Source organism: Nelumbo lutea, chromosome 4, assembly GCF_056320005.1.
Source record: "Nelumbo lutea isolate HS-2025 chromosome 4, American lotus-T2T, whole genome shotgun sequence".
Lineage (NCBI taxonomy): Eukaryota > Viridiplantae > Streptophyta > Magnoliopsida > Proteales > Nelumbonaceae > Nelumbo > Nelumbo lutea.
Genome location: NC_142687.1, coordinates 85,814,643 through 85,875,904, shown reverse-complemented (window position 1 = coordinate 85,875,904; position 61,262 = coordinate 85,814,643). Strand labels below are relative to the sequence as shown.

The 61,262-nt window shown below is 38.6% G+C and overlaps 3 protein-coding genes and 1 long non-coding RNA gene across 4 annotated transcripts; 1 reads left to right on the top strand and 3 right to left on the bottom strand.

Moving 5' to 3' along the window:
* Positions 1-1,311: 1,311 nt before the first annotated feature.
* On the top strand, positions 1,312-2,883 carry LOC148861496 (extracellular ribonuclease LE-like). The gene is made up of 4 exons (XM_088985855.1): positions 1,312-1,531; positions 1,663-1,817; positions 2,187-2,388; positions 2,477-2,883. The coding sequence occupies exons 3-4, from the start codon at positions 2,208-2,210 to the stop codon at positions 2,746-2,748; spliced, it is 453 nt and encodes a 150-aa protein (XP_088841981.1). The 5' UTR covers positions 1,312-1,531; positions 1,663-1,817; positions 2,187-2,207; the 3' UTR covers positions 2,749-2,883.
* Positions 2,884-6,075: 3,192 nt separating this feature from the next.
* On the bottom strand, positions 6,076-28,927 carry LOC148861495 (kinesin-like protein KIN-13A). Its single transcript, XM_088982639.1, has 15 exons — positions 28,777-28,927; positions 28,457-28,690; positions 28,208-28,292; positions 27,824-28,092; positions 27,259-27,474; positions 20,792-20,977; positions 14,873-14,977; positions 14,674-14,751; positions 14,293-14,374; positions 13,563-13,725; positions 12,307-12,636; positions 11,502-11,720; positions 10,807-11,392; positions 10,616-10,681; positions 6,076-6,526 (listed from the first exon to the last, which is right to left on the bottom strand). The coding sequence occupies exons 4-15, from the start codon at positions 28,037-28,039 to the stop codon at positions 6,344-6,346; spliced, it is 2,430 nt and encodes an 809-aa protein (XP_088838765.1). The 5' UTR covers positions 28,040-28,092; positions 28,208-28,292; positions 28,457-28,690; positions 28,777-28,927; the 3' UTR covers positions 6,076-6,343.
* A 6,125-nt stretch (positions 28,928-35,052) lies between these two features.
* LOC148861494 (uncharacterized) lies at positions 35,053-36,716 on the bottom strand. Its single transcript, XR_016112219.1, has 2 exons — positions 36,599-36,716; positions 35,053-35,616 (listed from the first exon to the last, which is right to left on the bottom strand). It is a non-coding gene; the product is annotated as an uncharacterized LOC148861494 (long non-coding RNA).
* A 17,624-nt stretch (positions 36,717-54,340) lies between these two features.
* Positions 54,341-59,097, bottom strand: LOC148861493 (putative E3 ubiquitin-protein ligase BAH1-like 2). The gene is made up of 6 exons (XM_088942001.1): positions 58,444-59,097; positions 57,037-57,281; positions 56,415-56,669; positions 55,574-55,711; positions 54,890-54,948; positions 54,341-54,671 (listed from the first exon to the last, which is right to left on the bottom strand). The coding sequence occupies exons 1-6, from the start codon at positions 58,613-58,615 to the stop codon at positions 54,566-54,568; spliced, it is 975 nt and encodes a 324-aa protein (XP_088798127.1). The 5' UTR covers positions 58,616-59,097; the 3' UTR covers positions 54,341-54,565.
* Positions 59,098-61,262: the final 2,165 nt, after the last annotated feature.

Genomic DNA, 61,262 nt, shown 5'->3' with positions numbered 1-61,262 from the left:
CTCTAACTCGCCATTCAAGGGTAATTTGGTCATAAAATTTATTCTTTATGCTGACATGAACACCTCTGTTAAGAAGCATTAGCAGTGCACTAAAAGAATGTAAGTTTTGGAAAATAAAACTTACATTAAGATGGTGAATTTTAGACATTTTGAAAAGTTGTGATGAGTTTAAGGAAAATATTAAAAAATGATGATGAGTTTTAGACAAATTTTCCTCGACGCCTATATTGTGAAATCCACACATAATTGGACAGTTTGGCCTGGCATGTCAAGAGGGTTCTCGCCACGTGTAAAGTTAGTCTAATATTGGTGTTGGATGCTTTACTGGGTGAACTCATGAGATGCAGGGAGAACTTGTTCAAAGCCCAGGCCCCCAGGCTGTCCAATATGAACAACCAAGGTTCTCTCCACAAAGTGGGGAAAGTTCTAAAAGCAAAACAAAAAGCTTCTGTTTGAACAAAATATTGGTTCTTAAAGTAAAAATACAAAAACAGGTTTTTGGTTATATGTATAATTTATTTTTGTTTTATTTATTTTTAGATAAACCTATGATGTTTTTTTTTTTTTAGTACAGACATGGACTTTTGTAAAACAAGTTTTGTAGGCTAAAATGTAATGAACCCTTTTAATTTAGACAACTGGTGGCACTATGATTTCAAATGCAATGCGGGAATAAAATGAAATTATTTGATAATGGAATGACACTATAATTTTATTAAAATTCCTCCTAGTGAATCCATTGGAGATAACTCTTTTGAGTGAGGTTGGTTCTTCTTCCTAGGAAATTAAGCACACGACAGCTACCCCCTCTGTAAAATGAATAACCATTTGTCTGAAATGAATTTCATCATCTTCATCTTTTCCAATTAACCACTGACCAATTTCCCACTTCAAATCAACTCAGTTCAGAAAAATCTTGTGGCCTTTTCACTCTTTCAAGGACGATATCACTTTTTTCAAAGGGTCCAACACATGGTTTTCAAAACCAGACCGGACCGGAAAAACTGGGAACCCACTTGATTGGTTCCGTTTTTTTTCAAAATCGTTGATTTTGGTCAATGAACCGTTGAGCCGGCTGGTTAATCGTTCGAACTATTCAAACGATTTTGACCGTTTTTCAAGTTTTTTAATTTTTTTATCAAAATAAACCAACCGTTCGGGTTGAATGGTCCGACCTGATAACTGGACCCTGATCGGTTCAGTTTTAAAAACCATGGTCCAACATTCCACCCACCCCCTTTGCTCACCAAAAAATATCAACCAACGAATACATACTCACATCCAATCCAATACTTTGTAGAATACTCTTCCAAGTGATATGGTTTATGCCTATAAATAGGGGCTATGCTATCCTAACACCCTGCACATCACCAAACCAGAAAGAGAAATCAAAAGGGTGGCCTAAGTGAGGGAGAGAAGGGAAGGAGTAATGGCTTCCACATTTTCAATCCTCCTTAGCATTCTTGCCATACAGTATTTAGCAGCTTTTGGTGTTTCACATGCTTTTTCATTATAGTTTTATGGGCTAGTGGTGAGTATTCTTGCTAGTTATCAATGATACAAGGCTTCTGTTCTATCATCAACTGTGTTCCATTCTATCTTTGCTTTGGTCTTTCTAACCATGGAAGTTCTTTCTCATTTTGTTCTGTTATTTTCATCTAGTGGGAAGGTTCCTTCTGCGCTTCGCCGAAAGGTTGTTGCCTGCCAACAACTGGAAAGACTGCATATGATTTTACCATTCATGGGCTTTTCGCAGTTTATTAAAATGGGACACTGATGCAGAACTGTGACCCAACAGCAATTTCAATCCTCAGGAGGTTCTATTTTCCCTTTCCTTACTAAGGGTCCGTTTGGTTCGTGAGAATGGGTCCGGATTCTGGAATCAGAAAATCGGAATGATTCTTTTCAATTCCAACTGTTTGATTGAACAGAATCAGAATCCCATTCTCAATCTTGGTAAAATGGCATTTTCCCATTTGAGGGAATGGCCATTCCCTCCCACTCCCCTGGGCGTCTGAACCAAACAAGTGGAAGGAATAGATCATTCTGATTCCAAATTTGATTTCAATGGATTTCCATTTCGATTCCAACTATAAACCAAATGGACCCAAATACCTAGCTAGAGTAAATTTATAAACTTATTAACTTGTCCAATTCCATATGTGGTGTGGTTTTATATGGTGTAGTTGAAGCCTATACTTGGAGAAATGCTACGTAACTGGCCATCCTATTCCTGCCCAAGCAGCAACAGCAAGTCATTGTGGGCATACCAGTGGGAGAAATATGGAACCTGTTCACTTTCTGTTTTCAATGACCAGCGTGAGTACTTTGAAGCAGGTCTCAACCTAAAGAGTAAAGTGAATGTACTCCAAATACTTGAGGAAGCAGGTAACAAACTAAATAGAAATCAGAATGAGGAGTTATCTTCTCATCTGTTAATTGTTTCTAATAATCAATGGAATTAATTTGGTTGTAGGAATCAAACCCATTGGGGAGTTTTACAGTTTGAACGAAATCAAAGGAGCTATTGAAATGGCGACTGGATATACTCCTGCAGTCAGCTGCTCTACTGACAAGGAAGGCTATAGTCAGCTCAAGGAGGTTTCTTCTGCGTGGATGCTTCTGGGTCTAACTTCATTCAGTGCCCGTTCTTCGCTGTGCCGGACACTTGTTCTGAGATCATCAAATTTAATCCTTTTGCAGAAGCCACTGACGAGGGATCTACCTCTGTTCCTAAACTGCTTCTGAAGACTAGTAAATGATTTTCACCTTCTCCGGTGAAAAGTAGAATTAATGTAAAACAAAATGGCACTGATCTGATGATCAATGTTCCTGTGTTAATGGAGTAAATGAACTCAATGGCTCATGTAGCTTCTGGATTTATTCTCTTCCTCTATTTTTCCAGCAATTAAATCTAAGGTTGTGTTTGGAAACAATGCAAATGGAGTGTAAATCCCAGTTCAGGGTAAATTTACACATTGGTTCACTTTTGCTTGCATTTGGCAACACTACATTTATGCATTGACAAATGACAGATGAATGCATATTTACATTGATAATAAGATGTAAATGTACATCAATAAAAAAGAAGTAAATTTGCATTCACTTGGGCTTTTGATAAAAAAAAGTATATGTTTTATTGAAATTTATGTTTAAATCTATTACAGCTAAAAGTCTGTTTGGTAAGAAGTAAATTTGTCAGTTCAAAACTAATCCAACTTTATAATTGATATGAACTGTTTTATACTCTACATATTTGCATCATTTCCAAACGCAGCCTAAAGAACTATATATAGGAAGAGTCCCTGAGATGAAGCATAGCAAAAGTAACAAATCCACAATCAAATCCCCATTTTCTGTTTGTGATGGCTGCTGCAAGTAAAGGAGAGAGAGAGAGAGAGAGAGAGAGAGAGAATGGTTGGGACAATCATTAGTTAAGGTTTGGGATGAAGGAGCAAAAAATCAAGAGAAATGTGACAAGAGCGGCATGGGTCTCAAGCAATGTTTTAAAAACCGACCTCGAATGAAACCATTTTGACCACCTATGTGAGTAAGGTTTAACTGAATGCTTTAGCTGTTCAGTAGGCTGTGGAACCAATGACAAAATTCCATGTCAGTATTTAAATGCACGGGCCCACATCTTTTATAGTGGGACCATGAATTTATTACTGCCATGGAACTTCATCATTGGTTCCACAGCCTGCTAAACACCTAAAACATTCAGCTAATCTGAATTCGTGTTATATAATATGTATATATGATCCCACCATTTGTGTATAAAATTTATACCCTGTTTGGGTTAATTTCATTACAAAAATCTTAAAAATTAAAAACATTAACAAATAAATGAACGTAGAATTTGCTCTTTTTTGATGTGAGGCGAAACCTATGATAACACACCTTGTAAGCTGAATCACTTGGTATTTTTTAATATCCATTAATGAAACTATTACATAGCAACCAACTTAATTGATAAATGAGATGTAAGTTCAAGTACATCAAATTTTGTTTTTATTTTCTCTTAATCCGACAGAAATTATTGGAGGTAGGGGAAGAGAGCCAAGCCCCTTTCCTTGTCGACACAAGTCATGCACCACACATCACCATAATTGATGGTGAAGTATGAAACGTGGTTTCAAAAGTGGATTGGACTGGAAAATCGGGAACCAGTCACCTGACCAGTTCCGTATTTTCCCAAAATCGTAGTCAGCAAATCGCTGAACCGGCTGATTAATCGTTCGAACCGTTTAAACGATTTAAACCATTTTTTTATTTTTTGTTAGAGCGGGCTGACCGTTCGAACCGATAATTGGACCCCTGACCGGTTGGTTCATTGGGTCAGTTTTAAAAACCATGGTATGAAATTGTGATTCTCTTTCAATTTTTTTTTCATGAACCATGTAATGTGATGAAGTATGAAATTGTGGTTTTCTCTCTCTCTCTCTCTCTCACACACACAGGAATTGCTAGGGATGCAAGTAGGGAGGATGGACCAGGTTTAACCCAGGCCTGCCCCGAATTGAAATTTGATGCATTCGGGTTGGCTCAAGCCTCAGGTTTGCTCAAATTGGTCAAATCAACTGATATATATCCATGCATGCATACATATTTGTATGATTTATAAAAAAAAATGCATATATGTATTTACATAGGTAGATCAGAGTATCGGACTTACGATAAGGTAGGACGGAGATTGGATAAGGCTTGAGCTAAGGGCTGGGCCAGGTTCTTTCCCAAAAAATAGAAATAAAAAACAGAATTTTGAGATGGAATCAAATGCATTCTTATCAAAGCAAATGAATTCTCTATTGTTTCTGCTTTTGCCTCTTATCTCTTTTTTGTCGGGATCTCAGGATCTGCAAGGAATACAACCATGTGTGGGTTGGGATCGTCTGTTCTCTCCCTCTGCCCATCTCAATGTCCTCTCATACATGGAACGGCACTTGTTTCACTACACGAGCAAAATCCCTCGGCGTATGAAAGGCATAGACAGAGAGCTAACCATTTCTATCTTAATTTTTCATCATTCTCATCCATGCCTTATCTAACTATATGGGGTCGGCTATATGAATCCTGTTTTGTCAATTGGTTCCATCTTCATTTTTCATATTTAATAAAAATATTTAAATAAAATAAAAATTAAACCAAAGTTGAACAACCAAATATTGCAGTTAATCTTTATGTTTTTCTTACATTTGATGTGGAAATATCTTGGAGGTAACATGACCGGAGGTCTACTTAGGAATAGGGGTCTGAAATTAGAATGCGAATAGGCCATTTCAATTCCAACTGTTTGATGGAATGGGAGTGACATTCCCCCATTACCATTTAAATCCCATTCAACTGATTCCAATTTTCATTCACATTCTATCTGACAAAACAGGTTACAGGAATAGACCATTTCAATTCGGATTCCCTAATGGGACAAAGAGAGGGCTACATGCCTCCCCTCTGCTGTACAGCCTTATCTTTCTAGTTTCTACCTAGGTAAATATAATGCTTTTACATGTAATTGATAATTTCAGATACGAATTAGTAACGATTCTGACAATAAGATATGAATGATAGTAATTTCAAGACATTGTGAAGTACAACCCCAAACTCGCAGACTGATAACCAATAGGCTGATATTTATCAAAATTCATCCAGGGAAAGTCAGATTGATCAAAGTTCTTCTAGTTTCATACCCTTCCGGCCTCTCATAAAAATTGCTGTCATAAAAAAAAAATTGCAACCCTTGAAAATCAATGCTTCCTAAATCCTAATCCCTAAAAACAAGGGTGTCTTGCGAATAGTGGAAGTAACGGATTGAAATAAAGTGTGATATATCTTGTAAATTCTATTTCATTCGTCTACAAACTAAACTGACTAGGAATTGGTCCTGTTCCGCTAAAGTCCCAGTTTCTAACTACCAAACTCTCAACGGAAACAAAACATTTGATTACATAATGATCTCCTTGGACAACAAATTCCAAAATCAACCATGATTCTCCCAAGGTAGAAAGTTGCAAATTGATTAGCGTCATGAGCTCAAAGACACATGCACTCCCTGGCACCTCCATGTAACGCAGCTCCTTGCTTGAAATTTATGTTTAAGAATAGAAGGGGCAAGGAGAACAGAAATTCAGATAAATCTATATCTCCCCCAGGAAGAAAAAAGGAAGGTGGGGAGGGGGCAGCCAATGTACAAATATAATGAAATGTTCTAACAATTGACCACAATGATATGGTAACAAGTTAAAGAAACCACAAGGGATTACCAACACAAAATGGTGCCATTTTTGAGATGCAAGATTCACAAAGGAGGCCTTGGGTTGAAATGGAGGGGGAACCTTTAACTGACTTAATGAGGAACCTTCTTGCGGCTCAGTATCTCTTGCTCTTTCAGGCGATGCTGGAATCTTGCCAAACGAGCTTGAAGGCTAACCAGACTTGCTGCCTTGCGTGAAAGAACAAAACTCAACTGGGTAACGTAGTTGTCAATGAGACTACCAGGCTGATCTACTTCTGCTAACAGTTTCATCTCCTGATGCAGCAAAACCGTAGAAGATGAAGATCACAACATTTTATACTTGTAATAACAAGTATTGCATAGTCCAGCAATTACAATGCAAAGAAAAAGTGAAGTGAGAAAACATTTCTGCCATAATAAAAAAAGTGGGTAAAAATATTAAGAACAAAAGAAAAAACCACAGAGAAAACTTATATGGATTAATAGAACTTAAAAGAACATCATAATTAGTTATTACAACTTAAAATTAATTGGTTGATGAGTTTGATTTGGATAAGATCTGAGAATAACCAAATTTGATCCAGTCACATTTTCATTTATTGTGTACACAAATCTGATTAGTTGATAAAATGATATTCAAATTTGAATGGGAGTTTGAACCTACAATATTTTAATCGAAAGCTAACACTTAAATTAAATATGCCAAGAAATAATTAGTTATTATAAAAAATTAAATATCATCATCATCTAAGCCTTGTCCCAGCTATATGAAGTCAGCTGCATGAATCCTGTTTTGCCATTCCATTCTATTTAGTGTCATACGATTGATAAATTATGAGCACTTAAATCATTTCTTACTACTTCAGTGCATTCCTTTTTGGTCTGCCCCTAGCTCCTTCCAGTCCCTTCAACTTACAACAGATTGCTTCTTACGGTTGTTGTTGTAGATGTTCTATGCCTTATTTTAATCACCTATTGGAGTTGCTCCTAGGTTCATTTCTGACCATATTCTAAATCAAATGACCAAATCAGCCATTTCCTGATTTCTGAATTCCTATTTAAGACATTTATTTCTCCTAAATTATGTATTATGTTTTGGTCCTCTTAAATGCATAGAACATTAAGTTCTGTTACTATCCCGTTCAATAAGATGACACCAGATATTTGATTTATTTAGTCATCAAAAAGTAAATGTTACATCAAGGGATGGTGATCAATCAAAACCTTCCATCAAACAATGGCCTCCTACATTTTCTATGTACTCATTTCTTTGGTCTATATTGAGTTTAAATGCACCATATGCTGAACCCCAATTGACAGTAGCCATTTTTTTTGAAAGTAAATGAAATGTTTTATTAGAAGGAAAAAGAAATTACAAAGGAAGGTGATGCAGAACCCCAATTGACAATAGATTTTGCATCCACCTAACCACACGCATCTTATACCCTTTAACCCTATTATCCTTTCAGTTCATATAAACATGAAAACACCATAATTATAGTCCTTCACGCCCCCAGAAACCCCAAATAAACGACATGAGCAACCCCCAATAACAATCTGACCCACAACCCAACCAAGTGATGTTTCTGTCTTAATTCGATTCTTTAGCTCCCTGGATGAGATTCACTTTTCTTCTCATCCACTGTGATCCTAGCTCTGATTCCAGTGATGTTTCTGTCTTAATTCGATTCTTTAGCTCCCTGGATGAGATTCACTTTTCTTCTCATCCACTGTGATCCTAGCTCTGATTCCAGTGCCCCATCCATTGTACTCCAGCCCATGTATACTTGCCACTATTTTAGCTCATAGCTTCTCCTTCTCCATAGGGAACCTCCACAACCACTTTCCCAAAAGAGTCATATTCCTTCTCCTAATACTCCCAAGCCCTAAACCACCACAAGTCTTACTCCTACACACTATCTCCCAGCTAACTCTATGATCCCTCTTCTCCTCTCCTGGCTCCCACAGGAAATCTCTCATTAGCTTCTCCAATCTGTTAGCAACCTTCATTGGGATTTTAAACACCGACAGGAAAAAGATGGGTAAGTTAGCAAGTGTGGCCTTAATTAGTGTAATTCTCCTACCAAGAGAGAGGTAGTTCTTTTTCCAAGATACCAGTCTTTTTTCAAACCTTTCCACCACCGGGTTCCAAAAGCTCTCTCTCATAGGATTATCACCTAATGGCAACCCTAAGTAGTTCAAAGGCCACCCCGAGACTGACTTCACACCCCAGCACTTCAGCACTCTCCCTGATCTCTCCCTCCTCCAAATTCACCCCCAATACACAACTTTTCCCAAGCTTAGTATTTTTCTAACTTCCAGTACTGTGCTTACTATTTTGTTCATATTGTAGGACTCCCCCTGTTGAGAAAAACCCAGAGACAGATTCGAATGGCACAATAAAATAAAGAGAAAATAGAGATAAAGAGAAATACAGAACAGAGAACACACAGATTTGCGTGGTTCGACTTATAGCCTATGTCCATGGCTGAAGGAGAAGTAATCCACTATAGAATCAACAATGTACAAGACAAAACCCCCAAACTACATAACTCTCCGTATTCAGGTCAGACCCATTAGCTGAATATGGACTGGGTCTGTACCACAAATTTTGCCTTTGGGTTTTTAGTCAACTTGACTCAGAGCCTGTCATGAAGCAGGTTGCAATAAAGGATTCAAGGCACAAACATAACACCCCCTTCCCCACTGGATGAGTCTCATCAACAACTACCTCAACCTAGTGTTTTAAAAGCGCAAGGGCCAATTTGTGCCTGAGGTGCAAGGCAAGGCACACGCCTTTTTGAAGCAAGTCACAAAAATACAAAAAATTCTAAGAAAATAAAAAACTGTTAGAAAAATAAAAAAATAAAAAATATTAAACATAATATTAATAAAAAATATAAACATAATTTTAAAATAAATGTTTTAAAAAACCTATTGTCTAAAATTAAAATACATAAACATAACATGTAAAGTATATTCAAATGAGAATTTAATAATGAAATCAAACATATAAAGTATTTTCAAGCATGTAAAACCCACAATCTCTTTTTTTCTTAATTTCATTACTTCAAGTTGATAATGTGATGTAAAACATATTGCATTCTTGATTCTACAAGTCGCCTTTGTACCATGCCCCACAAGTCAAGCCCGAACAAGTCATGTTAGGACCTTAAATTCTTAATTTTCAACATAAAAAATAATGAATGAACAACAAGGCACGTCAGGCGTGCGCCTTTTGAAAGGGCTGCACATAGGACCTGGGTGAGGTGCATACCCTAAAATCCACCTAGGTGCGCCTTTTAAATGTTCTACATATTTGGTTAACATGGCCTAAAGGTAAGAATAATTGTCCTTCACATAGGTGTTCGAGGGGAATCTAGGCCCTTAAAGGGTAGGAGTTTTAAGAAACAAAGGAAGAAAAATTAGAGCTTTGTATTCGGAAGCATTTTAAAAGGCGTGGGAGGCGTATGCAAGAGGCATTGACGCCTCTGAGGCATACACCTACGCTTTTTTCATGAGGCATACTAGAGGCATACGCCTACGCTTTTTTCATGAGGCATACTAGAGGCATACGCCTCATGCGCCTCACACACACCTCATATAAAAAGACGTAAAAAAAAAAAGAAAAAAAGCAAAGGAAAGGAAAGGAAAAAAAGAAAGGGAACGAAAATAAAGAGAAGGAAAATAAAGAAAAATAAAAGTAAAAGAAAGGGAAGAAAAAAAGAAAATAAATTTTTATTAAACATAAAGAAAAATGGGATCCTCCTTCCTCTTCTTCCTCCCCTTCCTCCTCCTCCCTCCTCCTCCCCCTCCTCTTAAGGAGGCTTACGCCTCATGCCTCCACATTTTAAAACATTGGTATTCGGAGCCTATTGGTGAAGGAGACTCTATAAGGTGACTCCAAGGTGATTATAAGCTCGTTAAGAAATGGGTATAGAGAATTATGAACTTTATTGGCTAATCTATGTCTGTGTATGTTAGGCTTGAAGTACCACATTTGGTAGTACATAGGAGCTGTTAAGCTAATCTTTTCCTTGAGAGATTCTAGAGGCACCACATGTTAGGCCTTCTAGTATATTTAGGATTGGAATTCGCTTAATTGTATTAGATTTGGATCAGATCAAGATCATGGTCCCATCCACTGAATGCCTTCAAAAAGTACCTGGGTATAGAATTATAGACTGTATTCTAAAAAATGATTTAATAATAATAAGTGATTGAAGCTGAATGGATAACATAACCAATTGTGCGTAACAATTGTTCTGTCGCCAGAAAAATAAAAAGAAAAAAATGGAGTAGTTCACATGTGAAACGATAAATATCATTAACAAAATATGGGCATAAACTTCTTGAAAGAGAGGGCGAAAAATCAAGACTTACTTCGCGGACAATTTCCATTGTATCTTCAATTTCTTTTCTATGAGCTGAAATTAGAGCTTCTTCTTCCTACAGAAGCGGATGCAGGAAAGAATATCAACATTAAAAAAAAAAAAACCTTTGACATGCCTTATTATAACATAACAAAATAGAGAAAAGAAAATTTTATAGTGGGATTTGTGTAAACATCCTACCTCAAGTATTGCATTGATCTCTCCATCATGGCAAGGAGGCTCAGGTTCATATTGTTTGGTTCCAACGTTGTTTACTGTAGAATCATATGAATTTTGTTGCTTGTAGCTTGTTGACAAGTCAGATCCAGAACCATCTCTTTTTGCCCAGTTTCCCTGCTTCTCTGATTTTTCTTCTTTGATCTTTCTACGAGGGGGAGACACCTTTTGCACTTTCTCCTCCTCTAGAGCATTATTTGTGTTTTGAATAGAGGACACTTTATGACTAGTACTACCACCAAATGTGTTTCTCAAGTCAACCCTCTCCCGATCCAAAGAACCAGAAACCATTCCACCATCCTCCCTGACATTGAAGTGATAATTTGAAGGCAAGCTAGACGGCTGTCTGTCAAAATCAGCAGTAGAATTGTAGTTCTCTTTTTCTACAACCCTTCTGCCCATATCTGTCGCTTTCATTTCTTGGTTTTGGTCATAACCATCCTCTGGCTCAACAGAGACTGGCAAAGATGGTACCGATGAAGATTCCTTACTAGCAGGACCTGGGCCCTGATCCTTTTTAGCATTCCCACTCTTTGAGAGACTCTTAACCCTGTTCAATCAGCAGTTTCTTTTATGAATCAATTCAAAATATAAACAGGAAGAATGGAAGCACCATTTCTATTGATGCATATTTTCATTCACATTCAAACTGGTCCTACCTGTCGGCATATCTCAAAGTATTGAGTGTGTGTTCACAGGACCCTGCATTTGGAGAAATGCAAGAGATCATCACAGTTCTTGAGTTGCCAACAAAGGAATCACGGAGTACCTCTGTGAGTTTGCTTCCACGAAATGGGATATGAATCTGATCATTGTCAAGAGCACGAATGCACTCCTTGAGGGCCAAAAGACTTTTATTAATTTCTGCTCCTTCAATCCTGCAAATAGTATAAGCAAGTGGAAGTGGATAAGATTGAAGCATAAAAATTTGCAGTATAGTCTAAAAAGAGTGATACCACAGATATACTCAAAAAGTCAGTGCAATCTCCACCACTTAAGTGGTTCCCCTTGAAGATCTCCTACATTACAAGAATATATGCTAGTTCCAAACAATGACTATTGTTAATTGAACTGCATATCATGTTCCCTTTTGCTGACTAAAGAATGTGATAGGCTGGGTGGCTGAATTTATTTCATTTTGGACCCATCTAATAGTTAAACCCCCCATCTGATGTGCATTGAATGGACTGGCATGCCATTGCCAAAGCTTATTTGTGGTCTACCTAACAACTAAACAATGTGTTCAGAGGATATGGCTAGCTAAATGTAGATTGAACTCAAACAAGGTATAGAGCATTTGACAAATGATCAATAAGACCTGTGTACATACAAGTTCACACTGCAGATCATAATTCACAAATAAAGGGTAAATAAGTATAAAAAACATGAGTTGTTATAAATGTTACAATGACTTGATGCAAATAACTTGGAATAGGGAAAGGAAAAGAACATAGTAAAACATACCTTGTTTGTCGATCATTGTCAGTAGTGTCAGCACCTCGTTCACTACCAGCAAGATCAATAAAAGAGATCTTCCCAATAACCTTCGCACCTTTGGATTCATTTCCATCATTGTGTCTTTTGGATTCCTTTATCTCACTATGCTTCTTAATGGCAAGTTGTAAAATAGCATGTGATCTTGAAGATTCTTCATTGGCACCAGTAGAGCCTGTACTTCGTGCTGCATTTCCCCTCTCAATGTATTCCTTAACAATCTGTACATCTGAGACCTCAAACTCCTGCAGTCCAACAATGCAAACTTGCTGTCGTCCATCTTCCCTCATGCAGAGTTTCCTAGTTAAGAACATTTACATGGAAAAATAAACACTATAAAATGTAAATATGCTACTAACACAAGAACAAGATATCCCTGTAAAATATACCAAGTATAATAGTCCTAAGGCTTTGTGTTTGCTAGCTGTTATCCACAAGCACATCCCATAGTTATTTTGTGTGACCTCCTAGACCTGTACAAACTGCACAGAAGCTCTCTTCCCTAGATGGGGCGACTCACATCTATTGGGTCACTTGGGCCAGTCTATTTTCAATACCACTTTCCTTCTTTTGGTTACTCATAATAATAATAATAATAATAATAATAATAATAATAATAATAATAATAATAATAATAATAATAACAACAACAATAACAATAACAATAACAATAACAATAACAATAATAATAATAATAATAATAATAACTCACAAAAAGAAAAGCCTGAAGCCCTGGATGCAAGTGTTTAACCATTCTATAATCTCAATTAATTGCTCAACACTGCCCAGAATCTTTGCTTTGTTTTTGGGGCCAAACAGTTGGGGTTACATCAAATTGAAATAGAAGGAGACTCTAAATTGTTAATTGATTGGTTGCAAGCAGGTAGTTTGGGAGCCTGGATTTATAGACAACCTATAAGGGAAATATTCAACATAACAAGGAAGATTGGTGCTTGCTTCAAGTGGACAAGAAGATCAGCTAATGGACTAGCTGATACCTTAGCCAAACAAGGGACTGTTAGCGAGAGTTTGTTCTGGGTAGTGTTGTGATAAATATTACCTTGGACTCAACACCCTATTGTAGGGGTTGACAGTTGTATCGTAATATTTTGTTAATGAAGTAAGTTACTGTTTCCAATGAAAAAATAATTGCTCAATGGAAATTTGTGTCTGAATTCCCAAGATACAGGGATGGAACAAAAACAAAAGCAGAGAAATAGACTGACCTTCTATCACTGAGCAGATCAAAGAGCTTTCCACCATATATCTCAAAATAGCTAAGCCACAACCTAAATCTCTGATTACGGTAGGTGGGCTGATTTAATAGTCTGACAAGGTCCTCTGCTGCTCTAAGTGGTAGTGGTTGCATTGTGAATGTCTTACCACTCCCTGAAAATAATTATGAAGTACACAGTTTTGATCATTGCTACCTTGCCAAAGCTTCAAAAACACTTACTATAATTAATTATTTTTCTTTTTGTCATTCTTTTATTATTATTATTATTATTTCTTTGGTTGGGAGGTATGCTCAAAAAACAAATTTCAGAAAAATCAAACTAGGTATTGAGTGAGTTGCATGGGGGAAAAGCAGTACAATGCATCAGAAATTTGTAACTTCTACAGTCCTACCTGCAATTGTTGGTCACAAGTGAGAACTTGTTTATTAGTTTGTTCATTTCTTCATTTAAAATTAAGCGATGATGATAAGAGAAATTTGTACTTAATAAGACTAACTGATAGAAAAATGAATATAATAAGGCAATCATTTATACTTCTGATAAGGAAAAGAAAAATAGAATCTTGGATATTAGTGATGTTTAACATTTTTAGCTTTGAGAAAAATATGGTTATTGCAGAAAAAAAAATCAGTGGAACAATCAATTGCTTTAGCGATAAAATAGTCAGTGGCTTTCATGGGATGCAATCTGAGGAAGGGAACAGCAAGGCTCTACGCACCTGTCTGGCCATATGCAAAGCATGTAGCTTTTGTTCGCTGGAAAATGGTAGGAATTATTGGCTGTACTGTGACACGATATACCTGTTACAATGAGCAGGTTAGAGAAAATAAAATAAAATAAAAAATCTTCTAATACAAATGAAAGCATGGGTGAGAAGGTTAGAGACAAAAAAAATCTACCAAACAGAAAACAAAGATTGAGAGGGCCTATGGTTAAATAAGGCTGGTATTAATAGCTTCAAAGACGAAGCAAAAAATGGCTATTGTAGGTAAGTCTTGAGGAAGATAAAATGAAAAAGCAACCAAGAAAAATGTAACGTCCAAATTACATGGAAAAGAGCAGCATAGGAAATTAGAATCTCTGACAATATTAGTATTACCTCATCATTGGTGACATGTTCATCTAGAACAGCATCAAAACAAAATTCATGCTTCTCCACGTATGCGGTCAAATCCACCTGTCAGCAGAAATTTAATTCAACTCCAAGTCAACATAAATCCAACATCATAGCATGCATTAGGAAGACAAGTCCGGCTGATCAAGTAAGCTATTCTGATGCAGCAGACAAGTATCCAAACCTTTAACTTTGGCTCATGGACAGTTAGGTATGCATTATCATATACTGTTACAATATCATCCTCTTTCCGGGACAGTTCCTTCTTATTTAAAGGCCTTTTACGCACCTGAGACAGAACATTAAAACATTAGAGAATCTCATATTACAAATATGTTAAGAATTCAGTTTCATATTTCTTTGATTGTGATTCATATAGTAATTCAATCTTGTAACAGAGCTGCAGACCAGGAGGAAGAGAGAGATGGGGGAGAGAAGAGAAAGAGAGATTTGGGCTAAGAGAAACCAGCCGAACCTCTCTTAGAAGAGAACATTAGAGAATAAGTGCAAGTACAATAATGCCCCTGTTTTCTTTTGGTTTACTAGATTACCCTGCCTCCCAAGACTTAACATAAAACAGCTCTTGAAGAGTATTCAGTCTTGTGGATCATAAAAACTAATTCAATCTTGAAACTCTAATAGACATAACAGATAGACTAAAAGCAAGATCAGATTACATTTCATATTCTCTCTATCAAAAAAAAAAAAAAAGTTACTAGTATGTTTTATCAGTAAAAAATTCAATGCAACTTTTTTTTCTATCAGAAAGAAAACAAAAGGTTGCAAGACTAGTCACTTGACTACCCCTCCCCCCAACACTAGTGGGGTGGGACAGCTTCCAAGCACAAATGATCCCCATTAACTCCTCTAGCTGGCATCTCTGCTATGGAGTTCACACTTCACAGACCTTTGGACCCATCTAAATGAGGTGTCCATGCTGATTGCCATGGAATGTTGTTGACAGAGCCTCAACCTTAATGGATTTTTTTTTTTTATCAGCAACTAAGAAAATGAATTCATTAAGCAAATAAAGAAGCACAACAAGACGTTGTGAAGGATATAAATAGACACCCTGTTTAGCTAGACCATCCGCCAAACAGTTGGCAGATCTTCTAACCCATTGGACTTGAATAATCATGTTCCAAGAAAGCCATTTGAACAACTTAAGGTTTCTTAGATGCCAAGAGATTCCTACCCCTTTCCTTAACCAGTCCACTACTAATTTGGAATCACCTTCAATGATTAGCCTTTGAAAACCCAACTCCTTCTCCTTGCTCAACTGGACTTGAGAAGAAGGCACAAATATTGCCCTCCTCATCCTTGATCATCCCACCAATTCCAGAGGGGCCTGGATTCCCACACAACTCCCATAAAAATTTCGTTTCAACCAGCCACAAGGCAGGGGTGACTAGTCCACTGCTGCAATCTGTCTTCTAGAAGATGAGGCAGCTATAACCCCCCAAGCTCGGAAAAAGAAAACATCTACCTTAAAGTCTGAGAAAAGAACCAAGGTCTTGGCCCACTGTGTCACTCTTAGGGTTATGACCTCAATCAATGCGTCCTTATTCCTTTCCTTTCCCTAAATATTCAAGTGTTTTCCTCCCAAACTGTCCAGACCACTCCCTTGTACATTTCCACATCAATCTCCCCCTCCCAGTAGAACAGCTACAAACAGAATGGCCAAACAACTCTCCCAAATTAACAGGAGTAAGCCAACTGCAACTAAAAAGCAAAGCGGACCAGTCCCAGATAAAGCCAACAAAGGGACAGGAGATAAGGAGATGAACTGCAGTCTCACCGTTAAGCTTGCATAAGCAGCACCAATTGGGGGACAAGCAAAGTATGGCATCTTCTTTTGAAGTTTATCACAAGTATTAATGCAACCGTGGTACACTTCCCAACAAAGCAATGACTCTAGGAGGTATGTGGGAACACCAAATTTCCTTAGCAGTGAAAGCATGAGAAAGGGAAGGTAAGGATGTTACAAGGGAGTTAAAACAAAGACTTACAAGTGAAGGTCCTGACCGAATTGAGGGTTCACATCCTACTATCCACACCCCCTCCCCAAGAACCACAGGATTTAGCAAGGTAAGCAAAGCAGACACAAGAGGAATTTCAGACTCTAAGATTCCTTGTGAGTTCCAAATTCCAGTTTAAACCAAAAGGAGGGGAACAAATGAACTCAGACACAAGTCTACCTTTGAGATTGGAAATGGGACTCCCCAATCCATATATCTTCCCAAAACCTAATATTCTGATCTGAAACCAAGTCATACCTGATGTGTCTAAGGAAGATAGGAAGACAGTCGTGGATGACTTTCCGAGGGTAGCCAAAATAGCCCAGTGAGTCAACCAGCATCCCATCCATTACTTGACAACCCATGAATACTTGCTACCACTTTGTGCCAAAGCCTTTTAGTTTCCAATGGGAATCTCCATAGCCATTTGCTCAACAAAGCCCAATTTTTCACTCTAATATTCTAAATTCCAAAGTCCAAACCCCCTTTTGCCTTAAGCTTCATCACTTTCTCCCAACTCAGCAAACGATCTTTCTTCCCTTCCTTGGGTTCCCACAAAAAATCTCTCATGATCTTTTCCAATTTTCTCACAACAACTTAGGGCATTTTAAAAACCAACATGTAGTAGACAGGAAGATTAGCTAGGGTTGTCACCAAGGGATAACCCTAGATACTTGATCAGCCAGTTTCCTTTCTCAAACCCCAAATAGCCTGCCAAATCCCCCAAAACATCTTCCTATACATTAATGCCAACCAATAAACTTTTACCCCAATTAATCTTCAAATTGGAGACCCTCTCAAAGAGATTCACTACCAACTTTAGATTCTCCACCCCCCCTATAATCCCCATAACAAAAAACTAAGATATCATCTGCAAATTGTAGATGAGTTACCTAGATTTCATCCCTCCCAACCGACCAACCATTAATCAACCGTAGACCATTGGTGCTCTAATGATCAACTTGGAGACCCTCTCAAAGAGATTCACTACCAACTTCAAATTCTCCACCCCATCTCTACAATCCCCATCGCAAAAAACTAAGATATCATCTGCAAATTGTAGATGAGTTACCTAGATTCCATCCCTCCCAACTGACCAACCATTAATCAACCGCAGACCATTGGCTCTAATGATCAACTTGCTAAGAACCTCGGCTATCAAAGTGGATAGGAAGGGTAAAATTGGATCACCTTGTCTTAGACCACAAAACCCTTCAAAAAAATCAACCACCGAATCATTGACAAGAATTGAGTAGTGGATAGATTGTAAGCAACCTCTAATCCATTTACACCATAGCTCCCCAAAGCCACAACTTCTCATGATATTAATTAAGAACTCCCAATCCACAAGATCATAGGCTTTCTCCACATCCAATTTAACCACCACCCCTTTCTTCCTTAATCTCTTCTAGGCCTCAAGACACTCGTCAGTAATTAATATTTGACCCACAATTTACCTATCCTGAACAAAAGCCCTTTGAAACTAATAGATAAGGGAGGGAATGACCTTCTTCACTCTAAGAGACAAAACCTTGGCAATTGTCTTGTAAATTCTTGTAACTAAACTGACAGGTCGGAAATCCTTAGGATTAGCAGCACCAATTTTCTTATGAACCAAAGCTATGAAAGTTGAGTTCATTCCTAGACTGACAATACCTTATATGAAATTCTCTGAACACTCTAACCAAATCAGCTTTGATGATCTCCCAGAAATCCTGATAAAAGGCCATTGTGAAACCATCAGGGCCTAACGCTTTCAACCTTAATGGAATTCCCATCAAACAAGATAATGCAGTTGAAATAGAAGGGAAAGAAAGACTCACTTCACCACTAATCTAAGGAGATTATATTGAGGTTGTAACTTCGTGTTGGATTAAAAACAAACTGTATCAGGTATGAATCTTTTACTAGAAATAATTTTAAATTCTAGAAGCATGAATGGGTAGGGCAATCCTCTTTGAAAGACCAGTTTCCTTCTCTGTATGCTCTGTCCAATTTTAAAAAAAGAGATTGTCTCAAAGTTTGTGTCCCCCTCTGCCTCCAGTAACAGTTTTAACATATTAGGGACTAGCAAGGAGAGTTAGGGATTCAGAGTTACCCTATGCCTTGAGCCTATTAAAATTCTTGATGGGGTTTACTTGGATCCCAATAAGCCTAATAGTCAGATTTGGACTCCTCTCTTTGGTTCTTTCACTTGTGCCTTCTTCTTTAGAGTCTTGTCTGCCCTTTGTTACATCCTTTTCCTACAAAGGAGGTTTGGTGCCAACACATCCTGCGGAGATTTCAGTTTGGAGGTTTTTCAGTACAAAAAAACTTGCTGCTTGTAGAAAAAAGGATGCCTTTGTGTTGCTTATCTCTTTGTTGATGTGTATACTTTGCAAAGCTAATGATAAAACTTGCTATCACTTGCTAGTCTCTTGCCAATTTGTTGCTTGTATTTGGGAATGGTCTTTCTCTTTGCTCAGACGCAAGTGGAGTCTTTCTTCCAATATGCCAAGCTTATTTGCCTCGACAACATTTTCTTGGCCAAAAAAAGGGGGTAGACTCTGTTGTAATCTAGGTCACTACAATGCTAAAACTCTAAACTCTTGTACTTCAATGAGCAATTGATGAGTTAATAAATGTTTTATTTACTGATAAAAAAAGAGTAGAATCATGTGGATATGTACAAGGGCAGAAATCATTTGGATAGTTTGGGAAGAAAGGAATGCAAGAATCTTCAAGGAAAAGGAGAGAAGTTTGGAAGAAATGGTTGAATGCATCACCATTAAGGTGGCATATTGGGTGAAAAGTTTAGATAATTTCTCTTCATTTACAATAGACAATATATCCAAAAATTGGACAGAAGCAACAAAGACTTCAACAAGAAAGTCATCCATAAGCAGAGAGTCAAATCCACCTTAAGAGGATTTTCTAAAGCTTAATTTTGATGGTAGCAGTATTGCAAATCCAGGCCCTTCAGGAACAGGAGGTAGCTTCAAAAATAAAGAAGGCCATACAGTCGCACCATTCTCAAGTCCAATTGGTATAGGGTCACAGGTCAACAGTTCAACCCGTAGTTATGTTATAGCCTTTAAATCAGGATCTTGAATATACACCCTTAGATCATATACTCCCTTAGATCTAGGTTTACTGGGGTAGATGGAAAAATAAGAGGAAAAGAAAGAGATGGGAGAAAGATTAAGATTGGATATTTGTAGGTGTCAAAGATTGAGAAAGTCAGAGAGTGAGGAGAAAGGTCGAGTAGCCACGTCAGAGAGTGAGAAGAAAGGTCGAGTAGCCACAGCCGGTAGGCTGACAGTGGCTCTCCCGCAGCTGCAATAGAAGTGGAGGAAGGAGCACAGGAGCAATGTAGATCCATCTTCTCAGAAGGAGAGAGAGAACAATGGAGAGACCCACTTTTTTATCTGGTTGATGGTTTGAACGGTCCAACCAGGTGAATCAACAATGGTTTAAAAACATTGCTTAAGGGTGGAGATTATGGTTAAAGGGCAAAGAGGAATATCACCAACTTAATTATTGGAGGTGATCCAAGGCTAGTAATTGGATGGTTGCAAGATGTTGAGGCTGCCCTTTGGTTGTATCAGATTGAACTTAAAAAGTTTAAACGGCTGACTAGAGGAATGGATGTGAGATTTTAGTGGGTAAAAAGGGAAGCAAATAGCATGGCTGATGCTTTAGCTAAGCAAGGAGTGAGAAGAGATCAATTATTTTGGGCATAGCTGAAAGCAAGTAAAAAGAAAGAGAGGTAAGAATCTCTCCAGAGCATGAATGTATATTTGTACATTATTATTACAATTAATAAAATTTCTGGTTATTGATAAAAAAAAAATGTATCCTGAGAAAGACTATATTATTTGTACAATAGAGTGAAAAATTATCAACAAGTGAACCAACATACCTTAACTTCAAGAAAAACGTAAAGAGGTAAGAATCCTTATCTCTCCAAAGGGCAAATGTATGCTTGTAGATTATTATTACACTTAAAATTTCAGGTTATTGATAAAAAAAAAAAAGAAACTGTACCCTGAGAAAGATTATTTGTACAATAGAGTGAAAAGTTATCAGCAAGTGAACCAACATACCACAACTTTAATCTTAGCCAAATTGCTCTCCTTTGCACTACTCTCTTTTTCAGTAGTTGGCAATCTAATTGAGGCATCTGTTTGGCTTTTTGGTTGCCTGCTAGTAATTCCATCGAAGTCATCATCAAACCCCCTCGTAACAGATGGCATGAAAGGTGATGGCTCAAAGGGTTCTGACATAACATGCTGCCAACAGGATAAAACAATATTGTCAACAAAAGCAAAGGAAGAAATGCAAATATGCACTCCAAAGTTATATACCAACAGGAGATAACCAATCGCATGCATTTTCATCACAAAAAGATAAAAGCCTTACTGACCAAATTTAAAATGAATGTCCAGAAAGGTTTTAATATAAAATGCAATTGCCATCAATATGACATATAAAGTAGTAAGCATTTTAGGGGATAAAAAAAATAAGGAAAACTTGCAGTGTTCTTTCTTATCCTCTTAGAGGTTATCAGTCTACATCTAAAAACGACAACACTCACACCCCCACCCATTACTTAGTCCCATGACCAATCCAATAGTGGATTCACTGCATTTATCCATTGTACTAACAATAAAGTCACATTTATGCAACTTCTTCTCTCTCATAGAAGTAATCCTATAAAGAAAAGTGGACAAAACTAAGAAAATATAGAATCATATAAAGACTTGCAACTTAGTGCAAAGACATGTTTAAATGGTAAGTACTTAACATTGCAACCTTAGCTAACTTGTATATAGGGGTGCAAGTCGGGTACCTAATCTGAAGAATGTACACTGCACCGGGCCCGAGCTCCCAGGCCAGGACCATTGAAATTTTGATAAAATCCCAACCTGAGCCCACCCAAATTGCACCTCTACTTGTGTACCCAATTTTTGACAAATTGGAAAAAAGATGATCCTTGGAGACTAATAATAAATGACAAGCACAGAACTAATTCAACCTTCAGTAACCAGAGCTTTCACATAAGTGCACATTCTATGTGTAAACTGCCAATTGTACCTTTCTTAATGGAACCACAGTAGGACTCTCCTAAAAAGTAAGAAGCATAGTGGCAGTGGTAGACCTTTTGGAGGGCGGGGGGTGGTAAGGCAGCCAGTCTGCAACTAGGAAGCTATGGCCTGCCAAGGCAATTCTATTCCTAGGAAACAACAAAGTTTAACCTATGAAACCGAGACAAATAAATGCATATACATATTTAATAATGTATAAATAATATGTATTTGTCATCATTGTCATCATCAAAGACTCATCCCAATTATATGGGGCAGTGATTTAAAAGGCGCACCTGAGGCATGCCTAGGCGCACAACTGAGGTGCATTTTAGGGTAGGCACCTCGCCCAGGTCCTAGGCGCAGCACTTTCAAAAGGTGCATGCCTGGTGTGCTTAGGTGCACCTGATACACCTTGCGCCTTGGCCAGGCGTGCGCCTTTTGAAAATTGTACGCTTTTTTGCCTTTTTAGAACCTAACGGCTGGGCCAAGGTGCTATTTGCGAGAACCCCCCTATTTGCTAATGTTGTTCATTCATTCATCTTAATAGAATATCTTCTTAAAAGGCAATTAAAATTATAAAATCATTATTTTTTGTGAGAATTAAGAATTTAAGACACTAACATGGACTTATTTGGGCTTGCCTCGAGGGGTGTGGCACAAAGGTAACTTGTGGAATCAAGAATGCAATATGTTTTACATCACATTAGCTACTTGAAGTAATGCAATTGAGGAAAAAAAGAGATTGTGGGCTTTACATGCTTGAAAATGTTTTATATGTTTGATTTTATTTTTAAATTTTCATTTGAATATGCTTTACATGTTATGTGTATGTATTTTAATTTTAGATAATAGGTTTTTTAAACCACTAATTTTAAAATTTAAGTTTATATTTCTTATTAATATTATGTTTAATATTTTATATTTTGCATTTTTTGGCATTTTTTTGAATTTTCTGACTTTTTTTTTTTATATTTTTGCGCCTTGTTTCAAAAAGACGTGTGCCTTGCTTTGCACCTTGAGCGCAAATTGGCCCCTGTGCCTACGCTTTTAAAACACTGATATGGGGTTAGCTACATGAATCCTGTTTCACCATTCCATTCTGTTTTACATTTGTACATAAGCAATATTTTTTTTATCATCATTTGTACATAAGCAATATTATTAAACTCAATGTGGTTCACAATTCAAATAATAAGATTCATTAAAAATATCATAATTGAATCAAATTGGACTCCTACATATTCAGATCTCTCCCCTTAATTCCATTTTGGCCAAAACCATGATTGCACCTCAATGATCTCTTCCCTATATGGTTGGGACAAGGCTTAGATGATACTGATGATCAAAGAATTCATCATAGGATTCATGAGAATTTGGCAAAAGTTTCTATGCCAGCTTCCAACCTGACACAACCATCCTCCTTATCCAGGCTTGGGACAAGGTGGTGTAAGATAATCTCAGGCAACAGTATCAGCAAGATGAAGCCAAAAAAGAAAAAAAAAAATGTAATTCTCCTCTCCAACAATTCAGCAATTACCCAACTCCTCTAATTACAACCCACAAACCAACAAAAACAAATGATCCTCGATAACAAAGACTCCTACAGTCCTACCCATCTACATTCATAAAAAAAGACTCCTATCCACCTACAATATCCACTATGAAAACCAGAACCCTCACAAAAATTACTAAATCATCCCAAAATGCCAAATTTGCCCTTAACTATTTGCCAATATAAAATTAGCCCTCGACCTGCAATCATTTTGTACATATCACTCAAAACTCTCCATAACACCTCCAAAAATACCTCCTAATAACTTCAATAAATTCTGCTTGTTCTCCTTTCCACCTACAGAAGAAAGAGCTCGCCTATATACTAGTTGGGTTCTATTTCAGACCTTGTAGAATCTGGATTAAAACTTTTCTTTCTCACCTCTTCTAATTCCATAAACACTTCTGGCATGATCTCTTCACTGCCCAAGATAAACAACCCTAATTTCTTTCCAACTTATATTTCTTTATCAATCACTTTATCAAGGTCTTCTTGTTAATAGGGGTGTAAACGGATTGAATTTGAATCGAAGCAGGCAATATCCAAATTCGAATCTGATTAGAAAATCTAATATTCAAATTCGACTAATTAATTATTTTAGGTAATTAATAAATATATAAATTATTATATAATTTAATTATTATATATATAAATTATATAAAACACTTAAATATTTTATATATTATATATAAGAATTAAATAATCGGTTGAATTCAAATATTTATCGAATCGAATCAAGTCATATCCGAATTCGAATCCGATTAACTATTCGATATAAATAGGATATCTGAATTCGATCAACTAGATATTCAAGTATCCGAATTCGTTTCGATTATGTTGAATCTCGACTTCGAAATCGGATTTTCAAATACCATTGACACCCCTACTTGTTACTTCCAACACTTGGTTAAAATGCCAAATACTACTAAATCATCTTTAGCCTCCTCCACTGGCACCTCCATTACTTTATCCTACATCTCTTTTATGCATTCTTTACCCAACATGTCTATCAGACCATCAACCAACCATGTCCTTAAGTGCATCCCCCAACAGGCATCTTCAAAGAATTCTCCTCCAAAGCTTTTGCAATGCCTTGTTTATTACCGCAAGTCTCTCCATCATCGACAAATTTATAAAGACTAAATTATCCCATCAAACTTGATGGTCAAATGGATACAAGGAAGAGAAAAAATGTGATCGTTGTATAGGTCCATAGCACCTTTAGCCAATTGATTGTTCTCCTTCACTACCTTTCTTTTGTAAACCCTCTTAAAACTTCTTACAAGGATCAATTCCATAGAGAGTTAGAGACCACCTCTCAAACAAGAAAAAGCTTTTGTAGTATGTACCAAACTATGATTCTTATGCCCCTTAATTCCCCTCCCAACTCCAGAATTCTAATTCATCCCCATTGCTTCCTTTGTAGTTGAAATATGTAGTCTGCAATTGTCAAGCTCTGAGCCATCTCCTTGTGCAACAACATCTTTATGCCTCAACTCAAACCCTAGTCTTCCAAGTAAGACCTAATAGCATACCTCTACTCTAGGCTTCCCCCCAGCATTTCCTTTTTTGATGAATAACAGTAAATTTCAATATTTCATTAATAACCACCATACTACACAAAAAAGTGCAGTAGGCCATTGGGAACAAATCGTCTCACCCCATAGGGGCCTAATACACCAAAAGAAAAGAAAAAAACATTGACAGAATCAGCATTCAACTTTCTCTAATACCCTCTATATCTTTCCCCTATCATTATTGTTTTTAGATCCACTATCTTTAACATATCAATTCTAACTCTCAGATGAATCATGCAACAGAGGACCAGCATTTCCCTTTTCCTGATTAACATCCATACTGCCTTGACTAAAGGAACAGCTCTTCTCCACATCTTTGTTATTGATTTGAGGCTCACTAGATTCCTAAACAAACTCATAGCTGTAACTCATATCACCAAATTGCAATGCATTGCTTATTTAAGTCCTCTGCACTTCACAAGCTATATCCCCCGTCCCAAAAATCACATCCTCATCTCCCTCATTGAAATCCATATATTTATCTCTACGCCTCTACCATCAGATTCACCTTTCTCCACAACCCTATAAGAAGCAGTGTTTTGAAAAGTGCTGGAGGTGCACCTCCTGGCAAGGTGCTAAGAAAATGCCTGGAGGAACAGCCAAGAGGTGCGCAGACCCTTGAAGCGAGAAGCGTACAACTTTAGCATAGAGGCATATGAGGCATCAACCTCTATTGTGCTTTATACTAGAGGCTTACACCTCATATACTTTTATACTTAAGCCAATTTTACTTCTCATAAAATTTGTATTGACCAACCTAAAACATTGCAAGTAGAAGTGGTAATGATATCAAACACAACCTAAATCACTAAATAACTGCTGACTAAACAATAACTATGGAATACCTGGTTTCTAGGGAAATTTTGATTTATCTTTAGTAAGTTCTTTGGTTCAAAGTAATATGCACAGATATATAAGGATTAAATCCCTCATTTCTAAGCCTACAAGCACTTGAATCAACCCAAATAGTTCAAATATAAGTGCTCATTTGTTTCCACTAAAATGCTTATAGTTATAACCCACTTAGAAGGTAACCCATGTGATATGCTTCCAGAAAACCCAGGCAGTTGATTAGTCAACGCCTAGGTAATGCTTTTAAATACACTGATGAGCATGTAATAGAGTGGTATTTGTTTTCCTCTATAAAGAGGGTTGATGGATTAGCTTCCCTTCCATATGAAAATGCCTCAGGATTGTATCTCATATTTTTTTCTCTGAGTTCATAAAATTCTATCAGTTACTGAAATATATATATATATATATATATATATATATATATATATATATATATTTCTTGTATCACTTAAAGGCTAAAGCATATACACATTTTCATTTTATTTAGCAGTGTGCAAATGCTTGGAAAAGCATGACATTTATACACACTAAGTTAGGTTGGATTTCTTTTCCATTCAATGCGGGACATCCATCTATACCACCTTCTTTCATGCACCTTTTCCCCCTCAAATTTGTAGAAAAAATCCATGATCTTTTACAAAAATGTGCATCTCTCCCCTGACTTCAGGAGTTTCCTAAATTTGGCACTCCCATGAACCCATTCCCACATCCACTCCACACTTGGTTTCTTAGATATAAACTCATTTTTGCTACATTTTCCACTATGTCATTTTTTTCTGAGAAAGTAAGGAATTGCAAATCCAACTAGTAATTTTTCAAGTATTATGTAACTAAGTTAAAGCTGAAGTGCATATGCAAAAGCTTTACCTAAAAACAAGTTGCTGCATTTTTCTTCATAAGTAATTCTTTCTTTTATAAGTTTTTATATTAAGTAATTCTTTTTTATAAGTTTTTATCATAAGTAATTCTTATAAATGCCAGTTTTGTAGAAAATAAACAGAATGCAATTTCTCCATGAACTGCTGTCATGCATAAATTATCAAGATGAGTCTTTATTCCTTCAAAATCATTAGCATAAAATAAAATGGACACAGCAAGTATTGTTTGAAAAATTATATTTTGCTAGATATTATTTGAAAAAAAATTAATATATACTAATTCCTCTTTCTATCAATAAAAACAAACAAAATGAAGTTATTAATGATGAAGTGTAACAAAGTAAGAAGCCCCTACACTTGTATAAAATTGAAGTATGGGGGACAATATACAGCATATAGCTCAACCAAGCTGCAATATGATGTAGAGAAAAATACAGAGCCCTGTATACGTAAAAATACACTAATTACTTTTCACAAACCAATTGGTTGGAAGTTCCTCTGCGGTTCAATTTAAGAACAAAAAGTAAGCATAATTTTCCAATGCAAGAGAAAATAGTTAGACCAGATAAGAAATGTGTCCTTTCATAGAGTAAAATATACCACAAACATTTGGCAACATACCTCAGAAAGAAGTTCTGTGTCATCCATAGCATGAAGATCCAAAAGCCCAGCTCCAAATTCTCCTCTGAGTTCAGGGGAATAGAAACCATCTGTTGCAGTACCTGAACTTTGAGCAGGTGGTGTGTATGGTTCAGAACCAGACTCCCCATTGAAGTTGATGTTCCTCAATAATTTAAAAAGTTTTTGCTTTTCTTCTGCAGATTGTGCTCCATAACCCTTTCCATAACATCAAGACGTGATTGCTTTATTATCTCAAAATCAAAAGCCTTATAGAAAATGCATATTAAATTAAAATACGCTACAATATAATAAATAAATAAATAAAAGAAGTTCCGAGTAATAAGGAACAAACAGGAAACATATATACTTGATCATCCTGATAGTGATAATCAAACCAACCACTCATAGTAAGAGTAGAAGTAAACCTAAGTTTTAATCCTGTGTGAATCCAATCTCAGCATTCTGTTACCATAGGGAACAGAAATGAGGATGCTTTTCCCAATCACAAATTATTCTAAAATAAAATGAAAACATGACATGAAATGAAGGGGAAACGTTTTTGTACCTGCATGAGGAGGTTTGGGAGGAGGCGTTGATCGATGCCGGTTGAAGCCAAAGGAGAGGCCAGATGCTGCAACCCTGCGGACTGGAGCCACCGTGCCATGACTGCATCGCCGGCATCGCTGGCGGGGCCTGCGTTGTGCAGGGATGTACCGCTTGGGTGATCATACAGAGCAGCCGCAGCAGCAGCGGCATTGCTCTGTTGCATCTGGCCACCCATGTGGCGTTGTGCGCGACGTTGCGGAGCCAATTTTCACTTTTAATGAAAGACCACTTCAAAAGAAAAAAAATTATGGTTAACAAATAGAAGATAAGTTTCACTGGCCAAGAAACAAGTAAATGGCAATGGAAAACCCTAAATCTACGCGTCTCAGCGATCTATACTCACAATGAGGCGAAAATTCGAAGATCACGCAAAACATTAACGTTTTTCTCCTCAAAATTTCAAAAATCGAGATCTAGAGCCTCTGAATCTGCAATCGAAAAGAATTTGATATATGTGACCCTAATCCAAACAATTAGGAAATAAATCTAGCCCTAGTAGTCATACAAAAGAGATGAAACTGTGAATCTATTCCAAATCAGAACATTGAAATAACTCCTGGAGAAAGAAACAGAAAATAAAACCTACAATTACCAGGATAAAGTCCGGAACAAAATGTATATTGGTGGCTGATCACGGTGGAGATTTGTTGTCCAAACGCTTAAAAACGTAAATTAGATCCAGGCTCTAGCAAAACTAAGAGAAACAAAGGCCTAATTACGCTGCAATGGCTATCGCGAGCGCTCTGAACCTTCTCTCTGTGTCTGCAATAGCTATCACGAGTTTCATATAATACGATGCTCTTATGAGGAACAAGAAATATTTCATCTGCAGCAAAGAAAAAATAAATAGATATGTTTCATCTTCAGACTTCGATACACCAAACGGCTAGGATAATTAATTGAATGACTAACATGACCCCGTATTTTTTGCAAATTTACACCAAACAGAGAATTAATTGCCAGCGGGAATCAAGATTCAACTTCAAGAGCTTCTTTCGGTTGGGTTGGATTCAGGCAAAGTTTCATAATTCTGAAAACACCCTTTATGCTGAACCCACCGCAAAAAACCATGTAAGAGAGTGTTTGGTAAAGAGGAAAATTTGCCGTTTTCAGACCTTTCATTTTCCACCCCCACCATACAATGTTTTTAAAACCGACTTGAAAGCCAAACTGCTTTTGCCTCTGGATTGTGGGTCACTGATTTGGCCATCTGGGACAAACGGGACAGGTGGTGTAAAAAAAATGTAATTTATATCTTTTTAATCCAATCTTTTATTTTTTATTTGCAAAAGATGTTAAAAATTGCAATTCGAAGCCAAAACATTTGGCAAAAAAAAAAAAAACAGAACAAATCGCCTTAAGCTCCTGAAAAATTACCCAAAACTAAAAAAAAACACTCCAATCATATATTCGACCACAAAGTTATTACTTTCCAAAGGTTTGTATATACATTGAGTATGCAACTCGTAACCTAGTACCGGATAGGATAGATCATCACTCACCCAAATCGGATGAATGGGCAAATCAGACCAGAAATCATGAACATGTAATAGTACGAATGATTCAGCAACGGGATGAAAACACTGCCACCATACATCAAAATATGGGAGAAAATCAGAAAATGCAATTTTTTAATATAATAATATTCATCATCACCGTTAATAACCCCCCAAGCCGATGATTTATTGGGTTCGAATCCACACCTTTCTAGAACAAATCAACTCATACCAACGAACGAGACAATGAAAAAATGCATTTGGTAAGAGAAACCTTCTCCAGGGTTTTTATCTCGGTGATATATTAGAATTAGAATATTTTCTTTCCCATGTTTGTCCCTGAGGCAGTGAGGCCATTTTCATCAAATTAAATGTAGCCCCATGGACATTTACTGAATATAATAATTAGTGATGCTGAAGTCTTGAGCGGCATTTTCGAATTCTAAATTCTCACCAACAGGGACGGAAAACCAAAATAACCGACCACAACTGGTCTGGCACGGAGACGGGTCTTCTTCAAATCTAAGTCAGAGTCCAATTACTATATTGCCCCTAAGAGTTCTAATGCCTCTTGAAATAACGCCTGCATGTGAATCTGTTTCGGTGTCCATGCAATTATAATGACACAAACAACCATGATTTTCATCCAATTTTCGATCAAATGAGTTTTTCTCTTTTCTTTTTTTTTTTTTTTTTGCTGAATAGTTTCTATCGATCCAAAAATAGACTGCAAACCTTTTACAATCATTCCAAATAATGTAGAACTAAATCTACAAATCTATTTACAGTTTTCACTACATGCTTTTGCCTGCAACTTAAGCATTGCTCTCCATCTCATAGGGAATTATAGGGTTCATATAAAGAATATTTTTTCAGGTAAATTTTTGAGCTTTTTTCTTCTAAATAAGTAAAGATGGCAAATTGACCTGTCCCCATGGGGCCTTGCCCTGGTCGGAACGGGTTTTTTGACCACTGGTCAGGGTTTAGGACAGGTTCGAAGAATACCCAAAACTCTGGGGGGGTTAGGGATGGGGTGGTGACAGTTCCGGTCCACCCTACCCCAACCCTGACATTGACCTCGCCCTGACTATATTATATAATATAATACATATAAAATTGTTAATATATATATATATATATATATATATATATATTCTATTATACTATATTATATTATATAATATAAAATAGTTTTACATAGGTTTTAAAAAAATAAAAAATAAAATTATAAATTTACAAGTAGGAATGATCGAGATGAGGCAAAATTGGAGATCTTTGTTCCCTGTGGGAATGGGGATGGGTTAAGATTTTTAGCCCCATCGGGATTCGGGGCGAGAATAGGATGGGAAATGTCAATTTGGAATCAGATACTGAATAGGCAAAACCTGACCTCACCTCGCTCCATTGCCATTCCTATAAAAAAATATTACCTTTTCCTAGGTGTATAAATCACTTTCTACCGAGGGAAAAAGTTAATCAAATTATTGTGTGATTAAAATGCCCTTATCAACATTACAAAAGATAAAATTCTTTCAAAAAATTGTCTCATACAATAAAAAATGATGAAAATGATCCCAACAAAAGAAAAGGGTCTTAATGAGAACGGAATTCATTGGTGGATAATGGTAACAAAGCATGATGCCAGTAGATTGTTACCGGAATTCATTGGAGTGGATCTCAAGGTCGGCCCACCAAAACCCTTTTTGATTTGGCCTAACCATTTTGTCTTGCTGTACACTTCTAATTCAATAAAGCATTGCTTCAACTAAAAGCAAGCAAGTTGAGATCCAACAAATCCGTGTGAGTTTGAATAATGTGCCATTAATTCTTTTCACTAGTTCTGCATCCACCTCCATTTGATAATCTGATAATCGAAAGCGAAAAGGCAACCAACCTTCTAATGTTATATCTACATCCTAATACTTTTGATCTGTTGTCCTATCAAGCAAAATGGCAAAGAAGGGGTAGGGATATGCCACCAATAAAACATTCTCAACACTGTCCTACCAGACCATTGCAGTCGCACATTGGAGATATCTTTCCTATCATTTATCAAGAGATCTCTCATGTATGGCTATAATGATTGGTTGGAATGTTGTTGATACCATGTCTTGGTAACTGATTTGAACTGTTTCTTGTAATTAAATAAGTACTGAATCCGGATCTCATACCCATTATGACTATTCACACCTACCCACATGAGATGGTAGCCACACATGGTGAACATTTCATTCTCTTGTTATTATGCATGAGATGTTCCCAATGCACAAAGGTGGTGTTTAGTGGGTAGAGTTCTGGTGGATAGGAGATCCAGAATCAAAAGTACTTTATCTTGTCACTTAATGCATCATTTTTAATGTATTAACCTGATCAAATTAAAGTTTTAATATAGAAAATAAGGGGTAGTTTTATAATTTAAATTTTGAATCATATAGTTATGTTTTTTTTTTTAATATTATATAGTTCACAATACAAAGAAATCATGGGGTGAGATTAGGAGTGTAAACGGATTGAATCCGAATCTAATCAGGCAATATCTAATTTCAAATTCTATTGAAAAACAAATATTCAAATTCATTTGGATATTCAACAGATATTGAAAATTAATATCCAAATTTAAATTCGATTAAATATTTGAATATTTGATTCAATTCGAATTTGACCAATTAATTAGTTTAAGTAATTAATAAATGTATAAAATAAATATTTTATTTATGTAAAGCATATAAACATATAAATTATTTATATAATTTAATTATTATATATAAATATATAAATTATTTATATATTATATATATTATATGTAAGATTTAAATAATCAATTGAATTAGATATTTATCGAATGAATCATGCCATATCTGAATTCGAATCCCATTAACTATTTAATATTAATCGAATATCTGAATTTGATTAATTATATATTCAAATTATCTAAATTCAATTTAATTATGTAAAATCTCAAATTAAAAATTGGATTTTCTTGACACCCCTAGTATAGAATAGGATAACAGGATGCTCACTAACCACATCGCGAAAAGCCTTCAATTCCACATGTTTGATCCGGATCTTCTTATTTTGGAGGGATGCCATCTGACCATCTCAACCGCTCGTTACTAACAAATAGTTGCAATTACTAACAAATAATTGCACGTGCAGGTTCCTGACTAGTCATGTTCGAATTAAAGCCTCGTATATTCTATATGGTCCAGTTATGCAACAAAAATTGACCACTGAATCCTGATAGCAACTTTTGAACAACCAATTAGTAGTGGGCTGGGCTCGCCAACTGACAGGATTTGCAGCAAAGAAAAAAAGTGAGAATGGCTACCCATAGAATTCAATGCAATATTTTTATTTTAAAGGTGAATTTTGTAGGACAAGGGTCTTCAGAATGAGAGGAGCTAGATCCGATAAATTTTGATCATCACAATCCAATAAATATGGATCCCACAAATCCACAATTATTAAATCAGATTGGATCGGAATTCACAATCAAGAATTTACATCTGTGCCCCACTGAGGCACCCCACAATTGTCTCACATCACATCCCAACTGTGTATTGAGGGATGTAAATTCCACGACCAAGATAAATCAGATCCACTGCATGAGCGAACATGCCAATGTTCCATACACATGGGCCCCCACTACATGTAGCTCTCATGTGTACGAAAACAATGACATGTTCACTTGTGATTGATTATTCAGTCATGTTCACACATTTGTATTTGCAGGCTGAAGCAAATCCCCTGCAGTCAAGAAAGGGTACAAACATGTGCTCCCATTTGTGGGTTGGGATGTCCTCCCCACAAAGCACACATCACAGGTAGGGGTGTCAGTTGAATTGGATTTGCTCCAATTCAATCCAGTCTAATGTGAGTTTATTACAAATGGTCTAGGTCTAATCTAATCCAATGAATATTTTGGACCATGTTGGACCGGTCCAATTCAATGTCTGGACCATCTAATCTGTTCAAATTCATTTTAATTTAAATTGGTTTTAATCTAAATTTGGTCTATTGACATCTATATTCTTATCTTATATCAATGGACCAGATATTGACTTAATCCAACCCAATCCAATATAAATTCATTAGGCTCCGTTTGTTTGCGATACAAACATCGAACTAGAGTATTTATGTATTCCAGTTCGCGTTTATTTGAAACGTAAAAAAGTAATGATTATTAGGGCAAAAATGCATTTTCTGACACTTTTGTACTTTAAGAAGAGAGCATTACTGTACCTGCTTTTTGGATACAATTTTGTGTTCATTTGATAATTAACTTATTAACCAAAGTTAAGGCATTGGAAAATAAGATAGTTGGAGCATTTAATGATGAGCCCATACTTTGCATTGGTTTCAAACAAACAAGATGAATACAAAAACGGTTTAAAATATGAATCATATTTGCATTCATGAATTGAAAAATGAGTAAATATATAGTGTATATACTTGCATTTGTATTGCAACCAAACGCAGCTTTAGGGACAGACCAAGTCCAATCAAATCTAATAAATAATTTAGACTGGATTGATCCAATCCAATATGCCTTGTTGTTCCCTCCAATCCGTCCAAATTGATTTTTTTGTCCATTGACACCCTTACCCACGGGCATCCCCACATGGACTTCCAACCGTGCATTAGATATATCTCCTGCACTTGTCATGAGGGGATGATGTTCTGAATGCATGGTTGAATGTGCATGTAGGGTCATGAGGGGATGTTCCGAATGAATGGTTGAATGTACATGTGGGGTCCCCATGTGAATTCTTTTACAAATGGGCTGGAGTTTTCCTGGTTCCACCCCAACTATAAAGCACATCATTCCCTACAAAATCCAAATACTAGGAACAGAATCAAGTTAACTGATAACTACATGGACAAAAGAGTCTCAAGGAACTAGGACCAGCTAATTACTTCATGCTTTCACTCACTTTCTTATTAAAGCAGCCAAAAGGAAAGATAATTATTTTAAAAAAATATGTTCTTTTCAAAATTTTATAATGTTTGGCTGCAATCCTTAAATAAGTTTGAAAAATAAGAGGCTGATGGGTTGAGTTTCTAGATTTTAGGCTTACATGGATGTGAGAGACTTGGAAGAAATTAAAGCTTCCTGTGATGGCTACCCAATTATTTTCTCACGAGGGTGAGACTGTGAGAGACTGATGGGTTGAGTTCCTAAATAAGTTTCAAAGAGGGATCCGTTTTTATGTTGTTTAATTGGTTAAAAAAATTCTTAAAATAGGTGTATCCATCTATAAAATGCCCCGTATTGAATGTATCGTATTCAAAATTTTGAACTTTATTACCATGGTTTTTAAAACCGGACCGGACTAGATTGGAAAACTGTGACCAGTTCTGTTTTACTTTGGAACCGTTATTTTGCCAAAACCATTGATTTGGTTAGTAAACCGCTGACCCGGGCAGTCAAACCGTTTGAATCATCCAACAGTTTTGGCCTTTTTTTTTTTGTCAAAACAAGTCATCCATTCGATTTAAACGATTGGATATTCAACCCATGAACCAGACCCCTGACCGGTTCGTTGTCTGGATTGGTTCTAAAAACCTGCTTATTGCCTTGATATAACTTTGTCCATAAGATCCCATTTTGTCCATATAACCCTTAGAGGGTGAGAAGTAAAGATTAAATGTCTAATATCCAAGATTTAGGGGGTCTTCGCCAATATGAATGATTCAAAATAAACACATCACCAAAAATATATTATTTTTGTTAAGACAGTTATTTTTATTTTAAAAAAAGGGATTATAGCTGATAAAGACAACCTTTGGGCCCTAATATCAATAAAAGTAATATTTTTAATAAAATTTCTAAAATATGTTAAGTTTTTAAAAATAATATCAAATAAGGGCAAAAACACTATTCATATTCTTCTTCTTGCAAGTCATTCAACAGCACTGCCGCCTCCGCTCACCTTTACCTCTACCTCTGCCTCTGCCCAATGCCACCACCTCTGCCTCCGTCAAAAGCTATGCTGGATGGTGGCAGAGTGGTGGTGGTGGTGGAACAAGCCAACCCAGCCATGAAGGTCTTCCCAGAAGCCCAAGTGGAGTATGCAATAGAGCCACCTGGAGGGACAAGCCAACCCAAATGTAGAAGTGCTCGCCTGTGGAGTTGAAGATGATTCTCACAGAGCTAGTCGATTGAACAGAGCCGATAGGGCTGCTGCTGTTGCAGGAATCAAATGCTTCCTTTGTCACTTGGGCCATGCGTGTGCTCCATTGGTGAAGTTGAATTCTGCAAGAAGTGATTGCAGAAGTTTTTAAGTACAAAGTCAGAAATGTGTTTGATCAAACGTTGCCGGAGGTGGGTGGATGTCGCAGCATTGGGCAGAGGCAGAGGTGGAGGTGGGCGGAGGTAGGCGGAGGTGTTGTCAGAGGAGGCAGCGGGCAGCGGCGCTGATGAATGATTTGCAAGAGAAAGAAGATGAATAATGTTTTTGCCCTTATTTGATATTATTTTTAAAAATTTAACATATTTTAAAAATTTTATTAAAAGTATTACTTTTATTGATATTATGACCCAAAAGTTGCCCTTATCAACTATAATCCAAAAAAAAATAAAACCATACACATGTAATAACACCCGCTAAATTTATAAATTTTTGTAAGACATGTTCAGTTGTCATTTTTCATCAATTCATGGGTTCGGTCACTAAGCCCATAATTACTGAAAAATACTAAAATTGTACTACCATTATCTAAGAAGGTTGCTTTGTTGTTCTTCTTCCTTTTTTTTTATTTTTTTGATAGATGATGGGTTCCTCTTGGTTTTTCAGGATCGTACTCTGTCACATTGATTGGTTCTGTTGTGTTTTGGGCATTCTGATGGTCTAATTCATCACTTATAGGGGTTGGGGGAGAAATGGGTGGTCAGGTGTTGAGAAATGACTGGTTCTCTTGGTTGTCTTCTTCGGCACCGGCAACTGGTGTTTGTGCAATTCCATTCAGCAGTCCAAGAGGGGAAAAAGAAAATCTGAGAAAAAAATTCTAATGAAGATGCATCCTTTATATCTCAAGAGCAAAATAATTAACCAAATGAAGAATTTCAACAATAATTCAACTCTGTGAAGCGGAAATTCAACACATATAGAAGAATTTGTATCGTATTGAAGGTTTTAGAACAAATCCAAATTTATAATGCATCGAGATCAGCTAATTCAACCAGAACTTATTGGAGATGGGAAACAAGAGAAGATGGACAAGAACTGGCCCGATACCTCTTAGATGAACAAATTCGACTTCCAAGACCTAGCTGCCACTGAGATAATCCCATAATGGTGATGATAATAACAGAGGAAGATCGGTCTCACTAGAGATACACAAGAGAGAGAGAGATGACTCCTCTTTTCTTCACAAGAAAGAGATACCCCATAGAGATGCAAAATCGTCCAATTCCGATCGTGTTGTCAATTAGTGTAGGACCCACAATATTATGGAAATTGATAATGGGTGATTTGGCTCGACCTGATAACTAGAGGATACGTAGACGCGGCCTGCCAACTGGATGATGATTCAGCACCTCCTGCCACCTCCTTGGATTAAGTTACCTCGGGCGCCCAGTCACCTCGGATAGCACCGAGGTCTGGGTACCTCGGATGACCAAATCTGCCAAAGACGACACATAGAAGATTCCAGAAGCCCGCTAGCAGCCTCTGAACCGTCCAAGATCATGCCACACAACTGTAGGCCTTATCCATGTCTTGCCCAAATCGGGTGGACACGATAAGTCTTATCAGGTAGCATGTTAGTCACCTCCCGAAGCGGAATGGACTCTTCCAGCTCAGTCCGTAGATCTCAAAGAGGTTCCTTGATGCTCACGACAACTAAACTATATAAAGGCATCAACCCTCGGTACCCAGGTACACGCGACTAAGTGCATTCTAGCTCTCTAGATTACTGATTTCCAGCTCGCAATCTACTAAGCAAGTACTAGCTTAAGCATTAGAAAGACCTCGCCGGGTTAACCCCCGGGTTCTCTGATCCTTTCTCTTGCAGTTCGATTGGCCAGCTAAGCATCAACATCCAAGCTACTCTCCAGCTAGGAGCATCCAGATCGCGCACGATCAATTGGCACCGTTTGTGGGAAAATGATCGAAAAACTAACCTTCCTATCTCACTATTTCATTCACTCAACGACCTCTACAAGCAACACCAAAAGAGCATCAAGGTGACCGTCTCTGGGGGACAGGATCAGATTGCGGCCAATCAGGAGTTCCTCACGGTCTACATCGGCTAGTTCACCATCCCCCTTACCGTCTCGGAGATCCCTACCATATCGACACATCAAGCTTAGTACTGTACAAAGTTGTTGAATGCCCCATTGCCACAAGTAAGCACCACCTTCTCCGTGCCAGAGCCTTCAGTGGTCCCTCCTGGGGTTGGGCCAAGGTTCAAAATATCGATACGCCCATATCGGCGTACCGGGCGAATCGATAATCCTTTTGGTGGTTTTTTTTATTTTTTTTCTTAAATTGGTTCAGGGGAGCCGATTTAGGTCTTCGTCACACCTTGAACTGGTCAAACCACCGATACACCCCCTTTAGGGGCGTATTGGTGGGATGTTGGAACGATACGTATCGTCCGATATAGGCCTATATGTGTCGATACTTTGAACCTTGGGTCGGGCACTAGCAATTTGATGAGCTGGTCCAAAGTGTCCACACCACGCAGCTACAGATGTAGCAGATGCACCAGCTCCAACAATTTCAACAATACTATTTTTATCAGCAGTACCAACAGCAGTTTCCATCACTACAGCCAAACCAGCATCATCAACACTTGAATCAGTACTAGAACCAGAACCAGCATCAGGCCCACAATCAACAGCAGTAGTAGGGTGTGTGTCGATCTCCTCCCCAGAGTGTGGAAAATTCATAGGTCCTAGTTCCTCCCCGGGACCGGACCCCACCTCGGAGTAGAGTTGACGGTCAGTGTACACCCCCACCTTCTCAAAGAGGAAACCCGAAAGATAGGCCTAAATTCAGTCATCGCACGAGGACTGATCAACAACAGCACTCGTGGCCTGAGAATCGCGAGCCACAAGTTAGTGATCGCTATCTCGGGGCAAGAGGCGCGGGCTCACGACGAGACCCCTCTGCCCTTCGCAATAGTTAGCATCAACTTCGCGACCGAGAAGACGTTGGAGGTAGGAACCCACTTCCACCTCGCGATAGTGTTCGGGAGCGAGAGCGAACTAGAGTTGAAGTACTGGATAACACTGAGGTCAATAGTACCAATGTGGAAGCAACAAAGAAGCGACAATGTCATAAAACGCATCGATCATTAGCTAGGAACAGCCTACCGCCAAGAAGCAGTCAGCCACTGGAACCGAGTAGGGTGAGGGAGGAAGTGAGCTTGGTAGTTGCACAGCCGGCTCTTGCATTGCTGAGTCGGCCCTCCCCCTGTCACCTAAGATACTTGCGGCCCCAAGGCCAAAAGACCTCAAGATGCATACGCTAGAGACTTACGATGGAAAGTTCAATCCTAATGACCACGTCGATGCATTCCAGTCTCAAATGCACCTTGTTGGAGCAGATGAGGCATGCATGTGCGCAGCCTTTTCCACCACCTTTAGAGGATTAGCCAAGCAATGGTACAGGAACATTGCACCGGGGTCGATCAAAAGCTGGGCTCAGTTCGCTGGCACGTTTACTGCCCACTTCGTCACTAGTAAGAAGTGCCCGAATTCACAAGCAAGCCTTCTGAACGTGGTCTAGAGGGAGAATGAATCAATCCGAAGCTACACCAAGTGCTTCAATGAGGAGTGCCTACAGATACCTGATCTCGATCCGGTTGTGCGCCTCACTGCAGTGCAAAAAGGAGCTAAGCACGCTAAGTTCTCGGCCCAAAGATAGAGATCCAACAAGGCGAGAAGAGGAAGAGAGAAGACGAAGGAACCAGTAGCAGCAAGTATAGGTGAAAGAAAAGCAAGTCACCAAGGAGAAGCAAGTCTCCTTGTAAGAGAAGTAAGTCACCATCTCGGGGTTCTAGGTTAGGTCAGTGATTTAGGACCCCTCTTGTTGAAAGGACATCCTATACCCCCCTCAATGCAAAGCAAGCTGAGATTCTGATGGAGAAATGCCCAGTATTGACCCTAGTATAATTACTCATAAACTTAATGTGGATCCCTTAGCCTAGCCAGTTAGACAAAGGAAACGAAACCTTGCCCCAAAGTGGTGGAGGGTAGTTGACGAGGAAGTCGGAAAGCTCCTCGCAGTAGACTTCGTTAAGGAGGTTCAATACCCAAGCTGGGTGGCCAACCCTGTGTTGGTGAAGAAGGCCAACGGAAAGTGGTGCATGTGCATCGACAACACTGACCTCAATAGAGCCAACCCGAATGGCTGCTTCCCACTCCTTAGAATAGACCGCTTGGTAGATGCAATCTCGAGGCACAACTTGCTGAGCTTCATGCACACCTATTCCAGCTATAACCAAATTAGGATGGACGTAGCTGACTAGGACAAGACTGCTTTTGTAACCAAACCGGGGCTATACTACTCTAAAGTGATGCCCTTTGGACTGAAAAATGCTGGAGCAACTTTCCAACGACTTGCACACAAAGTTTTTGAACCCTTGATTGGAAATAAGTAGAGTGTTATGTTGACGACATGGTCATGAAGACCCAATTTTTGAGTTCTTTAATCGATGATTTAAATTGTGTTTTTCAAATTTTAAGAAAATTTAACATGAAGCTCAACTCGAACAAATGTGTCTTCGGAGTTACTTCGGGCAAGTTCCTCGGCTACATAGTGAATTGACGTGGCATCGAGGCCAACCTAGATAAAATAAATGCCATACTAGATATGAGACCACCCCAGAAGATAAAGGAAGTTCAAAGGCTAACTAGTCGGGTAGCAGCCCTAAACCGATTTATGTCAAAATCGGCAGGTCGGTGCCTACCCTTCTTTAAAGCAATTAAAAAGAATAAAGACTTTGTGTGGACTGAAGAATGACAGCTCGCATTTGATGAGTTGAGAAATACTTTAAGTACTGCACCGGTTCTAACCCGACCTGAAGAAGGAGATGATTTGAAGTTATACCTCTTCACGAGTGATGAGGTGGTCAGCTTGGTACTAATTAGAGAAGTAGGCCAGGTTCAGTGGCCCGTCTATTATGTAAGTAAGGTTTTGCAGGATGCAGAAACCAGGTATCTAGACATTGAAAGACTAGCATACGTGCTAGTAATGGCAGCTCAGAAATTGCGCCCGTACTTCCAAGCCCTTATGATTGTCGTCCTCGCCAACAAACCCTTGAGGCACATTCTATTGAAGCCAAGGTATCAGGAAGATTGACGAAGTGGATCATCGAGCTGAGCGAGTATGACATCTGGTTTAAGTCACGCCCAATGATTAAAGCCCAAGTCTTGGCAGATTTCATAGCAAGATGCACGTTCAGCATGCCAACCCCTGAGGTGGCAGACTTCCAAGCCCTTATGATTGTCGTCCTCGCCAACAAACCCTTGAGGCACATTCTATTGAAGCCCAAGGTATCAGGAAGATTGACGAAGTGGATCATCGAATTGAGCGAGTATGACATCTGGTTTAAGCCACGCCCAATGATTAAAACCCAAGTCTTAGCGGATTTCATAGCAGGATGCAGAATGCATGTTCATAGCAGAATGCACATTCAACCAATTATCACATCAGAGGCGTTAACCATCATGGCACCAGACCCGGTCGGAGAAGCACCAACCTGGGACCAGGAACCTAGGATCCTCCACGTCGACAACTCATCTAATCAGCGAAAAAGCGGTGCCAGACTAATACCGCATGGGCCGAGCGCTGTGAAGCTGGAGTACGCTCTTCGGTTAAGATTCGAAGCGTCGAATAATGAGGTGGAGTATGAGGCACTGATAGTCGGGCTGAACTTGGCAAAGGAAATTGGTGCGAAGCATCTTCTAGTATGCAGCGACTCCAGTTGATGGTGAACCAGGTCAATGGCGACTACGAGGCCTGAGACCCGTCCATGGGAGCCTACCTAGCTAAAGTAAGAGAACTCCTGCCATCCTTCCTCTCTTGGTTCGTCCGACAAATACCGAGGTCCGAGAATGCTAAGGTTGATGCCCTGTCATGATTGGCAAGCACCAATGACAGCATGATGAGAATAGTTTACATATAAGACCTGCCTTGGCCTAGCATTCCCGGGGGGGGGGGCAAAAGAGGTTGCTCCCGTGTTGCAAGTAGAACCAAACTGAATTGATTCGCTCATTGATTATCTACTCCACAGGACCCTATTCATGGATCGTAATGCAGCTCGGAGGATAGAGTGTCAGTTAGCTCGGTACGTTATTATCGACGGGTGGCTGTATAGGAGGTGCTTTACGCTCCCTTACCTACGTTGCTTGTGACCTTCGGATGCAGATCGAGTACTTCACGACATTCATGAAGGGCTTTGTGGATGACACTTGGGGGGCAGGGTGCTCGCCCAAAAGTTTTGAGGCAAGGGTACTATTGGTCCACTATGAAAGTAAATGCAATCGAGCTCATCAAAATATGCGACAACTGCCAGAGGCATGCTAGGATACTCTATCAATCTGCTGTCGATTTGAAGTACCTGACTAGCCCGTGGCCCTTTGTGCAGTGGGGGATAAACATCCACACACCATTCACGCCAACAACTGGGCAGAGAAGATTCTTGGTCATGGTAGTTGATTACTTTACAAAGTGGGTGGAGGCTGAGCCGCTGGTAACGATTACAACTCTGAACTTGCAAAACTTCTTTTAGAAGAACATAGTGTGTTGCTTTGGACTACCCAATGTATTGATATCAGATAACGGGAAGCAACTTGAAGATATTAAGTTCTAAAACTAGTGTACCGAGATGGGGATCCAGCAGAACTTTACCTCGGTGGTACACCCGTAGGCGAACGGATAGGCCGAAGTGACAAACAAAGCCATTCTCCGCGGACTAAAAGCTTGCTTGGCGCGTGATAACTCCGCATTTTGATGCCTTAAGGGCATCAATTCAAGGGTATTTTCGACCTTAGAATAGTCAAAATGTGCTCTTTTTTACAGTTAAATGCAATGTTATGGCCTTTGAGGGTCTCTATGCAAATTCTGGGGAAAACTGAGAAGTTTTCATGGCTGAAATGCAGATTTTAGGAAGTTGGTGTGAAGTCTAGTTGAGAGAGAGGATGTTTTTGTGAAAAATTGAAAGTAGGAGGGCGCCTCCTAGATGCTAAACCCAGTTAGGCGCCCCTCCTACTGTATTAGCATGCTCCTCATGTCTTAGCAAACCCTAGGGTGCATTTTAACCCAATCTTTTCACTCTTAGCAAACCCTAGCCGCCCCTAGGTGTTTAATCTCCACCTTTCATCCTTAGGAGCCTCCATTTCACCCATTCACTTCTAGGCACCCAAATCTCAACCATACATAATATTGGGTGCCCTCTTCTTTTCTTTTCAGCCTTAGGATCTCCCCAAAACCATCCGAACCCTCCTTTAGAAACCTTAGGGTGCCCATAACTTTGCTAAAATTAGTTGTTGCCCCTATCTTTCTCACTAATCCCAATTGTATCCACCATTCTCTATAAAAAGGACTCAAGAGCTCTTGAGAAAGGGTTGGATTCTACCCCCAAGTAAGACGGAAGGCCTAGCTCGAGAAGTTTGAGGGTCAAAGGAAAGATCCAGAGACTGTAACCTCTGATCGGATTATAGATTTTTATTTCATTTCTTTTGTTAATTTATTTCTCAGTTTAATTAATTAATTTTTATATTTATGCACATCTCTCTTGTGTTCTCTTGTCTGAATTTGAGTGATATTAATTTTCCCTCGCTTCCCCGTGGATACGACCCATTCTCACTCATTTACTATGTTAGTATTTGTTTGAGAGTCGAAAAATTTTATAAATGTTTAAACTGTTGTTTCGAAGTGTTAAACAACACGCTTTGAATCACACCAAGCTTTTGGCGCCGTTGCCGGGGAAGCAACGGAGAAAATATTTTTATTTACTTTTTTTGGATCTGTTTCATTATATTTTATTTTTCGTTTGATTACTTGATCCGTTATCTCAGTTTAATTCTTGTTTCTCTTTGATTATGCAGGACAGAATAGCAAAAGGTGGGGTATCGGAGCATTGTGGGACTACGGGACGGAAGAGAAGAGAAGAGAAATTGAATTGCGTTTCAGGTGTTGTCATTCCATTTTATTTTTAAATTTCCTATTTTTATTTTCAAACTCTTTTTTTTTGGTAGAATAGTAATTTTTGAATTTTTTGAATTATTTTTTCCTTAAATCCAATTTATTTTCTTTTAGTATTATTTTTCTTTAGTTTTGTTTCTAGATCTATTTTTCTTTTTTCATTTTAACTTCTTGTGCAAATTTCTATTTTATTAGGTTTGTGTTTTTCTTTTATTTGAAAAAGAAATCGTTTATTTTATTTTATTTTTTTATTTCCACATAATTTCCTTTTGTTTATTTTATTTTCGATTTAATTTTTAGAATAGCAATTTTCTTGTTATAATTTATTCTGGTAATTGTTAATATTTTTAGCATAATTATTTCCTTTATTTTTTGCTTGTTGTAATTATTTGTTGCCTTATTTAATTTCTTTTTATTAGTACTTTAATTGAATAATTAACTGTTAAAGAGGAAATTGTTTAAAATTTTGAATTTGAATTTGAAGCTAAATTTAAACTTTAATTCAAATATGAATTTGAATAAATTTCGAAATTTAAATTTAAATTTTCGAATTTCAAACAAATTACAAAAAAATAAAAATAAAATTAAATTTAAATATTAAAAAATAAAAACAAAATAATTTTTGCATTCCAACATTTAGGGTTTCATATTCTAGAGCATGCATCATCTAGGTTTATTTAATTGTTAAATTATCATTGTTAGTTGTGAATGCGTTAGGATTTCTTTCTTTTTATCATTTTAATTGCTTCTCTTGCTTAGTTTATTTTATTCTTTTATGTTATATTGCTGAATTGCATATTAGAAATACTTGTTCATGCATTGTAATTAGTTGCATTTGTTGTGTTTATTTTGCTTTTCCGTTAATCCATTTTAAGGGCATCCAACTTAAATAGGATAAGGTGGGAATTTCATCTCCCTTCCTAGGCCCAAAAATCACCACCTTTCGCGTGTGGTTCACCCTAAACCCTAATTTAAAATTTGGATAACAAGATCCTTTAGGGAAGCCTCACATTTGGTTCAAAGGTATGCTGAATTTTAGGAAAGCTTGTGATTACTTTCCATAACCAGCGGTTAGTGTCTAAGGAAAGAGGTTAAACGGCTACGCCTAAGCGGGTTTTGTGGTTATTTAATTAAGTCCTTGCGAGAGCAAGGGGAGCCTCCCACATCCCCACCTCTTACCTGGCTAACCTAAGGAAGTGGTGTAATTACAAGTGAACCTAAAATGATTCACATTGGTTGAACCACTAGTTTAGGAAACCCTAGGTTAGCCCTAGGTCGTGTGGTTGATTTGTTTGCATTCTCTTTGAAAGTTTAAAAATTAAAATTTGAATTTAAATTTTAGGAATTTAAATTTTGAAATCTGAATTTGAAATTAAATTTTGAATTAAAAAAAAGAAAAAAATATAAAACAATAAAATATAAAATAATAAAAATATAATATAATTAAAAAAAAAAGAGAGAAATTTTCAAAATTTGAGTTTAAATTTCAGAATTTAATTTTCAAAATCCAAAATTGAAATTAAATTCAAAATTTAAAATTCAAATTTAAAGAAGAAAAAAAGGGACTTCAGAGTTGTATGTTGGGAAGGAGATCTCTAAGGAGAGAAACTGTAGAACCCATACCTGAAATAAAGAGATACCTTCATCACCAACACCGCAACCAAATGGTCGTAATCAATGATGCCCAACCTAGAAAGTTGAAGGAATACTTCACTCAAACCTAATACAACCCTTCATCCTACATTCAGTTACTAGATTTTCAGGCCTTACAGTATGAGATTAAGTTAGCACAATCCAGATGCTCCCATCTTTTTATGAGAACCCGAGTGAGGACCCATACAAGCATATAGACGAGTTTCTAGAAATCTGTTCCACTGTAAGGATCTAGAATTTCAATGATGATTCCCTTAGATTGACTCTTTTCCCCTTCTCCTTGAAAGATAAAGCCAAGCATTGGTTAGGGACTATAGGGAGACCCATTAGAACTTGGGCAGAAATGCAACAAGAATGCCTTAGAAAGTTTTATCCTATAGGCTGAACCAATACCATGAGGAGAGCCACCACTGGATTCACCCAAATGTTGGGTGAAGAAATTCATGAGGCTTAGGAGATGATGAAGGAGTTGAAGGAGTTGATGAGAAAATGCCCACACCATGGCCTGTTCCAATGGCAAATTGTCCAGGCCTTCTATGGAGGTTTGACAGATCAATACAGGCAAATGGTAGATGCATCCTGTGGGGGGCGGCATTTATGAGCAAGAACGAGGATGAAGCATATGCTCTTTTCAAGACCCTGAGTGAGAATTCCATTAACAATGCATCCTTGTATTCCTACGAAAGGTCGGTGGGACCCTCAAAGAGGGCAGGGTTCTATGAGGTCGGGAATAATATAGAGCCCAAGGAAAAAAATGGACTTGAATGCCATTTCTAGAAAGTTGGATAGTATAAATCTTTTATCCCAGAAGTTTGACCAATTTTTCACCTTTAACCAGCAAGTGGGTTCATCTACATCTTATCCCGAAGTGTGCTCCATTTGTGCCAGCCCAACCCACTAGGTTGATGACTGTCCTACGACGGCCTAGTTTCCACCCTTTATCTAAGAACAAGTTCAGGCAACCCAGAGTTTATTAAGGCCCAACAATGATCCATATTCTAATACTTACAGCCCTAGGTGGAGAAATCACCTTAACCTTTCTTGGAGGACACATCAACCCAATCTATAGTCCTAGCAATATTAGCATCCGTCCAACTTCATGGCCCAGCAATTTCAGAGGCCATCATTACAAAGTCAGTTCTAGAAAGTGTACCCCAGAAATCAACCAGCCCAACCATACCAGGGTTACCCACAACCTTAGCAGTCCCGTTCAGTAGATGATCAATTCATGCAACTTTAGCAGCTGATCTTAAATTAGCAGTAGTCCATTGCTAGGTTAGAAGCCAAATAGGACAACGAGTTGAAGCTAATGCAAGGAGAGAAGTGGGGCAATTATTGAGCCAACCGGTTACAAACCCTAGGAATTAGCCACCGAGTTTTCCTCAACAAATTCAACCACCTCCTAAGAATCCCCAATTCGAAAATGCTAAAGCTGTTACAACTTTAATGAGTGGGAGAATCTTGGAAGAACTGTATGAGAAGAAGAAAAGTGAAGAAGAAGGAAAGGATCCAGAAAACCCTAAGTTGGGGGGGGGGGAGAAGAAGAAAGGGAAAACCTAGAAGAAGAACTTAAAGTGAACCAACCTGTGGTCCCCTTTCCAACCGCACTCTTAGCTGGGCCATTGCAGAAAAAGAAAGAGATTCGCAACGAGGAGATCAGGGAACTCTTCAAACAAATTCACATTAACATCCCTCTTCTCAATGCAATCCAACATGTCTCGGCTTATGCCAAGTTTCTGAAAGAACTATGCACTCAAAAGAGGGAGCCACAATCGGCCCCACAAAAAGTGATGCTCTTGGTAGATGTGAGTGCGGTCCTCTTGAACCAACTTCCCCAGAAGATGAAAGACCCGGGTGCTCATCTCTTCAGCTGTATCATTTCTGGAATCACTTTTGATCTTGTCCTATTGGATCTTGGGGCCAGTGTAAACCTACTCCTGTCCATCATATACAAAAGGTTCAGGATTGGCGAGTTGAAACCTACCCCGGTAATTCTGCAACTCGCTGATTGGTCGGTCAAGACTCCTCGAGGTGTTATCGAGGATGTCAGTGCTAGGATAGAGAATTGTTATTTCCTTGTAGACTTTGTTGTCCTAGACATGACCCCAACCAAATAACTGAACCATAACCCGATAATCTTAGGACGACCATTTCTAGCAACGACCAATGCAAATATTAACTGCAAGTTGGGGGAAATTGACATCTCATTTGGAGAGCAAAAGGTCCAATTGAATGTTTTTAGTGCTTCCAAGTATCCAGACCTAGGGGGAGATAGATTCACGGTAGATATAGTGGATGACTTTTTAGAGGACCTGTCTACCCCTTGGTTAGCCCAATCTGAGTCTTGTTTGTATACAGAAGAAAGTGAGTCTAAGAGTGTGGATGGAAGAAATTAGTGAATGTGTCTAGCTGAAGACGTTAAACTTAGCACTGGTTGGGAGGCAACCCAACGTAGTTTTTAGCATTTCTGCTTTTAGGATTTGAGTTGTTTTTCTTTTCTTGATTCAAAACGAGGTGGCAAATCTTGAACCCCTCAAGAAAACCCTATTCATTGTTCCCTTTGGCCCAAATCCTTTTTGCATCATTCTAGTCATGCCATTAGGGACAATGTCATTTAAGTTGGAGGTGAGGAAAGAGAGAAAAAGAAAAAAATTGAAATTGAGAAGCTAAGCCTTTAAATATGTAGAAGTAAAATTTCACTGAAAATTTTTAAAATTTTTCCACTAAAAGAGATTCCCAAACAGAAAAAGTTGAGGTATTTGATAAAAGAATATTGAATTTTGTAGAAATTGGTAGCAAGTGATAGGAGTCAAAATTAGTCTTATTTGAATATTTTCATAATTGTTTAGAAATTAGAAAATACTCCCAAGTTTTCCCCTACCAAGATAAGAAGAGAAAGATGGAGAAATTAGACAAAAAGTCTTCAAATTGTTAGAAACAGTGGACTACCCTGAATAGTGCTGGAAAAAAAAGAGAGAGAATAAAAGGTCAATGGACACCCTAGACTTAGTAGCCAGGTCTCTTCACCTAAGGTAAGTGTCGAGATTCGTGTCAAATGGTGGAAAGTAACAATAGAAATAAGTGTGCAAATCAAGTTCAGGGGTAGAAAATCCATTGTAAAAAATGATAAGAAGAATACTTGTCTGATTTTAAAATAAATCTCAGATTATCAAGACAATCTACAAATGGAATGGTAAATAAGATTTTTAAGCCAAGTTTCTGTAATATTCAAAACAAGATGGTTTTACCCCTAAAGCCAAATACCGATCTATACAGAGTTTGAGAATGTTAGAATCAGGATGCTTGGCTAATTCTGTCAGGGATGATCTTGAGATGGAAATGATCTCTTTGCTCAGTGTAATTTTAAGGCAGCATTGCTAAGAGACTAGCAATGGTTAAGTTGGGGGTGTGATAACTCTGCATTTTGATGCTTTAAGGGCATCGATTCAGGGGTATTTTTGGCTTTAGGATAGTCAAGATGTGTCATTTTTTCAATTGAATGCAATGTTGTGGCCTCTGAGGGTCTCTATGCAAATTTTGGAGAAAACTAGAAAGTTTTCATGGCTAAAATGTAGATTTTGGGAAATTGGTGTGAAGTCCAGTTGAGAGAGGGGTGTTTTTGTGAAAAACTAAAAGCAAGAGGGCACCTCCTAGCTGCTAAACCCAGTTTGGCTTCCCTCCTACTGTATTAGCATGCTCCCCACATCTTAACAAACCCTATGGTGCCTTTTAACCCATTCTTTTCACTCTTAGCAAACCCTAGCCGCCCTTAGGTGTTTAATCTCCACCCTCCCACCTCTTCTAATCTCCACCTTTCATCCTTAGGAGCCTCCATTTCACCCATTCACTTCTGGGTGCCCAAATCTCAGCCAAACATAATATTGGGTGCCCTCTTCTTTTCTTTTTAGCCTTAGGATCTCCCCAAAATCATCCTAATCCTCCATTAGAAACCTTAGGGTGCCCATAACTTTGATAAAACTCAGATGTCGCCCCCATCTTTCTCTCTAATCCCATTTGTATCCAACATTCTCTATAAAAAGGACTCAAGTGCTCCTGAGAAAGGGTTGGTCAATTCACCCAGGTAAGAAGGAAGGTTGATCTTGAGAAGTTCAAGGGTAGAGGAAGAGGAGGACGCCCAGGCAAGAGGAGAGGTTCCTACTTGCAGCTCGCCAACAACACTACTGCCACATCTGGATTTGAATCCCAACCATTTTTTCTTCAGTTTTAGAATTACTTACTATTCTTTAATTTCCAGTTCATTTTTCCTTCCTGCAAATTTTACTTTTATTAGATTTAATTTGTACTTTATTTCTTTTCTGCAGATCTGAAATTCAGCTAGGTAAGATGGAAGGCATAGCTTGAGAAGTTCGAGGGTCAAAGGAGAGATCCGGAGACTGCTACCTCTGATCGGATTACAATTTTTATTTCATTTTATTTATTTATTTATTTGTGTTTCTACACTTTCCACTTTCAATACTGTTCGAATTTGTTATTTTTCTAGTTTAATTAATTAATTTTTATATTTTTGCAACTCCCTCTTGTGTTCTTTTGTCCGGATTTGAGTACATATTAATTTTTCCATCGCTTCTCTGTGGATACCACCTATTCTCATCACTTTACTGCGTTAGTAGTTGTTTGAGAAATGGTAAAAATTATAAATTTTTAAACTGGTGTTCCAAAGTGTTTAACGACGGGCTTCTAGACACATCAATGTGAGCTAAGGGTTTGTGAGTGGACGATCTACCTAGTGTCCTTTGAGCCTACAGAACAACTATCAAGACCGTGGCAGGAGAAGCGCCTTTCAACCTGACGTATAGAACAAAGGTAGTAATCCCAACCGAGATCGAAGTACCAACCTTGCAGCTTGAAGCATACAATAAGGAAGCAAATGACGATGAACTCCAAACTAATTTAGACCTGATCAAGGAGGTATGCGACCTAGCCCACATCTAGACTGCGGCCTACCAACAACGTGTAACTCGGTACTACAATGCCCAGGTCAAGAAGCGCTAGTTCCGAGTTGGCGGCCTAGTACTCAAAAAGGTGATGGTCCTTGAGCCCAGTGTAGGGAAGCTTGGACCAAATTGGGAGGGTCTGTACAAAGTGAGACGGGTGTTCGGAGAAGAGACGTACGAGGTCGAGACGATGGAAGGGAAGCAGGTACCTTGAGCTTGGAACATCGACAACCTAAAAAGACTACATATGAGCTCATGAGTTAGACACATTTAAAAAATTTACTAAGTCCAGAAGACCACCGAGCTGGTCAAAGCATGAATTAGAGAGTGGACTACAAGTCGCTCCCACAGCCTAAGGGCTATGGAGTCGAGCTGACAAAAGACCTTGGTGCCAATTAAGACCCAATCGCCTCCTTAGCATGGGAAACATAAGACCCAATCGCCTCTTCAGCATGGGCAACACAAGACCTAGTTGCCTCTCCGGCATGGGCAAAATAAAGTAGTTTGCGTTCAGCCTCATTGGCGTGTAGATAGGTCGAGGACATACCCTACAGTGTTGGCACACCTCGATGTACATTGACTTCGGATTATTCCTACCTATGCCTAGCTCACCAGCTTGGCACATTACTTCACTAAAAAAGAGGGTTCAGTACATTTCAAAAAAAAAAAAAGAAGAAGAAGAAGAAAAAGAAAAAGAAACAACTACTTATTTGAGCTCGGAGGCTTGGGGCATTACATATGTACAAGAGGTCCAAGAAAAGAGGCAAATATCAATCCTGATGGGGCTCCTCACCCCCTCCTTCAACAAGTTCGGGATCTTTTGTCGGGTCCACCTCCATGGATGTGCTCGTAGTAGCAACCCCATCGGTCTCCATGACCTCATCGGCTGCTACACCAGAGTTCCCCGACTTCTCTCCGGCTTCCAAACCAACACCGTCGTCACCATCCTCCTCGGAATCTGGATCTTCCCCCACTGCCTAGATTATTGTCTCTGTAGAAATCCCGATGGTTGTGAGTGGTTGGAGGTCGAGTTGGGGAAATGCATGCCTGGCCAGCCAACAACAGACTTTGAAGCCCTTGCAGAATGTCGAGGTTGCTGTTTCGTTCACGAAATCGTCAAACTCCGAAGAAGCCTTATAAGTTCGAACAACACAAATGTCGGCCTTCTTTATCTATTGGGAGATGATGACCTCACGATCAACGAGGAGAGCCTTCTTTTCTTCGACTTCCTTCACTAGTTCACGAATGCGCTCATCCTTCCGCTTCGCCTTAGCCTCCCACTTCCTGGCCAGCTCCACGGCTTTTAGTGTCCTGGCCTGGTACTCTGTCACTTTAGATTCGGCAACTAGAACCTTGGCCTCCAAAACCTTCACCTTCGAATCCGAGACTTGCAACAACTCCATTTGACGGTCAGACTGCTCCACCAATGAGTGAATTATTGAGCTCGTCTACAAGAGAGTTGTGCCGATTAGCAAGATAGAAAAAACACAAAGGATTGAGAAGTGAAATAAAAAACATTCCACCATCAAATGACCCCACACCGTGGCAGCGAGCTTGGAGCGTGGCATCCTAGCGCACTTGGAAACCTCGACAGGAAAGGCAGCTTCCTTGCTTTTGAGAGTGGCGACTCGGGCGTCAAAGATGCTCTGGCCCTCCTCAGGAATTGCACCGGAAGCGGTGACCTCGGGACAGATGGGCTGGGGCTCGGACTCCTGGAACATCTCAACCAAGTCAATCATAGAGGCGTCTTCCTTCCTTCTCAGGGCAATAGGGATAGTGGGAGTGGCGACGGGCTCGGTGGATGGAGGTTAGATGTGAATGCCTTTCTCTTCTTCTTCATTTTCATGTCAGATAAAAGCTTGGAGATTGGGATATCCGCCATGGTACTTACCTAGACTCAGGCCTGCATTAACTAACTTCTCCTCGGCCAAGAAAACGTCCAACTCCAACCTAAACTTCGCCCATGCGTAGATCTGTTTCTTCATGTCCTTATCTAGCTTAATGCCAGGGTCACTGATGGCCATCCTCCAGTGCGTCGGAAATGGCCACCCCTAGCAACAGTAATAATGAAATAGCGTCTCTTCTAGGCTGGGACTTTATTGGGGAAACCGCACAAGATCTTGTATCCAGGGCGGGGGGTCAGGTAGTAACTGTGGTATTCAGAAGAAGGGAGACTGGCAGAGTTTTTCTTGATGGAATAGATCAAACTAAAAGTATCCATGGTCAAAGGTTTATTGAAATGATGAAACAGGGAAATGGTACCTACTATGGAGCGAATTGAGTTCGGGTGGAGCTGGCCTATGGTGATGTTAAAAAACTTGAGGATCTCTACAATGAATGGGTGGAGTGGGAAGCACATCCCGACTGTTAGTTGCTCTTCGAACACTACGACCTCGTCAGGATCTTGATCCCAGGGATGCCCTTCTAAGGGAATACTCTAGCCATGGTCCTCGGGAAACTTGTAGTACTCTACTAGTGTTTGGAGTCTCTCCGCAGTCATCACAAAAGGACGGAAGCTGTCTGGCCTTGGCTAAGAACTATGGGAGGTCGAGGCTTCCTTTCCGGAGTCCTTCCGCTCCTTTGAGTGGGAGTCTGCCTCGGATGGACTGGGTATGGAACCATGTGTCGAGGTGCTCACCTCGGCAGGACCACACTCAACCTTTTGGCCCGAGGAGTCCACCTCGGTCCCAGTTGACTCGCTACTAGCATCTAGTAAGCTACTAGGGCTAATACTCGACACCGTAATTGAAGGAAAACAAGCTAGAAATGAAGGAGACTTACCTAGACCGGAGATAGGAGGAGACGATTTCGAAGACAAGGACAGATGACACCGACTGGAAGCAGACATGGGGCGGGTCATTAGGGTCAAACTGCCAGATCGACCATTGGCCCTGAAGGTAACTAAGGCCAAATCCACCTCAACTCGTCACGGACTCCTTGCACCGGGTCAGGACCCCTGCACGAGGATGGGGGTAATTGATGAGGGGTGATTTGGCCTGACCTGATAAGAAGAGGACACGTGGATGCGGCCCGCCAGCTAGATGATGATTCAGCACCTCCCGCCACCTTGGTGAATTAAGTCACCTCGGGCGCCTTGGTCACCTCAGATAGCACCGAGGTTTGGGTATCTTGGATGATCAAATCTGTCGGAGATGACACGTAGCAGATTCTAGAAGCCCGCCAACTGCCTTCGAACCATTTGGGATCATGCCACGCAACCGTAGCCCTTATCCACATCCCGCCTGAATCGGGTGGACACGATAAGCCTTATCAGCTAGCACGTTAGTCACCTCCCGAAGTGGAATGGACTCTTTCGGCTCAGTCCGTAGATCTCGGAGAGGCTCCTTGAGGCTCACGACAACTAAACTATATAAAGGCATCAGTCCTCAGTACCCAGGTACACGCGATTAAATGCATTCTAACTCTCTAGATTACTGATTTCCAGCTCTTAATCTACTAAGCAAGTACTAACTAAGCATCGGAACGACGTCGCTAGGTTAGGCCCCCGGGTTCTTTAATCCTTTCTCTTGCAATTCAACCGACCAACAAAGTATCAACATTCGAGCTACTCTCCAGCTAGGAGCATCTAGATCACGCACGATCAGAAACATTAGTTGAGTAATCGCCAAATAATCACAGCTGTCCATTCGGCGCTGGCAACTAGCATTCGTCTTCTCCGACGATGGTAGGATTAAAAAAAATTCTAACGACGGCAAATGCGCTTGTTCCAACAATATTTTTCCAAATAAATGGAGATATGCTCTTCAACGATGTTTTTCCATTGATTTTAGCTTTTTTCCGGCATCTTATTCTGCTTATCAACACCGGCGGAGAGAATTGATCTCTCCAGAGAAAAAGTTAATACAATGAACGATGGTTCACACTCGCAGAGAATAGTTAATATAGTAAAGACCATTTTTGTCATTTCAAAAAATCATCTCAATCGATTATTATAAACCTGATGGGTAATTACGTCTTTTTACATCCTGATTGACGGTTCGTTAATGTCAGGTATCGGATTGGGCAGTGGCATTTTAAAGTTTGAGTACCAAATTGTCACAGGAGCCCAAGTACTGATCGGCAAATTTCCCTACAGAATATTCACATCCACCAGTATTTTGACCGATTTGTTTATGCTTTATCATCTTTTGAAGGTGTAATGCAATGGGCCTCTTGTGCCGACTGAGACTTTCACACACACGAGAGAGAGAGAGATTCACATGGTGCAGTTTTTCCTTAATTACATCAAGAATACAGAACATAAAAGATATGTACAAGACACTTGGCTATGGCACGTACCAAGATACAATGCCATGAGGCTACAAAGACTAAGAAAAAAAAAACCTGAATAAATCATCAATGAAACTGAGAAAACTAATCTGATTCTTTTTGCTAAGAGGTCTAAATGAAGCTGAATTTGACATTTTTTGGATTTCTATTAGACCCCCATGAAAGCTCTACACTGGGATTCCCAGTGCTCCTTTGTTTGCTGAATTCGCTCCAGTCGTTCTGTCTGAAGACGTTCCTTCCAATACTCAGGGCAGCTGTTAATGCACAGAGGGACAAAAGCTCAGTTGAATGAAAGCAAGAACCTTACCACAACAGGTGGCCTTCATAATGTGGTTTCAAATTTTCAGGAAGGAAGACTGATTTCAGTTGCAATTTTGGCTTCTAGTTGATTATAGTTGATCAAAAGGAGATCCATGATGTGGATCAGAAATATAATATTGCAGTACAAATTGAACATTCAACTAAAGCATACCTTCGACCTAATAGAATGTTAAGCTCCTCCAAATGTACAGCACCCTCAAATACTCCTGCCTGAATCAATTTCAACATTACATCAACATGGTAACATTGTAGTTATTAACTTATTATCCAACAAAGGAAATGTCTATGACTCTATTGTATACTTCAATTATAAGCACTGGATACATCTAAATTCTAAACAAGGCCTATCTGGTTCTTTCTAAAAGGCCTGAGAATTTGCATTATGCACAAGGCACAAGGAAAAGAAGAGATTCCCACCGTTCTGACAAGGCAAAATGGAAAGTCTTAATAGAAAATCAGAAAGAGGAAATTCCTGTACTTACATCTTATTAAACTGTAAAAGTTACAGATTTGACACCAGAGCAGGAAAAGGGAAAAAATCTAATTTATCCAAATTAGAATTAAAGGTTCGTCATTTTTTTTTCCAACTCTTTTAGTTTATTCAACATACTTTGGTTAGGCCATGTGAAACATATTTCTTATTAACTAAATAACTCACAAATATCTCTTTCCTGGTATGCTTTGGCTGCATTGTTGCATCCAATGCTAGCATACTTGCCAGTTTATAAGCTAAATAAAATACAGCACAAGCACTTGTTTATTATTACTTTTTTTAGTATTTGGGGAGAGGGAGATGTATCAGGCCCCAAAAATTGAAAAGATGCTAGATATTTACCTCTCGACATAGTGGACATTTAGCTTTACCATCCGCTGCCTTTAATCCATCTACTATAGTCACTGATGCAGCGGAGCAAGCGCACATGTAACAGAAGATATGGCCGCAAGTTAGAGATACTGGATCAAAAACTGTGTCCTGTAACAAATAAATCAAATGAATTCTTCAGAGAAAATCACACTGCAATGCCATAGCAAAATGGAAACTTTAGATATAAGATTATTTATTATGGTTCTTATTACATAGAAGAGGAAGAATAGTTTACTCACTCTCCCATGTTCTGTGGGAGTGCATGCCTGGGGTTCAAAAAATACACCGAAATTCCCTAAGTTGGTCATTAAGAATTCCAGCAACAAAAATGTCACCTACTTCATCATGACCAAAAATTGATAACATACATATTGGACAGCTTCAAATCCTTGTTGAAAAAGTTGAAGAAATACTTCAAGAAGAACAGCCTTCAATTAGGTCAGCTACACTGCCTACCAAGTTAGAACTTAAAAAAATGTTTGATTAACTTAAATGCCTACTCTACAAAAGCCTAGGGAAGATGAGAAGTTCTTGCCTAAGTGAACTTACAGGATACCAAAAAATCCACTTGTCCAAAAGATATTAGTTATTTGTCCCTCTAAAAGTTTCCTCTAAACAGTTGCTCTACTTGTGACATTGTGCAAAGAAATTTGTAGAATAAATGATTATGATCATTTGAAAGAGTTGAAACATGGGTTCAAAAGTATTCATCAACCATGAGGGCCATGTATAAATAAGATCCTTTTTATGAGTAACCATGTATATACAAGATTTAAGGTTTTGTATCTTTCAAAACCAGATTATGACTCACCAAGCATATAGAACAACTCAGATCAATATCAAGGTTCACAGAATCAAATAGAGCACATGATAGTGATGGTTTGCCATCATTGAACGTGAGGGAGCAGCCTTCAAACAACCCTTTGACTGCCTGGGACTTGGTCTTGTTTTCCCTTAAGTTAATGTGGAAGGCCATTAACTCACAGAGCCACGGAGACTGAAGGATCTCAATATGCATGCTTTGAGCTTGTGATTTGAAGGCCTGCCCTTGCTTAGAGTAATGGATCTGTATCCAGAATAAAAAATTAAATAAAGTACCCATCCACTAAACCAGAAGCAAATGTGATATATCTCTAGCATGTTTAGATTCCACCAGAAATTAAATGATTCCACTGTGACATTCTATTGCATTTATTAAAAGCACCAATTAAAATAAAACCATTTCCAGTTGCAGAAAATGTAGAACCAAGTAACTAACTACCAAGGTCCTTTTAGGATTTCAAGAAATGAATTCATTTTGGTTTTTATATACAACTGGAAAAAAATTCATTTTGGTAATAAAGATTCTGGGTTTAAATGGCATGTGAAACTAAATATGAAATGATTTCTATCCACATGGTAACCAAACAAGCTGCTTAAATGGATAAACATACCTTGTCATATTTCTTTAGGATTTTTCTGATGGCAATGGTATTGATAATTGCATAGGTAACCAGGTCCTTCCCTTCTTGAATCAAAGTACCATGGTTACCTTGTCTTTGGCCTTTAAACCACATAAGGTACTTTCTGAAGCCTGAAGCTAGATGTAGATCAAGCAACTTCTGTGCACGCTCATTAAAACAACCCAAGATTTCAGACATCTCCTTCAGAAGGGAGGGAAAGAAGGTCCCATCGCAAACTACATTAGATCAAGATCACAAATAAGTGGTGGATACGAAGATGGTTGATAAATGGGATCATAATCAAGTATAATTGAAGGCTAATGCTGTTGAAAATGTATGACCATGAGAACAAATCAATACAATCAAAAACCATTAGGAAACTATAAATGTCAAAATGGAAAGGTTGATAGAGACTGAATAAGAAAAGTTCTAGCATTGGATTCCCAAGTTCCCTGAAATCAGACCTGACACTTCTGGGTTTTAATGTGCATACAGTGAATTGGGAAGTAGAATATGAACTTATGCCATATGATGTGAACTCATCACAATTCACAACTAATAAAAGTTGAACTCGGTGTTAAAAAACAAATTAATTAGAAGAGGAAAAACAAGTATAAGAGAGCCATTAAAAAATGCAGGACGTCTGATCAGTTTTCCATCATTTTCTTCAGCAGCAACCAAAGCATAGCCGTTTGTGCTTGCATTGTAGTCTATTTGGGAGAAAAAAAGAATACGGAGGCTCTTTCTTGTGTTGTGTGGTATTTAGGAAACAAATAAACCGGAAAATAGAACCAAAGAAACTATCAATGTCCCCCACCTATGCAGCACTCTGTGAATTAGAAGTTTAAAACTTCAAAATTCCAAACGGGTTTCAAGTTTCTGGTGTTTTGCAGAAAGAAACAATTTTCTATAATTCCAATAGATAATCAGAAGAAAAAAAGGAGATAAAAACTGCATTTCTTTAACTTGGTAAGTAGTTTTCTAGATCATGTCCCTGAATAAACCCAAAGCATGAAAAGCTTTCTTCTTAACAAAACAAATATATTAGGAAAAAAAACATCGAAAAATAGAGACAAAATCTCCTGACAATTCCCCCTTATTTTCTGATAATTCACACCTAGGAAACGAAAAAAAAAACCGAGTTGACAAAGACCAGTGACCCAGCCATGATCATTGTCAATCCATTTACCACAAACAGCAAATATATCGTATCAGAACCATGGTGGCCTATTAGCAACATTAAACAACCTAAAATATAAGAGAAAACAATGGAAAAGCAAACGAAAAAAATATAGGAAAAGGGCATTGAGACAAAGAGCGATCCCTAATAAAGGAAACCATCAAATCAATCAATAGGATCTACATTATAACTGATCAAATAACCAAAGGAAAGAATACCTGGGCATTGTTGGGGACATGTCGAGACATCATGTTCCCCATCGCTGCCTTGTTGTAACTGAAAATCTCTTCTGCATTTCTTCAAAATCTTCTTGAGCATCTTGAATTCAACCCCAGGTAATTGTTTCTCCTGCCCTCGCATGTATTCCTGGTACCTCTTACAGAACTTCATCTCCGCTTCCTCCTCCTCCTCTTCTTCTTCTTTTTGAACCAGGAACTTTCAACAAAATCTATGAAGATTTCTCACAGCCTATTTATAATGTCTGGAGAACGAGAACCCAATCAAGTTGAATTGATTCTTATCGGCCCCTTAAGGGTTTCGTCTTTGCCCAACTAAGCTAGTTGAAGATTTTTTATTTTTTTCAGACTGATCTGTGTCAATCGCTTCCGTTTGCTCCATCTTTTTCTTCTTGTACCTCTATCTCTCTCTCTCCTTTTTTTTTTTTGTCAGAACATTTCGTAACGGCTTGAACACCTGGTACTGTGGGAGGGCGACGCGGATTTGATGAGTACGACTAACGATTTCCGAAGGCCAAACGAGATAGAATTGGTACGGACACGAATGACCATTTTATCGAGAATTTATCGTGAGGTTGGCGTGGCGTCAGCTATACTGCTTTTGCAAGTTGGGCATTTGGCAGTTGGCACCGGAGCGTTTTACACTTTACAGGCGATTCGATTTATAAAAAACGCTCAACGGTCGAAAAACGTTTCTCTTTACCGGCTTTTGTTGTTGACATTATTCCGTGCAACGCACATGCATACGTAGGGTTGTCAATCGACAATCGGTCATGGTAAATCCGGCTAGGGGGTCATGTTAGGGTCAGGTATATTTGGTTTTAGGGTTAGGTTACGGTTTTATTTTTTTGACCCGAACTGGATTGGGGTTGGACTTGGGTTATTGCTGACCCATCTTGTAGGGTCATAGTATCCTTCATATATATCAAGTATTCGTACAATTTTTTTACTTCTAACTTTATAGACTTAAAATTTATGATTTATTCACGGGAAAATCCATGATGCGAGAAAGATACGATATCTAAGGCTGCAATTTGGGTCGGGTGGGCCCATAATGTGAGAAAGATACGATATCTAAGGCTGCAACTTGGGCCGGGTTGGCCTGAATCCAACCCTAACCCAACCCGAAAATGTTGGTTTGGGTTGGGCCGGGTTGATGTTTGGGCTAGGGTTAGGGTTAGGGATGAAATTCATGAATACGACTTTACTTCGGATTGGGTTAGGGTTGACCCCTTAGGCAACCCGACCTGACCCGAACCCGACTCTATAGTACATGTCATATATAAATATATGTTATATGTAACATACATTGATTTGTTTAGATGCATGATATTTGTATGACCCCGCCACATAGTATCATGTATTTCTTTTAAGATAATCACTTCACTTAATCCTAATCAGAAAGACTAAAACCTTAATAACATTAATTTATGTTTTTTGAAAATTTTATTCTTCATCTCCTCTATGTTGTTTGTTGCCCAAGAAAGATCTATCGTAAGTCATAACACTTGTTTTTCTGAATTTTGTACCAAACTAACAAAAAGAAAAAAAGAAAAAAGCAAAACATCAACAAACAAGTACTAATGAAACATAGGATTAATATATGTACTCAAAGTTGAGTTAAGATCTAAAATTGAGAAATTCTATGAAGTTTTAAGGGATGGGAAGAAAGTTGGTTTGGGCCCAACCCGAGCCCAACCCAACCTGAAATTGACTTCGGGCTGGGTTAGGGTTGAAGGATTTTAGTTAGGGTTAGGGTTAGGGTTGGGTTAGGGTTAGGTTTGGAGGTTTAGAACATAGGGTTGGGCTAGGGTTGGCCTCAACCCGATCTAACTTGGCCCAACTTGCAGCCCTGACTTCGGGTGGGTAAATAACTTTCCCACTTAGGGAGAAGTTGCCAACACTTGAATGGGACAAAAATACCCCTTCTAATAATGGATTTTTATGACTAAAATGATCATTGCCTTATTTACATGAGAAATAAAAGAACATGGGTAAATGTATTTACCTGGGTAAGTGTTTCCTAAAAAAAACTTACCCAGGTAACTGCATTTACCCGGATAAGTAACTTACCAAAAAACAAACGGGGCATTAATCTTGGATAAAGCTATGATACCAATCAGGTGATGTTCATCACAATTCATGGGAGTACTTTAATCAGTCAAAGTTATTCCTTCCAATAGCATGTCTTTCCAGGATCATAGATTTTCTATGTAATCTTATATCTATCTCTTGTAATCCACTAAATCACGACCCTTTGTCCTTGTAGATTTGGTTCCTGAATTGATCTTGACTCAGATTCATTTTTTTGGTAAGAAATCTTCTCTGATTCTAATCACACCGGCAAATGTAATCTAAATACTCCTTTGCTTTGTATATAACTAATAACAGTCATTTGTCTCGAGATTTTAATAGAGCTCAAAGTTGAAAGTAACGAGAAATTAGAACTGAGATTCAATCCTCACTAGACCACGCTCACGCCATCCTCACAGCCACTTGTAGAACATTGTAATGCTATCTCCCAAGGAAGGAGATCACATCTCCGCCCCACAAGGAGCCGCCCCACAGAACATCCCCGCCGTGTATTGGGAACATCTCCCGATGATAGGAAGTGCTGTGGGGGGGCTCCTGGTGGGGCGGAAATGTGAACTCCCAAGGAAGTTGGTGTGAAGAGTGCTACGTGAGGAATGTGAGTTTCATCATCTTATCCGGGTCTATTGCTCACATGTTTACATAGTGTTCCTCATGTCAATATCACAGCACATCCAGATTTGATGAGAATCCAAGTTTGTTCTTTACAG

What these genes read in the sequence shown, in the direction of transcription:
- LOC148861496 (XM_088985855.1), top strand. Translation starts at nt 2,208, where the DNA reads ATGCTACGTAACTGGCCATCCTATTCCTGCCCAAGCAGCAACAGCAAG. An exon ending in CCAAATACTTGAGGAAGCAG is followed by an intron (nt 2,389 to 2,476) that starts GTAACAAACTAA and finishes ATTTGGTTGTAG; the next exon opens with GAATCAAACCCATTGGGGAG.
- LOC148861495 (XM_088982639.1), bottom strand. Translation starts at nt 28,039, where the DNA reads ATGGGTGGCCAGATGCAACAGAGCAATGCCGCTGCTGCTGCGGCTGCT. An exon ending in ACACAGAACTTCTTTCTGAG is followed by an intron (nt 20,978 to 27,258) that starts GTATGTTGCCAA and finishes TCCTGTTGGCAG; the next exon opens with CATGTTATGTCAGAACCCTT. An exon ending in TGGCTAAGATTAAAGTTGTG is followed by an intron (nt 14,978 to 20,791) that starts GTATGTTGGTTC and finishes GTTCTGTCTCAG; the next exon opens with GTGCGTAAAAGGCCTTTAAA.
- LOC148861493 (XM_088942001.1), bottom strand. Translation starts at nt 58,615, where the DNA reads ATGAAGTTCTGTAAGAGGTACCAGGAATACATGCGAGGGCAGGAGAAA. An exon ending in TCCTAAAGAAATATGACAAG is followed by an intron (nt 56,670 to 57,036) that starts GTATGTTTATCC and finishes TTCTGGATACAG; the next exon opens with ATCCATTACTCTAAGCAAGG. An exon ending in TGAGTTGTTCTATATGCTTG is followed by an intron (nt 55,712 to 56,414) that starts GTGAGTCATAAT and finishes TATTTGTTACAG; the next exon opens with GACACAGTTTTTGATCCAGT.